We start from the raw sequence: 68347 nt of genomic DNA, 5'->3' as shown, positions 1-68347 counted from the left end.
CGGCACATGGCCGGGCTCATGGCCGGAATGGCCGTCGTCTGTCTGTGGGGACATTGGGCATTTGTATCCTGGTGGCTGGCCGAGCCTCACCGGGGGTCCGGCGATAAGGCGGGCAAGTGGGTAAGTAATCAAAATCTGTGGTGTCCTTAATTTTGGCATGTTTTTCTCGAAGAGTCTATGTTTGAGATTCCCGGTCCCGTAATTTTGTCTTGGGAAATACCTGTCGACCTGGTGACGGTAGCTCGAGCACTTGGGGGAAATTTATATCCAATCATGAAAGAATTGAGAGGCTAACACTTTTCGGCTCACTAGTATTTCGGTCGCGATGGGTACGACACCACCGAGTTGGCTTTCTGGTCTGCCGCTGTTGCTGGATTGCTGACTAGTGCCTGCGGTATTGCTATGCTGATCAATCGCGGGCACTCGGGTGGCACAGACTACAAAATATGGTGAGTCGAGTTTATGCTCACCATGGCAGACTGTTCTTTGCCCTTTGTTACTGCTCTTTCTCTCTTGTCATAATACATTTGGAAAGTCGGCTCACATGTCATGCTTACCATAGGTTTACTCGATTCATCGGCACCATTTGTGGGATGCCTCTCTGCAATGGTCTTCTATGGTAGTACTGGCCTGAAGCGCATGGCTATTTCCTCAACCCATTTGCTATATTTCTGGTCGTAAGCGCAATTGGCTGTGACTTGATATACCTTCTTGTTCTGTATGAAGTCAGGAAGACGGAGCGGATGCTTCCAGACGGCCGGCTTGTCCGGGGTGATGATTTGCGATTCTCATCTCCTACAAAGCCAAAGAATTCGTAGTGTGTCATTTCGCCATGGCGTTGAGATAGAGTTGCTTCTGTACGAAACCGGAGTCATGGAGTTACAAGAATAAACCAAAGGATGAATAACAATCATTCCCGCTTGAATGCCGTGTAGAGTTTGGACATCACAAAACACTAAACTATTGATGAATATCTATGGTGAATAGCGGTCCTGTCCTCGACCAGAGTTAGACATCAGAGACAGATATATAACCTAAAGTGGTCAGATCAATCAGTATACCCGTGCTTTTTCCAGTAAGATCGTGTCTCTTGATGTCGAGTGCTCACGTACATGACAATGAAGATATCTATCGATCTGTTATCGCCTTGGTACGACCACAGATCCAGTACCCGTAATGATCGTCCTGGACTGTTTCTATACTAGCAGTGAGATTGCGTGTAGGTTGGTTGATGGACTTCCAGAATTTCCCGCCTTGCATTTCTGAACGTCCCATTGCTGAGTCTCTCCTTTCAGGGTCACCGTATTTTTGGGCAAGAGTGTGCCATAGAGTATGACTATCAAGACCGATACTGAATTCCTTGCCACGCCGTGGCCCCATAGCACATAATATGCGTTCTGTAGGTCCAAGTATGATAGTTTCCACCTCTGGTATAATCTCCTTGTTGGTGCTATGATTGGACAAGTCAACATAGCCTCGAAATGATATGTAGAGCTTTTGTAACCGCGGAAAAATCTTTGGAATAGTGGCAGAGAGTGCGAGCAAGGAAGGTCCTTGTCCCTCGTCACCGCTCGTGGTACTGTGCTGAACGGGTTCTTGATTTTTATAGATGGAATCGAAGTACCACGTGAGCTCCAGAGATGTAATTTCGTTAAACAGGTGATGCGGAATCAGACGAGGTACTTTTAGCAAAAGCTGTAGTGTAGATATATGAAATGTGTTGGTTCCATAGATGATGAATATCCCATCGACGTAGCTAAGGTCATGTTGTAAGCAGGGCTGGCATAGGACTGAGAAATCCAGAAAGAGCACTTCATTTGAAGAACACGAGTCATTGGGTCACAATACGTACGCTTGTCTACACACCAACAGCCAACTCATAACATGAGAGAGATCAACGAGGCACGTTGTTTCGCCCGGCTGACAGCTGCAGATGAAGCCCTGTACACACTGATCCTCAAATGGCTCAGCAGGCCGGCAGAGCGCGTGGATATTTGGACGACCGATGACAAGATCTGGATCCCATTTCCTATATCTCGTGCGGTGACAGAGGCAGGCAGACCAGTGCCAACGTTTAGTCTTGGCTGTATTAGGAACCAATGTAGAAACACTTCCGTAATACAGGTGATCCGAGTCGCTGTCAAGCAGAAACGAGTCCTGCTGTTTGCGCACCCGTGGATGATCATAAACCAGATCTAGATGGATAGTCCTTCCCCCACCGAATACGCATTTCAGAATCTGCTGTCGCAGCTCAGGGGACAGGCGGCCGAAAAGACCATAGTTCTGGATCTTCTCGTCGAGGAGGTCCGTGGTAGTCAACGGCTGGATTCTAGCAAGGGCAAATAAGGGATCATCTAGTGCTGGCAGTTGCGAATCCGGTGTTTCTTGTCTGTTCTTGCCAGCCAACTTGTGTTTGATCCATTTTCTGATGGATGGCATGGCCGAAATCCGGAAATATTTCGTGGCGCCTGATATCTGATGAATTTCGCCTGCTTTCACACCGCCGTTCAGGCTTCGGCTGAAGAGTTGAACCACCCAGAGAGCTCACAAAATCCGATGATGCACCTGTGTATTGTACATCGTCAGAAAAGGTAGGGATGAATTCAATTTATATTTGTTTTAAGAACGCTAGCATTGCTGCCTGCCTCACACCTCAGGAGACGGACTGCTACTATGGCTGGACATCCGGCAGCCGATGTTGCGGCCGCTAGTGAAACGATTCGACTCGCACAGCGAGTGGCTAAATCTCAACGACTATCTTTTAATGATTACATCTTACAAACCTAGGTATCTTACTATCTGATAGATAGCTGAGCTATATTTGAGATTGCTTCAAGTCGCTGCAGTTGGTGATCTTTATTCTGACAAAGACGCGGAGCAGGATTACACCAGCCGACCACGCGCTTACTGGATGCGCATTGTCGCGTTGATCGCCAAATCTAGCGGGATCGGCAACAGGGTTGTGCCGCTGCTACAAGCTGAACAATACCTGTACTATGTATATACAAGATTGCCAGCCTGAAAGACAGCCTGACAGAACACATGGGGGCAGGCACATGCTGGTGCGACAAAAGAGCACCTCTGACATGTGGCAGGGCGAGAGCCGTCAGGGGGACGTGGTGGGATGAATATGGGGCCAGTATTTATTCTGGAACGAATGGAGATCGAGTTTGAAGCTTAAGGACTCCCTACGGAGCTTTAGGACCCCGCAAGCCAGTGACGTTGGATGACTTGGCAAAGGTCGGGACTCGCGTGGATGTCAGCTCTTGCTGTAGGATATCCATTGTGTTGAGTGTTGCCATCGCAACATGGAAATAGGCCAGCTCATTTTACTGAGTTGTACCTATAGAAAGAATAGCTTGAACTTGCCCGACCCCACAGACTCGTGTGTGCCAGGTATTGTTACTATTTGGGGGGCTGAAATGCCCACGGATTTCAGCAGGAAATGTTAGAGTTCAGTAGAGCTGCAGATCAGAAGCGATAAGCATTTGGTTTAGCGGGAGTTCGTACACTTCAGACCTGCATAGGACCTCCTAGGACCTGCCTTGGTAGCGGCCGCTGCAGTGCGTCAACTGCTAGGAAGGAAACCAATTAGCCGGACTAGAATTGGTGCAAATGAAATACCCACAGGCCATCTACCGTTCATGGCTTGTGGAGGGACCCGGGGAGATGGAAGTGGATATTGATATACCAAGGTAATATACCAAGGCAAGGGACAGGAAAATTGATTGAATGGCCCTGGCACTGAAGCAAAATGAGAAAAAGAAAGAGACAATGGAATTTTTTGGTCCAGCTAGAAATAATACCTATTGACGAATATACGAAGCACTGACGCGAGCCTTCTCGATTCGGAGATAAAAAAAAAAAAAACGCGCTTCCTTGGTTTAAGCTGACCTGACCTCAGGGTCCCGCCAACCCGCAAGGCCCGAACGCGACTCTAAAAGTTTGAAGACCAGGAACGCGTCTCTGCGGCTGCACCCACTCTTGGAAAACAAGGCAGCTGGACAGGTACACTTGCAGTGACTGGGTCCCCACTGACAGCGCCCCAATCGATCGCTGGCCCGAGCTACCCCTGGCGTCTGGAGCCGATTACAGCATTAATTAAATTTTACGGGGGGTCTTGCGACGGGCTCTCTAGCGGACTATGGTGGCGTGGCCTTGCATGAAATACGGGCAGAGGCTGCTCGGTTTCCCTTCCACCCACTCTTTTGCAGAGCCAAGAAGAGGTCCATTCAGTCAGTCAGTCAGTGTTCAGATAATCACAGGTTTGCAAAGCACGTGTGCGCATTTCGATCCTTTCTTCTCATATCTCATCTCACATCTCCATCGAGCACCTTAATCAGCACAGAACCGGTCCGTGGGCAGGCAGAGAGGTCTGGACGAGCATGACGAAGATCAGGGCCAGCAGCTAGTAGCCCGTTGAAACTTTTTTTCTTCTTTGGTTAGCACCTGGCCTACTACGTACCTTGTATCTTCATCATCTTCGTCCGCTCCCTTTCTCCCAGCCAGTTTTGTTGTTTCGGCTGCCTCTCACTGGGCGCAATACCCTCGCGCGGCCCGCCGACAGAGCAGTTGATCGGCCAGCTGCTCTGCACAGGTCGTCGTTGCCCAAAGGGCTGTAACCTGTGTATGCGGGCGTCCCTTTGGGTTTCATGACCGAGACAACGCAGCCAACTGCAGCCCTGCCTTGTCCCGTCAACCTGCCGCCTCTGGCTCCCAGACTACATCATTCGTTCCTTTCTTTTTATTCCCATCTCACATTTCATATACCCCGGCAAATCGTCGCCGCCGCTCTCTTTCTTATTCTTCTGCTTTCTTGCATTCCTGGCATAGCAATAAGCAAACCTTAAATATCGCCTGCCTGCATACATCACCTAGCCTCCTGTCGCTCCTTCCAACCACCCGGAACATCCATAGATTGACACGTCAAGAAATCCTCCAGCAGTAAGCTGCAGCAGTGCGCACAAAATACACGTCAGTCGCCAACAATCGCAAACGCTGCCAGTCCCTCAATCAGCTTCTAAAGTAGCCATCCGTCGCTCCCAGAGACATCCTATCCGTCCGCCGAGGAACCCGGCAGAATAGCCGTGCACATCGTGGAACCTGGGACCGGCTTTGCGACACTGGATGGGAAATGAGCACGACCAAACGCTCAACTTTACTTGCTACTAGATCTCGATTTGCACCAGAGATGGACGACCTCGGTCATTACAAGCTTTCATAATTTTCTTCTCCCGAGACCTTCACCAAGGCCAAGCATGTTCGCGGCCAATTCGTGACGCAGAACAAGCAATCGGACTACTAATACACAGGACATATACAACCAAAAAAAATCAATAAAAACAAAACAAGATCACCATGGCCGACCCAGCAAATCTTTCAACCACGACTCCGCAAGGCCAGCGATCCACCATGCGCCGAACTTTGCGGTCCACATCTCCCCAGTCTCCGTCTCGGCGGCGCGGCGCCGATGCGCTTTTGATGCGCCTGACGCCAGCCTCGGCTGTCGAGGCCCTCCGAGTTCCCAGCGGAGTTCTCAAGTCTTGCCTTGACGAAGCATCGCCATCAGAACAGCACTTTGCAATGAGGACTGCCATAGCGTCCAAGAAGATTCACGAATGGCTCGACGAGCTCTTGGACTGGCCATGGCCCAAGGACAGCACGTCTGCAGGCTTCGAAATGCCACCAACCAAAAGGAGAAAGTATTCCGAGTCTCAAGAGCCAGTTGGAGACGGACACCAAAGCCTGGAGCTTGAAGGTGAGGCCAGTCAAGAGACGGAATATATGGGTAGTGTGCCGGCCACCGAAATTGTGCGCTATGAAGGCAGGATTGAGCAAGTACAAAAAGGGTTGGATGAACTCGACCTTGAGGACATCAAATCCCATGTACTCTTCAATCACATCATGCCTCTATCGCGAACAGGCACGCCCATTTCAGATGCCGGTTTCACCTTTGCCGCAAGCTCCATGCCGTATACGAAAATGGAAGACATAACCGCTGTCATAACTGCTATTACTGTGCAAACGCTGCCGAATCTTTCCAGATTGACAAAGTTACTCAAGACGTGGAATATTCGAATAATCGTCCTGCGCAAAGTACCTACAGTTCTGAGGTTGATCACAGAAGCTCAGGTTGCGCTGAAATCCGGCTGGAGTGCTATACAGACAGCGCCGCCACCGAGCACTTCAGTAGTATCCCGAAAAGATTTTGAGGTGATGAATTCGGTTCTACGGCAAAAAGTGTCTCTCCCAGGGCGAGATCTCGACTATATGCTGGATATTCTAGAAGGGATGAGGGACACACTACCTGATGCCTGGCTTGATCAGATGGATGCTGTGGAGAAGGATTACGCCGAGTGGGTGGTTACAGCGGAGAGGCGTGTGAGGAGAGGGGAGTGGGGAGACGTCTATGCTCCATCGCAATCGGAAAGGGGCCGAGCAGCTCCTACATCCCCGCAACCGAAGATCCGGATTCAGACTCCCAGTCCTACTAGAGATCAAAGTGGTAGAGGCAGCGCTTCGAGCGAAGAGGAGGTCTCTACCCAAGGCTCTACTGAACAATTTACCGGTGCAGTGGAGGATGTGTCCCAGCACGCCCTTCAAAAGCGGGAAACCGAGCCAAGTCGGCGAAAGGCTCAAGATGTCGATGGCCCAGCTGACGGAGTAGTATCGGAGGCCGCCCTTTCCGAAATGAACCGAAACATTCTTCGCGCTGTACCAGAAATCTCAGTTGCAGGCTCCCAACTTCAACACAAGAAGAGCTTGTCAGAATTTGATGCGGAATCCTCCATCCTGGAGTCGGTTTATGAGGAGGACGAGGACGGCGAAGACGAGCTTCAGTTACCCCCTGCAAGATTTGACGCACGGCGGTTTAGCGAAAGGTCAATGGCATCAACCGTACTACGTGATCCTGCCAGTGACTTTGGTCTCTCTGACAACGACGCTCTACGGGACGATTTCAGCGAGCTCGAACTAACCCGAGTGCCAGACGCGGACGCACAGTTTTCTAGTGATGGACCAAGTCCGCCTAGTTCGCCACCGCTGAGATACATGCGCAGAACACCTTCTGTATCATTCAACGGCATTCCGGAGTCGCCTGAAGAAGATTCATCGCCTCCGCTTAGTCCTTTGGATCCGCCCCCGCACATATTTGATACCGAGAGCTCCTTTGATTATGGTACCCGAGCGAGCAGCCCCGAGCACCCGAGCACCGTCAGTGAGGTTGGTGATGATTTGCACCAGCAAATTAGGGCCGTTCTGAAGGGCATTCCCAGCAATATCCGTCTATCTACAAGGCCATCTGCCATCAACTTGAATCCACCTGATCTGCAACTGCCGAGCCGCCCAAGGGCAAGGACCTCGGAACCATATCGCCGCAGCACCTCTGCTGTCTCTACTCGTTCGACCATGTCTTCTCGATCCGAAACTCCATGGCTCCTTGCACCAGCTCGAGCATCACGCCCCCAATCTAGAGCTAGTCGCGAGACACAGACTTATTACCTATCACGATCAAATGGCGAACCTCCATTGAAGTTGCTCGTGCGCTGCGTTGGAGAGAAGGGAGAGCGGGTCATGGTTCGGGTTGGTGGAGGTTGGGCCGATTTGGGCGAGTATCTGAAGGAGTATGCGATTCATCACAGTCGAAGATCCAAGGGTGAAGGCAAGGTCGAGGTTAGAGATTCTTCGACCCTGTCAGCCACCAAGACTGGATCCAGCCCGCCGGCTCGACCAGCTTCCGCACTCGATTCGCCAATGACACCACTTGCAATACGAAAAACTCGAAAGGTTTCGGGTGGTGAGAATTCATTAAGACGACCTGCAGTGCCAGCACGGCCTGATAGCCCACCGTCTGACGAATCAAGTGGCGATTCGCGGGACTCGTACGCTCCATCGAACCCAAACAGCAGCATTCTGGGCATGTCAGGTCCACACCCAAAGAAGACGAGATCGCTCGACGAGGAAAGCCGTCAATGGGTCGAGGATATGAGGAATAAGGTTCGCACCGCTAGTGGTGAGCAGCGGACTGCTTCCGGGCAACCACAGAATGGCAACAAGTTTGGCGAACTAGGCAAAGTTGGAGGAACCAAGCGCGTGTATAGAAAGAAAGTCGCTTGATTATGACATGATCAATGTGGACGTCGTTATGATATCGTTGCGTTGGAGTTTGGGCAGGGAAACGATCAACGAATTTCTGGGATAGCCTACAAGGTCGGACTGTTTCCGGCCATTCTGTCACTTATTACATTATTCCCTTCTGTCACTTTAGGTCGATGCTCTACAAATACCCCCAATTTCTTTCAGTCAGTGGCTGTCTATAGCTCAAGGAGAAAAAAAAAACACAAATCATATCAATCCGGAATTGTCTACGCAAGATGCAACAGGGCATGCAATCACATGCCCCAAAGGATCCCTCGCCATCGTGCCAGCCGCTACCCGTTTATTTCAGCCTTGTGTACTGGCTGTACGCCAGCTACCTCTGAAGTCGACGGGCCGGGAGAGATGCGCGAGCCAACACTCCAGTGTCATTTCCCATGTACGTATCCTTACTGCCATCCATACCTAGGTACATGGAAGCAGCGAGATGCGATCATGCCCAGTAGAGTCGATCCAAACATCCCCACTCGAGCCGCGTCTCGACCACCAAGAACGAGTAGCTTGACAAGCTCGAGCTTCTTTGCAACGTTGCTCAGTCTGCTCCTGACCAAGTCACAGTCTCACCCACCTCGGAACCTTGGCAACATGAGCCTGGACTTGATGGAGGGACTTTTAGTCATGGCCCAGAACGAGGGGCCAGCTCAGCAGATCCAGATGACACTTCACCAGGCACTCAGGGGGGTGGGCACTCTGCGAACCTTGGCCGACTGGGCTGTTTGAGGCTTCGGGTGAACTATCCTTCCCGACCCCACTGAGAGAGAAAAAGACCCGCACGAGTTGAACCCCGCCGGCCAGCCAGCCCGGTGCTTGCAAGCCACCCGCCCGAGCCATGAACATGGCCTTGTTTTTCTCCTTCTGAGGAAACTGCCGTAAAAACCGCTCACCGGGGCTTTGTGTTCTGGCGTGGAGACACCCCGTCCCGGATCCTTCCAACGGAATCCCGCTATTCGCTATTACTAAACTTTCCAGAGTCGGATTTTTTTTCTTCTTTATTCTCTCACCTTGCATTTGTCGGCGGTGTGGACGTCGGACAAAGTGGGACTTTCTTTCGGTTTCTTTTCTCGTCTCTCTGTCTTGTTTGTCTTGCGGCAAGCGCGGAGGACGGCGACGAGTTTCGGGGAATATCGCTTAGACAGTGATTCGCGTGCCTACAGTAGGTACGTACTCTGCACCGAGGCGCCGAGTACTGCCATTGTAGTCTCTTCTCGGGGGGAACTTGACAACAAAGATTCATGGATGATATTACTGTCAACAGAGTATGTACCGAATTGCCGTGCAACACTTCTGCGGGACTTGGACGTGGTTCAGGGATGAGTCTTATGGACATTGTACACCATGTCAACGTGGCGCACGGTAATGGAAGACTCGTCATAGGAAGATCTGGCTGCCTTTGTGATCCTGTTTCGTCTCTGCCATCATATCTAGTTGGGCACTTTAGATGTGCTTTTGCGACTCAGATCCTGTGTAGTGGGCAAAAGGGCTCTACTCGGTGCCTCTAATACATATGTCTACAGACATGAGCAAGCTGTCCTGAAATGCCCTGAAACGATTCATGTTCTGATCGCTACTATGCAGCTTTGTAGCCTTGAAGGCTGACTGTTCACCATCACTTGATGATGATGAGCTTCAAGACTATCTGACTTTAAAACGATGCCATGAGAACAAGAAACAAATGCATATAAGCTCTGGGTTTAGAAGATGAATATTGAGCATTGTAGGAGAAAGGGGGGAAAAAAAGACATTTCGCTGTCAACAATACGTATAGCGAATATCGCCCGCGCCATGGGCACACAACATCGGGCGGATTGCAACCATGGCCCCCAGACTATACTGACAAAACAATCAACATACGCAAAAAATAATGCAAAAAGAAATATCAAGTTGCCCGCTGGCGGAATTGAACCGCCGACTTTCGCATGACGCACGTATACAATTGTTACGAGTGCGACGCAATACCACTATGCCAAGCGGGCTCTTGTGTGGTGATGACTATAATGTGTTGCTATCACCATTCATATCGGACATACCACGTGGCCTGTTTTGGCGACGGAAAATGGCGCAGAGGGGTACAAAGAACAAAGTCGAGACTTGTCTCACTTCAATGCAATCTGTCAAGAAACAATAAGCAAAGAACATCGTCACCGACCAGGCTACAAAATGATGCACAATTCTACTGGATTAGTTATTAGTCAACGGATACAGACGACGTTGAGAAATGGCCAAGACTAGGTAGGTAATAAAATGCTAATACTAGTATCAAACGGAGATGCTGCAGGTCAAGTTCGGAGGGTCGTTTGCGCGCGTGCATTAGTCGACGTTTTAGCGAGTTTCCAACGGCATCTACGTAATAAATGATGCCAATAGCCCGACGTTTTTTAGCATCCGTCGACTTGTACCGTTTTGTTGTTCTAGTACCGTTTTGCCGGGTATTATACCTTGATCAACGCAATTCCAAGAGATATCATTGGTCGCATTTAGAAGGAGGTATTCGTGGGGAGGCCATATCAATCTGATTCTCTTGCGAAGCCGTCACCGAGTGCTGCTACACATGGCCTTAATTCCTCAAATCGAAGCAATTTAGAGTGTCCCCAATTGTTAGCCATATTCTCTTGGGTCTAGCGGCTGGCAAGAAATATCAAAGGATGAAGAATGTTATTATTCATGTCATTGGTTACTGAATATAGCGCCCGGCAATCATTTGCAGCAAGCAGGACATTTGAGTTAGAGTGTAGGTAATGGACAGACGGATTCTAAGCACACCTTGCGATGCTCCGAGATGAAAGTGAGCACTAGTTCTCAAATCGCCCTAAATGCTGCTTATAATGACCGTCCGACCGTCCGATTCTGCCACTAAGAATGTTTTTGCAAGACACTACAGAAACTATGCAGTCGACATTGAGACATACTTGGATCTTGATTTAGCAATCTATTGACAAATCTCTAGAACCAGTGATTAGTCTGCTTTAAAGTTGTCGGACGATCAAATTCGATCTCACGTTGATATATGAGTACAAAAGGGTCTACTATCCCCAATTTTCTTTTTGGTCTCAGAGGGGCACTGATCTATTCACACCAAATGCATTATATCGCATCTGCATCATAACTCGAATAGAATGGCACCCCAACTAATCTTTGGCACAGCTTCCTTTGGAGGTCCACAGACGGCATTCCAAGACGTGGACGATGTCAAGATCCTGCTTCAAGCGCTCCAAGATGTTGGCATTCAACGTCTAGACACGGGAGCCAGATACCCGCCAACAAACATGGGCAGATCCGAGCAGCTCATTGGAGAGGCGGCAAAGGGTGATTTTGCACAGTTCCTCGTTGACACCAAGGTGTTTACCGATGTGGCGACAGACGGGAGTGGAGACTTGACAGGAGAAGCGATTCAGAAGTCTGTTGATGCGAGCCTGCAGCGACTGCAACGTTCCAACGTAAGTTGGCGACCCAAACACTATCATGAGACCGTCGTAGTTTGACATGAAATTTTCACAGGTCAATATCCTTCACGTTCATCGGGCAGACCCTTCCACACCCTTGGAGGAACAAATACAGGCATTCAATAAACAAATTTCCGAGGGTCGCTGCAAAGAGGTGAGCTGCGGCCAATTACCCAGACAAGGTTCATTCATCTAATCATTTTGCTCCTTCTAAATTCAGTGGGGGTTATCTAATGTACCGCCGCCAATGCTTGAGAAGATCTTGCAATTGTGCGAACAACACCAGTGGAAGAAACCTGTCTGCTATCAGGGACAATACAATTTAGTGACCCGAGGAATGGAAACCAAGCTCTTGCCCGTACTGCGCGCACATAATATTAGCTATAATGCCTTCATGTACGTTTCTGTCATATAATCGTCCATGTTGATCCGCAAGATGTATACTCACGTCGACTTTCCAGGCCTCTGGCAGCAGGATTTCTCACTGGCAAATTGATCAATGATCAGCAAGCCGGGACTCGCTTCGCCGACGACCATCCGTTCAAGAACGTGGCGCAAAAGATGTTTGGCGGAGATGAGCTGCTTCAAGCCATGAAAGTCTTTGACGAAGAGGTAAAAGCACAGGGACTCTTGACTGTCGAAGTCGCTCTGCGTTGGATCGCGCACCACTCGGCCCTTGGACATGGAGATGGCATCGTTATTGGTGCTAGCAAAGTGGAACAGGCAATTTCTACAGCAAACTTTATTAAAAAGGGTCCCTTGCCGGATGCTGTTCTTGTAGTTGTAGAGAATGTCTGGAAGCATGTAGAAAAAGTACGTGGCGACATCATCTAGACGGACTCAACCACACCAGATGCAGAAGAATGTTTACATTTCAAATTTTGGAAGAAGACCCAGACAGACATGAACTGATCAATGCTTAAAAAAAAATACACCAATGGTATGGTATTACACCTTATCGATCATGTAATCATCTGCAAGTTCTCTTCTTCATATTTCCTACTAGAAAAGGGACAAGAAAGCGTTCGCGCTTTGTTCTGAACTCGCCTTGTCGAATCTCTCCTCATTCAAGAGATAAATATCAGGAAAGCCAGCAGTCGTCTTTTCATGGAGAATCAAGGATGCCACAGCTTCGCCACTCAACCAAGCTTTATCCATACCGTGTCCATTGAACCCCGCGGCTATGAACTCTCCATGTCCTTGCCGCCCAGTCATCTTTGATGTGAGCTTGCCAACATACGGCATACCATCCGACGTGAAACCCATTATTCCCGACCACACCCTGATGGGATGCGCAGGCTCCGATTCACTCAGAACCCGGGGAAGAATCGACTCAAGATTCGCCTTTGATGTCGGGGAAATTTTTGAGTCGTCGCTCGTTGCCACCATTTCGCTGATGTTCTGAACATCTCCACCAATCCAGATATGGCCCGTTTTTGGGTTCTGTTGAGCATAGTACAGACCCGTCGAGAAAACTCCAGTCTCAGCATTGAAAGATCCTGGGCTCAGCGGCGTCCACGAGATCTCGGAGCCCAACTGTGGAAATAATGGCCCAACTTCTTGTACAGACATTGTCCCTCTCACGGGCCATAGTTTGCCACAAAGATGAGGTGTCAAGTATGCAGAGAATCCGTTGGTGCAATGAACGACTTGTCTGGTGCGGAGAAGTCCTCTTGGTGTCTGTAACATGTAAGGATATTCGTCATCTTGACTATAATCAATACTTGTCACCGGAGTGTTTGTTTCGAGAGTAAATCGGTCCTGAAACTTGTCCAACAGTAGGTTGAAGACGGCCGTGAAGAGCCGATAAGGCGACAAGGCGCCAGATCCGTGTTGCTCAATAGCACCCACAATATCTCGATAGCGATAGTTCTAAAGTCATATTAGCCAAGGTTTCCAAATTTGTGCATAGGTGAAAAAAGAAAAACCCGCCTTCTCAGCTGTTTCTTTCGAAATGACTTTGAAATTCAAGTCCCTTTCTGGTACCAGTTCTCGGATGACATCTATATCAGATTTCATTTTTCCAAACATTTCAGAGTTTGTAAACCCAACAGAGGCTATGACTGAGCGAAACTCTGACGCCTCGCGGTCGGCATGTCCCAACTTCGACACCAGAGTCTTGAGACGTGACATGTTGGCTTCGCTAAAGTACAGGACCTTTTTGGCTTGCTCGAGGCCATGGTCATTCATGATGCGACCAAACAGCGAGTCGGCATCAGAAACCAAATGACCACCGTTGCGTCCAGTCGCACCGCTCACGGCGCCGCGAGCTTCCAGCACCGAGATATGCAATTTCGACGCGGCGGGTGAGTCGTCGTGGAGCAAAGCGTAGGCAGTTCCGCATCCCGTGATGCCAGACCCTATAATAGCTACGTCCACATGTGCGGGCAGCGTCAATGATTGAGCCGTCGCGACCCTGGGATGCGGAGGTTCTTGTCAAGCTGATATTGTAGGATTTGGATTTGGAAGTTCGGGAAGTTGCTCAAGGCTCGCTTGAATGCGCTGTCTGAGATCTGGACTGGGTGAGATCACTTGTGGTGACTTGACTTGTGACGGGCTTTCTCACCTGATTGGTCCATGTTGACTATTCCTGTTTTGAATGCGAAATGTTGGAATGGAAATATCACCAAACCGCCAGCTCTGATAAAGCTGATCGACCTTTATTAAGGAATAGACAAACGCTGGGGAGAAGAAATTCACCACCACCCATAAAGACTGGGTGTGGAGAAGCCGGTAACTTTCCGGTTCAGTGGGATGCTTGAAATGTGTACAGGTACTCTTTGCAGTCACATAAATGAGGCTAGCACAACCGACATCTCACAATTCGCGACAACGCGATACTGGTATAATAGCAAATCACAGGATTGGTGATTTGCGTATACACCAAGCCTAAACTGGTGCGGATGTACTTGCCTGCTTGGGTAGCATTTGTGAGCTTGATAAGCCGGTAGGTTAGCCGGTCAATTACAGTGGTATAGTCTGTTTTCATCAACCCCCCGGCTTGGCACGCCCGGCTCGATCCACCATGATTGGACAATGCAAGTATTGGGGTCGGGTCTGAATGCCGGCATTTTGTAGCATTGTAGACGAGGGAATGATTACAACTAAAGATAATGCCGGCTTGTTACAGGCCAATAACCACTTAACATTGTCCCTTCTGTATATCTACTACGTAGTTTATCAGAATCAAGTAGACAAGAGAAGCTCTATAAGGACGGAAGCTTACCCACGTACCTGATGCTCATGAAAACGGCTTTGGGATGCAAATCCACAACTAAGTATCCTTCAAAGTCCAATATTGACTGCGCTCCGCGATGAACGTTCACGAAAATGACGTTGGCACGTTGCTGGGCACCTGGCGGCTGGGAGACGGTAGGTAGAATTATTCCTTTGATGGAGGTAATCATACTTACTTATTTGTAGCAACCTCTACCGCCATAGTGCTCCAGCCAACTCCTTCCGACGATGCGCAGGACCCTTTGGTGCGTGCCCAAGCTGCAGCATGCGCTGAATAGTTTCGCTCTAACCAGGAAAATGGCAGAATTGGACAAAGTGGCGCAAGGCGATCAATTTCGGCTTGGGGTTATTCTACGTCCTCATCACGTTCGTGCTCATCGACATTTTTGGCATCGCGTACAACGACTATGTAATAGAGCTGGGTATGGGGTATCAAGACTACAATGAGATTACGGCCTTGAACTATGTGGGACTGGCTATAGGCTGTGTCATGTTCATTCCGTTGGTCTACAAACTTGGACGTCGTCCCGTCTACTTGATCAGTCTTACCATCCAACTTGCCACCGCCATATGGGCCGCAAAGATTCAGACCTTGGCTGAGTTGTATCCGCTCAATTTTATTCAAGGCATCGGCGGTGCAATCAGCGAAACAATTGTCCAAATCAGCATCAGCGATCTCTTCTTTGTTCACCAGTATGCCACCATGAACGGCCTCTTCCTCCTCTTCCAATCTATTGGTGCGTTTCTTGGGCCCGTGGCCGCTGGATACGTCGTGGTCGGTCAAGGGTGGCGTTGGCAATGGTGGTGGTGTGCCATCTTCTTGGGAATGAGTCTGCTTCTGGTTTTCCTCTTCTTTGAAGAGACGGCATACGTACCTGCTCTGCAGGGCCGACCAGCGAACATTGAGACTGTGCCAGCCGGGAAAAAGGACGACCCAGAAACTGGTTTGGACATCACCAGGCAGTCGTCAACAATGGGCTCTGGTCCTAGTGCCGACAGGTCTTGGTTGGAAAAGCTCCGTCCATACACGGTATACGAGGGTTCCGTTCTACACCATGCCTGGCAGCCCTTTATCCTGCTTTTCCGTGTCCCGGCAGTACTGTATACTGCCCTGACCTACGGGATTCTGCTGGCGAATTTCGCCGTTCTCACCTCGGTCGCCACGACTTCGTTGTTTTATCCGCCTTACAATTTCGATACCGCCGGCGTCGGCTTGTTCAATATCGCGCCCTTTATTGGATCGTTTCTTGCTAGCATCACGATTGCACCACTCAGCGATTTCATGATTGTGAGACTTTCAAGAAAGAATGGTGGAATCTACGAATCGGAAATGCGACTTTGGCCAGCATTGCCTGGTGCTCTCTTCACGTGCGGCGGCTTCCTTATGTTCGGCATTTGTATCGCACAGGTAATAAGGCATCGATATACTCCTACTTAACAGTTCATGAACTAATGCGCAGTATAGGGACGCTCGTGGGTGCTACTTGCCTTGGGGGCAGGTATTTTTGGATTTGGATTTGTCACCTGCGCCGACATAGCATTGTCCTATTTAACGGATTCGTATCAAAACGTGAGTTTTTTCCAGAGTCATATCTTGGCCTTCTTGCTGACATATGAATAGCTGATTGGTGATGCCATTATTGGTGTGATTTTCGTTCGAAATGCAATTTCCGTCATCATCCTATTCGTACTGACGCCGTGGATCGACGGGCTTGGCCTAGAATACATGTTTGTCTCGTGCGCTCTTATCACTCTAGTGATAACGTTGGGCTTCCCGGTAATTCTCCTCGTGTTTGGCAAGAGAATGCGGCAAAGCACTTCGGAACTGGCGAATAAGTTCTCCTTGCGGCAATCGCGACGCACGTAGCTTCACTCAAAGCTTTCGATGAGCTACATTCATAGCGAAAAGACCTACCTCAAGTATTCGGATCGTGAACCTTGAGGTCACTTTAGGAGAAGAGCGTAAATAAAACCAATGAAATCAGTTTTATAGACTCCTGCAAAGAGTGAAGAGTAATACCATGATTATTGCGCTCTAGGCACGCCCAAGAAGCATGTCTAGCGTGCGATGAACTACTGTACGAGTCTTGGCCGTCGACCTCGAGGACAAACTCTTTGCTAAATCCCTGGCTATAGATTAATTGTTGCATGTTCACTATAACTGTCCTGTAAAATCAACGGAAACGCAATCAACGCTGCTTATAACTCCAGACATAGGGGTCAAAATTAATGCCAAACATATGTCGGAGCTTTACCACGGCTCATTTGATCTCGCCAGACTTCACCCACTGCAGGTTCAGAAATAAAACCTATGGGGGCATTCAGGCCGCTCTGAGGTCCAAATTCTATCTTTTCCGGCCTCGGTTACCGAAAGGCCTCTTGAGCGCAGCGTGAATTATGCCAAGGTGACAACAATGCACCGGCGGAATATTCCCGGTCTATCGCCAGAGATGTGAAGGGTCACAGTACGACCCCTCAAACTAGACCTAGTCGAGGGTATCTCGATCATGTAGCCCCAATATGCTATAATAAATGTGTAAGTCTCGCTTTCCAAGCTTCAGGTTGACAATTTCTCAATTTAACTTGACACACATGACCAAAATGGACTACAAAGTCAAGGCCGCTGAAAAGTGCTCGGCGACTTATGCTGCCATTCCTGAAGAATGGAGACTTTCTCCCGAGTGCCTGTCACTCCTTCAACAGCCCGTCGAGAAATGTCGCAATAATCTCTTCGAGCCCGACTTTATACAATCTTCGGGAATTTTGTCTCCCAAAGAGCGTGAGATTACAGAAAACTACGAGGTCTCGCGTTTGCTTGGTGCTCTGGCAGGAGGCACCCTATCAGCCGTTGAGGTGACTGTCGCGTTTTCGAAACGGGCCGCAATTGCTCAGCAGTTGGTAATGTCCCTCGTGTCCAGGCAAGCATCACTCAAAAGTCACTAACAATCTAATGGACTGGTTGTCTTACAGAGATACTGTTTGATCAAGCGCTCGAAAGGGCGCGAGATCTTGATGCTCTCAGAAGCAGTGGAAATCTCGCTGGGCCGCTCCATGGACTGCCAATCAGCATCAAGGATAGCTTCCAGGTAAAGGGTACACAGGCGACCATCGGCCTCGTTTCATATCTAGATCGCGTGTCAGACGTGAACTCAGTACTGGTTGATGTTCTCCTCCAGCTTGGGGCGGTTCTTTACTTGAAAACCAATGTCCCCCAAACGATGATGGTCGGTTCACTCTCCTAAGCTCTTGCCCTCGCCGCGGCACCTGACAATGTTTTGCAGACTGCGGACTCCCACAATAATATCTTTGGCCGTGTTTTGAACCCGTGGAATACCATGCTTACAGCGGGAGGTTCCAGTGGCGGAGAGGGCGCACTAGTCGGCTTCCGCGGATCTCCTCTCGGCGTTGGCACGGATGTTGGTGGTTCGTTGCTTTACATTATAATGAACATCACAAGAACAAATAAACTAAGAATTGAATCCAGGCTCGATTCGAATTCCCTCATTATGCTGCGGAACATATGGCTTCAAGCCAACTGCAGGCCGCATACCATATGGGCAACAGGTTGGATGCAGCGATCCAGGGCTTCGCATGATTCTTGCCGCAGCTGGCCCAATAGCAAATGACATTGATGCATTGGAGATATTCGTAAAGGCGGTTGTCAACGCAAGACCCGCCCTTCTGGATCACACAGCTATCGATGTTCCTTGGAAAGAGATGAAGCTAGCCACGGATCACAAGCTGCGGCTGGGATTGTTGGCCGAGGATCCGCTGTACCCTCTCCATCCTCCTGTCCAAGCGGCGCTGGACAAGGCTGTCAACATATTGAGGGAACACGGCCATAAGATTATCGAGATAACGCCCGTAGAAGGGCATGTAGCTGATTCGGCAGAGGTGGCCTGGAATCTCTGGGGATTAGATGCCACAGCAGATGAAATTGTCAAGGCCGGGGGCGAGCCTGCAGTGCCGTCACGTCTGAGTCTGGCGCGAGATGCCGCGGCCACTAACTGGAGTTTTGTGCCAGATCTGAGCCAGCTACCAGCACTCAAGAAGCTGTCATTCCTAAACATCAAGAGGTCCGAGATCGCGGCAAACTGGAACCGCACCTGGAGAGTGCACAATCTCGACGCTGTCATTGGGCCGCCGGCGCAACACACGGCCGTCGAGCACGACAACTATGGAATACCAGCGTACACGGTTCTGCTAAACTTACTAGATGTAAGTGTTTGCAATCTCCACGCTGCTTGCATTTTCTAATTTGGCGATTTGCAGTATCCAGCTTGTGTTCTCCCCTTCAGCCACGCCTCGAGCTCCACGACACCGAGGAGCTTTGAGAAGAAACCGGGCCAAGCAGGGCCGCCATGTAGGTGCCACGCAGGCGGACCGTCGGTGTATGCAGACCGTTCAACTAATGTTTCCAAGATCACCCATCTGTTGTCGAAGGAGCGCCGTGTTCCATCCAGATATTCACGCGGAAAATGTGCGACGAACAATGTCTTGCGGTTGCGGCTATCATCGACAAGGCGCTAAACCTGTGAGTCTAGACTTTGTGGGGGATTTGGTTTGCGGGGTGAACCAGCGGATTTGTAGCAACTTAGCAGGGTCCAGGCGGGGGTAAACATACCTAGACAAGGGTATCTGTAGATGAGCCTCGGGTGGGTGCGAAGATAACGAATTCTGGGCAGATCCGTGTAAGAGGGTGTTGTTGTATCTTGTTGTCTTAGGCCTCCAGGACGGCAAAACTGCTCGAAACACTATCCCTTGACTCCCAGCTGCCGATGACGTTTCCCCGACCCCGTGCGTAGTACATATCAGACATCAGATCTATTTCTACTACTCAGCCATGCCGAATCCACCAAGATCTTGCGATCGTTGCCATGCTATCAAGGAGCGTTGCGTATGGAATCCGAACTCGCCCGCATGTAAGCGCTGCACCCGTCTGCGGCATGTCTGCGAGACAAGACGCCCAGTAAAACCACCTGGACGGAGGCCCAGGCCGTGCACGTCACCCTCATCAGGGAGACCCGAAATGGAATATCCAATGAACGATCCCACTGTCGCTTTGCTGCGTGACGTTTTTGGAGCCAAGAGACAACTCATCCTACGCATGGTGGAATCTGATGACAGCCTCGAGCCCTTTCTCATTGGACCAACCTTTTGTGCCAGCCACCGTCAGCTCCTCATATCGGTTTTCACGACATCGACGACGGTTCTGCAAGACGCGTTACTGGCATCGTCGACGGCTTGGATGGATGATATGTCGATGGAGCCGTGCGACGCCTATCAAAAGGCCTCGTCCGCGCTTAGCAAGCTCTCCGCGCTGGAAGTCAAGAATCAGGACGATGCAACCACGTGTTTAACACTTGGCGCCCTCATACACACCTTTGCGCTCAAGTTGCGGGTGGGAGACATCTACCTTATTTGCTCAGAGGCTCTTGGACGCATCAAGCCGATATACGAGTCGGAACATTATTCCGATTCTCCAAGTTTCTTCATGTTGACGTGCATGGTAGCCCACGAAATATTGGAATGCTTGGTACGATGTTGCAGACCCATGTTGCGATATAAACCGTCGGTTGACCCAACTCGTGTTGACCGTTTCGTGGGATTGAGTGGGACGTTGCTGCCACTGCTGCAAGACATCTGTGAGCTGAACGCTGCCTTGTCCTGCGTGGACAGGACCGGCGGCGCGGAAGTCAATGCTGCGCTTTTGTCCGTGGAACAGGCCGTGATGGACTGGTTTCCCCCTGTGCCATCTGGGTTCACATCGCTATTCACCTCGATGGAAACAACTCACATGCTCTGCCAGGCACGGGTGACGCGAATGGCGGCGCTGATGATTATACATCGACTACGGCATCCTTTTGGCCGGGAGACTGGGTCTGCATTGGCAATGGCATCCACCATCATGCACGAGTTGGAAATTACACAGCAAATTACTGGCAAACAGGCCAAATGCGTTGACCTGGCCATCCTAGTAGCATGTCTCGAGTTTGAGGGCAACAGTAGAGATTCATGGATACACAAGACTGAGCGGTTACTCGGCTACTCCATGGAGTACAAAGCAAGGATTCAAGGCATCATCAAATCTTTCTGGGCAGCCAAAGATCGTGGGCAAGACCTATTTTGGTATGACCTGAGCACAGTTGCTTGACTCAACATATTGACAATCAATTTTGGGGAGACGCTGCACGACTTGAGGCAAATAATTGTCTTTCCCACACGAGATTTTCTGAAAACTCACTGCTTTGGGCATGCATATGGCGGCACATCTATCTTAGTAGCTGCCTTTATAATCAACTCCTTATTTCATCATTGGAAGTAAGGAGATGGTGATACGCGATACGTAGAAGTAATATGCTGATTATCATATCAGAGTGGCAGCTGGCAATCCGCCAGGACTTAGGCGGAAATCATTGGTACCATTTCATCTAATATGAGCCTATAATATAAGGTGGCCTGAGAAGAGAGCTAACCTATACGCAAACGGCCTCCAACCTTCTTCCGTTGCTCTGCCTCAGGTTATACTTGGACACAATCCGAAATTGGTATCCTGGCGACAATTCAAATTAGAACACAACTTGAATTGAGTCACAATCTATTCGGAACTCTTACCTTAGTCCGTGATTTCCTCATCGGGCACTTTCTGTTTCGTGCCTTTACTTTTCGCAGACCTCTATTTTACAAAGAAAGAAAGCACAAGAATCATCACGGTGAGCATAACCGACGCCATGAACACTTTCAGCACCGGAGCTCTCAAGGTGCTGGGGCAAAGCTTCCTTGTCAGAAGCGGCCAATAGCCAGGACGTCTTAATGCCTAGAAACAGGCCGGGCGCTTGGATGGCTGGATAGACAAGACAAGCAGCAATATGCTACCAAAGCCCGCGCCTGGGTTCCCAAGCATACAACCGATAGCTAATGTCTGCGCAGCATCGTATTTCAACATTTTATTGAAAAACTTACAGAAGTGCCCACAGAGCCAAGCAGCAACATACCTGGCCAACCATTAGGCTGATATCCAGCGGTGCAGAGCTAGTATACTTTGGGATAAGACAAAACTTGTTACTGCTAGCCCCGCTGGCTCAATGGTAGAGCATTAGACTTCTATGGTCGGTAGAATTATTGACTATGCAATCTAAAGGTTGCGGGTTCGATCCCCGCGTGGGGTTTCACGCTTTTTGCTTTTTTACACACCTGACATTTTGAACTTGTTTTTTCCTTTGGAATTCTTGCAGGTCAAATCCCACCCACTTATTCTTTTGGCATTCGCTAATGCAGATGCGGATATTATCTATTTAATGCGAGTTTACAATGGAGTCGCCTTAATTTTATGGGTAATCCGGGTACATACGCAGTCGCTGCTAAACGGTATGGTTGCATTGAAATATGTTGCGATTTACTTTGCGACCTCATAGTTCCTTAAAGTTGGGCTGGATGGGGCTGATGAGGTCAGCCGAGACAATATCAAAATTGCCGTGGTTCATATACAACCATGGCACGGCAAAATGTTAAAACTTAGTGTCATGGCCAAAAACTGCCATTATACAATAATAGGTAGAGAGCATGCTCGCAATCGTTAGGGAACCATCACGAACTAAGATTTATATGCCCACAGAGGAGGATAAGACATACTATGACACTTAGGATCCGTTTCAAGGCCATATTGTCGAGTGTTTTCTGACAAAAAGCCCTAAGATTCGGAAACTGCAAGGTAGACAAATAAGCATATTTTTGAGAGCTTGATTCATAATGCATCCTTATATACATACATTGAATTAGGAAGATATTAATATTACAGACTTCTTAAGGCAAGCTTCGGCATACTTTGTGGACCGTTGGCTTTTAAACTATAAGGCAAGCTTTATATATCCTTAGCGCTGGACCTTTTGCGCTTAAGGGACATCAATTATCGGGCGTGAAGCACAGCACAACTTGCCTGATTTCTCCGCAGGTCTCGGTTGTCTTGCCCGTGGGCACTACATAGACTTATGGCCTTGGTAACGACAAATCTTACATGGAGTGGCCTTGCAGCAGTGAGCAACAGAGTGGCTTGATTCGCGGCAACAAGCCTATGGGCCAGGATGACCAGTTCGTTTAATCTCATCCTGCCGCGATTTTTGTACTCACTTTTTTTTCAAGAGGCAGAAGTGAGAACGACATTCTACTTATGGAAATAAGATCAAGGATGCAAACGTTGAAGGCGCATTGGGGAAAATAAAAACGCGCACCTTGAGAATGAGAAAGCGCCATAACACAATCTAAGGTGGACGGCGAGTCATGCTATTACTGTGGCAGGAAAACGGATATGGAAATCAGGTGTTTTTTTTATAAATCCGATGGCAATAAATAAAACAATAAGCAGATGGTTTATTTACTCAGCTCTCTAACTACCTTAGAAATACATCACAGCACTATGCATTCTTGAAAAATGTATTTATATAACAATTCCTGATATAGCAGTATTAAAAAGTTGCAAAAATTCAAGAGGAATTGAACCCCACGCGGGGGTCGAACCCGCAACCTTTAGATTGCCTAATCAATTATTTCACTGACCATAGAAGTCTAATGCTCTACCATTGAGCCAGCGGGGCGGTTATTGAAAATTTGTTGTTGTTATTTAGTTATAAGACGCGTTTGATAATCTTGTTACTAACGCCAAATATTTAAGAGGGTGGGACACGAGTAGCACTTGTCATATCTCTAATTGTTGTCGAGATAGGATGCTGAGACTAGAAAGTTCAAGGAGGCAAGTCATTGTACTCGGCCTGCGTCATATGCGGCATCCTCTGAATGCAGGTGGAGGGGACTGACATGGGTAAGGTAGGTAGGTAGAAAAGCAGATGCGCAGACACCGGTGCTCATTTGGAGCCCATGCCAGGTGGTTCACAAACTCGAGAAGGACGGTCGATTCAAGCAAAGGTTCCAAAAGATATCCCCAGGAAAGCCTTGACGATAAAGGTATGGAGTTGCGCCAAGCATCTTTAAAATCATGACATAAGCAGTCCCCTCATGTTTTCTTGAATCTGGACCTTTGTCTCAAGAGAAATCAATCAGCGACGAGGTGAAGATCGAAAAGACCAAAAATGAACATTAAAAGAAAAGACAAGCACTGCGTGTGGTATTGTTGAAAGAATTTCAAGCTTATGGAGGAAGAGAACATGAGACCAGAGCTTGTGAGCCCGAGGTCGGCAACGCCGCCTATGAGGATCCAATGAATAAAGGCGGAGACTGTTTGGTAGTAAAAGTTGACTGAGCGATTCCTTCACCGCGGCCATGTCAGAGAGATCGTGAAATGGAATTGCTCTTCTGCGCGAGAGGCTTTAGCAGATAAGTCTATACGTTTTATTACCGATGATTTTGGACCGCTGACAAACTATATGGGATGAGACAGCAGATCTGCGTTTTAGGCTTTCCCTTGTCGTTCGAACCAGACTACCTCTCTATGCACCCCGAGTCAAGGGCTCGCCGTACTGGATCTTGGCAGCACCATACTTCTCCAGTCGGATAGCCTGGATGGCGATAAATCCACTGGTATCCTCCGGGCTGAAGCCCTCAAGGGTGTCCATGCTGGCCTGTTCCTCACTGTACAAGATGCTCTCAGGTGCAGACCTGGAAAGGACGTGAGCTGCTCCCTTGTAGACCATCATGTTCACTGTACCGTGAACGTGCTTCTGGCTGAAGTGGATGGAGTTTTCTGGTAGTCGTGATTAGCAAAGGTCATGCTCCTATTTTAGCTAAAGTATAAACTTACCGAGCAATTCACGCTCAGGGGAGAAGTACATGCCTGGCTAGGTTAGTTCCAATACTTCTACAGGAGAGAATGAGGGGAGCAAACCATTGTAAAGGCACTGCGACCACTCGTTTCCAATCCAGTGCATAATCTGCTTGACCTTGGAGTCGACTGTCATTCCTTCAATATCGATGTGTGCAAGTCTGAGCACAGTCAATGCAGGAGAGTCGTAGGCTCCACGACTCTTCAGGCCAATGAAGCGCGACTCAACAATATCTATTCTTCCAACGCCGTTACGGCCAGCGATGTCGTTCAGGGCCTTGAAGAGCTCAAGAGAGCCGGTCACTGTCTCACCACCCTCAACCTTGAGCTCGACGGGAATTCCAGCTCGGAAGGTGACAGAGAACTTGGTGGGGACATCGGGGGCCTCGAGGGGATCTGAGATTCAGCATGGTTAGCTTGATGCTGCAATGAAAAGACAGATATTGAAGCGTAACTCCACAGAGACGTACCGACAGTTCGAGTCCAGACATCCTTGGGTGCAGGCATGTCAGGCTTCTCGAGGATACCACTTTCGTAGCTGCAGTGAGCCAGGTTATCTAACGAAGAGTTAGCTTGTTGCCTCATTACGATTGTCCATCTCTCTGCGCACCGTCCTGAGACCACGGGGCCTTGGGAGTGGACGAGACGGGGATGCCGTTCTCAGCAGCAAACTTCAGGAGATCCTGTCGGCCTCTAGCATGACATTAGAACTCATCAATTAGATAGGCGCGATTGAAGCTTACGCGAAACGGTTGAAGAAGGCGGGAATTCTCCATGGGGCGATGACGGAGAGGCTCTTGGACGTTGTTAGATTTCTTGCTGCGGAAGCTTGGATAACGGATACATACAGGGTCGCATGCCTTCCAGGCAAGTTCGAATCTGACTTGGCTGTGATTTATTAGTTTCTGAGGCAGTTGCCCGACAGCACCGCGAGAAAACGTACTCATTCTATTCATTGTTAGCAAGGACTGTCAAGAGAGGAAAGATGCAAGCTTTACGTACGCCCTTGCCAGTGCAGCCGTGGCTGAGAATCTTGCAGTTGTACTTGTGGGCGGTCCGGACTTGAGCGCGAGCAATGACGGGGCGGGCCAGACTCGTTCCAAGGAGGTATCTGACGGAGACATCAGCTGGGAAGCTAGAAAAAGGGTATCGCAAACGCCGCGGAGTTTCTTGATGGCTCGAAATCGACCAGGTCGGGAGCTTGTGAAGTATGTGCAATTGAACTCACCGGTCCTCGTAAATTGCATTGCCTGTTGTTCATTTGTGTTAGTCCATCTTCCTACACCGCCCATGCACCTGATAGTGCTAATACAAGCGGAATCGAGACGTACACTGGATGGCAGGGAAGATGAGCTCATCAACAAACTCCTGCTGCAGGTTCTCGATGATCATGCGCTCAGCACCGAGAGCCAGAGCCTTCTTCTCGACCTCAGCAAAGTCTTCCTGCTGACCGACATCGGCAAGGAAAGCCTGGGAGCAATCTAGGTCAGTATTGGACCGGTGTTGGAGCTAGACACAGATAGACATACGACGACGGTGTAGCCCTGCAAAAAAGATTACATTAGCATGTCAATTGACATTATAAAAGGTCTAAGAACATTTCCCACCTCGAGAATCAGCCATTTGAGGATTGTCGAAGTGTCGAGACCTGTGCAGCGTCAGCAATCGAGGGTTGTGATTATGGTGCCGAAGGTGGTTATCGGCTGGTCATCGGAGGAAGAGCGTACCGCCAGAGTAGGCGCTGTGCAAAAGTTGTCAAGTTAGCTTAGTCTGAGCTCAATTATGGAATTGTCTTACAGGCAGACACGTTTGTCGGAAGACATGATTAATGTCGTTGTTGCTGTTGCTGTTCTCGTGGGTTGTTGTGGTTGTTGGCGGTATGGTGAAAGAAAGCAAGCGATAGCGGCGGGGGATTTTTTTTTTGTCAATTTTTAAAAACGCAGCTTGAGCTGCATGAGCTCCAGGGCTACACAGTATGAGTCATGGTGTGACTCTGTACCTTAAGGTTCTTAGAGGGCTGGCAAACACACCTGTACCTCGCCGTGAAGCCAATTAAAGAGCTATGAGTAAAACAGGGCTCCATTTATCCCGGATAGAACGCAAGGACCCACGTGATAGCGCGGGGCTTTAGGCGGTATCAGTGGGGTTAGCACGCTAAAGCGCCCTACAGATTCAACTGGCCCCTCAGTTTCATACCATAATAGCAATGTCGAAATGTTTTTTTATTTCCCTTATCTTATTGGTATAGACGAGCTTGAGCCTTGAAGCTACCTCTAGCTTTATCAATGTGGCAGCCCCGCTGCCTCGAGATTGGCCCAAGCCGTGCACCAATGAGGTCATGCTAGCTCGGCACTCGAGGCACTGTAGATTAGCCTCATAACAAGTCTTGAATTCAAGGTTCTGACTGTTCACTATTCCGTGGCTCGGATTATTTATGTAAGCTCTACTCAGATGGTATCAAACGAGCCGCCTCAGCCCCATACCTCCCTATGAAAAGAAAAAAGAAATTGCAAAGCCCCCTACGACGCATATGGGGCATGAGGCATACAGTTTGATGGAAAGAAAAACTTTGCAATTCTACTTACTTTATCGTCCAGGAACAATATAAGTTTGTTTCTCTTGCTTCAAGAAGACAAAAATGTCTGCAGTAAGTAGGTGTCGACAAGTCATGACTTCAGGAACATGTCGGACCCAATCACTACCTAGTAGTTGCTACCTCTTTATTTACGAGCAAGTCTTTTTTTGCTCCTTGATATTAACATATCCCCCACACTCCTTACGATTATATACCTTATCATCAAGTCGCGAATTATCCTTGGCCACCAGTCTCAAAACCTAAAACGCTGTTATGGCCATAGTGCTTACAGCGAAGGATGGTCTCCCCTTAGTAGAAACTATCATAGTGCCTCGTAGTGCCTCATGTATTTGCGTCTGACTACATGGTGTTAGCAGGTTATTGTCACAACTATAAAGTGACCTCCAACCCTCTGAAGCCCGGTCAGAATGACCTCTGGGCAGACTCTTTGTATTCCATCTCCATCTCCATACTCGGCAGCATGGCTCCAGGAACATCCCAGGTCGCAGCCCAGCTCAAGGAGCAACTACATCATGAACACCCAGACTTGATTCTCACCACGCCCGAGGACGAGAGGTTTGATGACGCACGTGCCTGCTTCATTGTGCGGTCCGCTCGGCCCTTTGCCGTGGCGCGGCCGCAGACTGCGCAGCATGTCCAGGCACTGATCAAGTTTTGCATTGACCACGACGTGGATTTTTGTATCCGGGGTGGTGGGCATGATTGTGCCGGGAGGACCCAGGTCCCGGGCGCCTTGATGATTGACATGCGCGGGATCGATTATGTCCGCGTCGATGACAGCCGAGCGACGGCCCGGATCGGCGGAGGAGTGCTGCTTGGTGACCTCACCAAGGCACTTGGAGAGCAGGGGCTCGTTACGCCATGGTAAGCTTTCCGTACTGTAGTCTCCTGAGCTTGCCTTGTAAAATATTGAAGAGTTGATATTATTTTTACAGCGGCACGATAGCGACAGTTGGCTATACCGGATGGGCGACTCTCGGTGGCTATGGACCGTTTTCAAGTTTGTACGGCATGGGAGTAGATCAGATTGTCGGCGCAAAGCTTGTTAACGGTACGGGCACACTTGTTAATGCGAATGATGAGATCCTGAGAGGCATTCGAGGCGGCGGAGGCATCTTTGGTGCCATTGTTGAACTTACAATCAAAGTTTACCCACTGCAAAAGGTATGAATATGCAAGTCTAGGAACAATCTCGAAGCGGAGGCAGCTGACATTTTGTAGGGCCAGATCCTTTTCTCACTTATCGTCTATGAATCAAGCGATTTGGAAGACACGGTGCTATCCTACACACAAGGCTACGAACAAATCAAGGCAAATGCCGAGCTGCCGGCAGCTCTTTCGCTCCAGCCAATGATCGTAGAGCTACCTGAACTGGGAAAAGCATTTGCCCTGCTTGCCGTTTGGGGGAGGGATGATCACGAGGAAGGTCGTCGCTGGTTCGACAAGATTGCCGGCCTAAGCCACTGTCTCATGAACTCGCCCGAGCCCATATCACTACATAAATTTGTCAAGAACAATGAGGAAAATCTGGTCACCTGGCTATCCTATGGTCGCACCTACACCACAAGTGTCAAGCGCTGGACGCCCCAAACCGCAAAGGTCATGGCCAAGTATGGCAAGCTCATACCCGGCGGCGGCACGGCCATATCTGTTCACACTCTTCGCTCTCCGAAGCCGAGTAAAGAGTCAGTGTTTGGCTCCCGGGTAGACCATCTGATGGTTGAGATCATAGCTGTGTCTCCCGATCAAATGTACGAAGAGAAGGCAGCGGCCTGGGCGTTGGCTATGCAGAAGGAGCTGAAAGAGACGGACCCCGAGAACATGCTGGAAGGATCTTACATCTCGTTGCTTAGTGACGAGGAAACGGATCTCAGAAAGGTTTATGGAGAATATTATGATGTTCTTTTGGGTCTGAAGAGAAAGTTTGACCCGCAAAATGTTTTCAAGCACACCATACCGAATTTGCCAGTGTAGATAGATGATCTTCAATCATGTGGAAATCCGTGGCACGAGTTCATTGCAATATCTCATGACATGGTAGACGCGTTCAGATGACTTGCTTGACTCCCCTAGTTAGCTAAGAGTTCACATCTAGTTGAAAGATACCAGTTCAGTAGAGAAACACCCTTGAAAAGTAGTTGAAGAAAGGAGCCAGAGCAAAAGAATCAGAGCTACACTATAGGGATTCGAACCAATGAACCAAAAGGATGAGCAGCCTCAAGACCGCCCCCAATAGCCCAACCTAGTTTACACTTCAATTCATCGAAGCTGTGATTTACTTGTAAGGACTGTAATAGCTTCACATTTTATCTACATATTTAACCACTTTGAGTTGACAGGGACCGCTAAGGATATGCAGTTGAGCTAGAGGGTTTCTTGCAAAATATAGATTTCTAAAGTAGTATCTGATAAGAGAAGCCTGGTCTACGGTGGCCACAAAAGCAAAGCGAGTTGGCAACGTTTCTATGTATACACGAAAATATTCTGTGGTTTCTGTCATGTTTCCTTGATTTGTTGATGATTGTTAAACACTGAGCAAGACCAATATCGATGCCAACGTAGAGAGATAATATGTCTAATGGCTTGTAGTGACGTGAATGATTCTCAAGTTGAGTGTAGCAAGATTTATCACGATTACTAGGAAATATTGGTCCCCTTGTGCGTGAAAGAACTTTTGTGTGGGATTATTGACCTTGGGGTGGTTGCCAGTTGCGATTGTTTCTGTCGCCGTTTGTTGTGCGTTGGCAGGCAACCGATTCTTTTCCCCCATTCTGTCAATTGCCCTAGAGACAACAATCTGTCACGCTGCTTCACGTTTGTCGTTTGGGTACAAAATCCAGCTTCGACTCCAGAAACTGCACAACCCTTTTCTTACCACACACAAACGCCATTCTGCTTTCAAGCAACAAGTCAAATCAACATCCATTCCCAATCCTTCGACAACAACCATCTTTTCCCATACCTCCAAACATCCTTCAACGTTAATCTTCTTCACTACTACCAACATATCTCTCAAGATGTCTGACAAGACTGTTTCCCCCACCACTGCCAAGGCAGCTTCCCCGGCCAAGAAGGTCGAGTTGACCACTCGTGAAGTCGAGGTCCTGGCTGCTGCTTGGGTCTCCCTCAAGGCCGACGCCGATGTAAGTCTCACAGTAACAAATATTCAGCGCATCAAGAGTATCCTCGTTGTTGTCGTCGCCGATTATTGGACATCAACATTATATCTTTCGCGTCAAGCCTCGGCGCTTCTGTCGCACCTGATGATCTTCATCACTTCCTTCCATCTCCATTTCAAATGTTCTTGCTAACGCATAACTCCATAGGTTGACATCGACAAGCTCGCTCAGCTCACTGGCTTCCAGAACCCGCGCTCCGCTACCAACACTATGTACGCCATCAAGAAGAAGTTGGCCCAGGTGGAAGGTGCCGGCGAGGGCTTCACCGGAATTGCCCCCTCTGGCGGCAAGGGTGGCAAGACAACCACAATCAAGAGCAGCGCCGCCGCTGCTGCTGCTGGCGCCAAGAAGGCTACCACTCCCCGCGGCAACAATAAGCGCAAAGGAGGCGCCGAGGATCACGCCGGCACCGACGCCGACAATGAGGCGTCCGAGGCCCCCACCCCGGCTCCCAAGAAGTCGCGCGCCACCAAGAAGTCCTCCAAGCTGGCTAAGATTAAGGATCAGGATGATGAGGATGTTGACGCTGCTGCTGGCGACGACGACAAGGCCGGTGTTAAGGAGGCCGACGCCGAGGCTGTCAAGGGAGAGGACAAGGACTCGGACATGGATGAGGTCTAAGGGCTATTGGGATCGAGGCACTGTTTACGATCATGTTTCACGGATGACGTTTATTCTGCCATGCTTTTTCTGGGAATGGTTACTTCTTTGTGAAGGCCTAACGCACGGCGTTTGGAGGCGTTGAGGTCCTGGCTCATTCATTGTTTCCGCCTACGTGTATCGTATGGCGAAGATCCCTTACATAGAGAACTGTTAATAACATGGTGCCATGTTAGGGATGCAAAGCCGATGTGTGTCTTTATAATCCTTTCGCTTTGTGATGGACTGATTACTACCAGATGACATCCTATTTCACAGCACCCAAGTCCTTGCCGGAAGCAGTGTTCTTGCCCAATAACATGAGCTTACCTAAACACATAGGATGCATACTGCTTGTCATTCGTTCTTGCAATGCTTCCGAGCTCGGATCAGCTTGTATGCTTCGTCCTGTTTTCTGCGACTCATGAAGCTCAATGATCACCATCTATCTTTTGTTCAGTCATTTTGTTCTTTCGATTACACGGCTCGATATCATTATTGTTCTCTGTTGGATCAGTCACAGCCTCCGACTGAAAGTAAAGCTGACTAATTGCTCTGGTCACCTGTTTGTGCGAATCGCGAACCACGAAACTAAGAGTTTGAAAGATGACCAGTCAATCCCACCTACATACTCTAGTCGCAACGGTTTATAATCCAACTTGCTAGTCATCAACACCAGATGACGTTTCTAGTCTAAATGCTTAACTAATATCCAACCAACTCCAAGATCCATCGAAGGTGCTGCCCTCCCAACATCCCATCCTCGGCATTTTCGGCGCGAAGGCGAGATCGGGACCAGAGATCCGGAGTAGGAGGAGGAGGAGGAGGTGTAGGACCCCTTCTCCACACCCCAAATGCAGGGCCTGGCAGCACGCGATGGGATTCCCTGGTGATGGCGTCCAGGAAGCGTTAGCCTATACAGATCCACTTACCGCCGATAAACTGGGTCTTCCTGCCCGTTTTATTTCCCCATCATGTATGGCACTTTTTTCTCTCTCTCTCCTGAGTCGTGATTTTTTCTCATCGTTTCCCCTACCACTGATCAACATTCTTACCACATTTAAATCTCTTGGCTTTTTTCCCTTCTCCATTGGTTTGTGATCCAAGCATCCATCTACTTAATAATCTAAACCTTATTCCCGAAAGTGGCTCCCTTATACTAACTAACCAGTGTCCAAAGTATCGTGGCAGTCCCCAGGTTTTCCAAATCTCAGATTAGCGGCATAGCCGACTTCGCTTCCGGCAAACCGGCCCAGGAAACCATCCCCCGCAAGTCATAAAAAATAACCGTCAACAAGTATATAAAAAGGGCGATGCCGGACATTGCTCACAATGATGAAAAGCCTCATGAGCGATCTGCCGACGAGGTAGAACCCAGGATTTCAGTATCTCGAACCTCGACAAGGGAGGACAATGACGACTTGACGGCCCGCGGCCTGGGGGAAAAGTCGGCCGAGTCGGCACCGGGCTTGCCGCTCACCAACCCCGTCCGCGAAGTCGCGACCGGCAGCAGCGACGACGACGACAACGACAACGTGGGCGCCGTCGAAGCGCAGCGTGTGTCGTCGCGCGCTTCTTCGACTAGGTCCCGGGCATTGAGTGTCGTGCCCAGGGCAAGACGGCGCGGGCTGTTTGCCCGACTGGCCGTGCTGCCCGAGGTCCATCGGCCGTATGACTACTCCAACAAGACCAAATGGACCATTACTTTTATCGTTGCCATTGCCGCCGCCGCTGCGCCAATGGGTTCGGCCATCTTTTATCGTAAGTTTTGCTTATTGCACCTCAATGTGTGAGCAAGAAACCAAACTGACCCGGCCGGACTATAGCCGCCCTCCCGGAGATGTCGGCAGAATTCGACGTCTCTTCCACGGTGGTAAATCTGTCAGTGGCCTTTTACATGCTGGCCATGTCCATCTTTCCGTTGTGGTGGTCCTCTTTTTCCGAGACCTTGGGCCGGCGCACGATATATCTATCGTCGTTTCTGCTCAATGTCATCTTTTCGCTCATTAGCGGCATGAGCGTCAACATTGCCATGCTCATTGTTTTTCGGATCCTGTCGGGCGGCGCCGCGGCCTCGGTGCAGGCCGTTGGCGCCGGCACCATTGCCGATATCTGGGAGTCCAGGGAGCGAGGGCGCGCCATGGGATTCTTTTACCTCGGGCCGCTCATGGGTCCCCTCATTGCGCCGATTGTGGGAGGCGCCCTCGCCCAGGGCTTTGGCTGGCGCAGCACTGTCTGGTTCCTCACGTGCTACGGCGCCGTCGTATTTGTGCTTATTCTCTTTGCCTTGCCCGAGACGCTCGCGCAGCGCAAGCCGCTCGTCCCCCGGCCGGCTCAGCCCGTTATCGCCGATGGGCAGGCCTTGTCCCGGGTGTCCACAACGCGGTCCGTACAGATGCAGTCCCAGCACGCGGCTGCAGTTTTGAAAAAGGCTCTTATTGACCCACTCGAGGTCTTGACGTACCTACGGTTCCCGGCTGTTGCTATTGTTGGTAAGACGAAATCTTAATTTGTTCTTAGTTTGAGGTTATTCGTGTTTGGCTTTCAAGACACGTGCTATTTATGTGGTTACACCACGTACTAAATTCTTTGACTAACTCGGACATTGCAGTGTACTATGCAGCTATTACCTTTGGTTCGCTATACGTCCTCAACATCAGCATTCAATCCGTCTTCTCAGAGGCACCCTATGGCTTCTCTGCCATTATTATTGGACTGCTGTATATTCCGAGCTCGCTGGGATATTTTATAGCCTCACTGATAGGCGGAGCTTGGCTCGATAGAATCATGATCCGGTCCGCGCAGCGTGCAGGGAGATACGACGCCGATGGCAAGCTAATCTACCTACCCGAGGACCGGATGCGCGAGAACGCCTGGATCAGCGCGACGTTATATCCGGGAGCACTGATCTGGTACGGCTGGACGGCGTCGAGCGGCGTGCATTGGATCGCACCCTGCATTGCCAACTTCTTTTTTGGTGTCGGCTCCATGCTCGTCTTTAGTGCTGCGACCACCATGCTGACCGAGTTCATGCCGCGCCGTAGTAGTAGCGGTGTCGCTCTGAACAACTTTGTCCGTAACATTTTCAGCTGTACTGGCGGTATCATTGCGCAGCCCCTCATCAATGTCATGGGTGACGGCTGGCTAATGACCATGGTGGGCTTAATCGCCTGGATCTCTGGAAATGTTTGTTTGTGGCTTTTGAGGAAGAATGCATCAAAGTGGCGAGTTCAGATGGACAAGGAGCTCAACAAATAAATTAGATCAAATGGGATTCAAGATGGGACGAGTACTGGAAGAATCTAGAGAAATCAATTTCACAATTCACAAGACTATACTGTTGTCTACTATAAACCATAATAGTGCAAAGGATATCGCCAATAAAGTCGTTCACTAGGTGCATATGTAATTGCTTGCCAAGTCTTGAAGAAATCATGGCCGTTTGGGCCTGTAATGTATTCACCTCGATTCGAGGTCGCTTATCCACACACTCTCTAGTTATTATATATGCAGAGTCCTAAAGCATCCCCCTTTTGTTTCCCCTTTGCCGGCATCTATCGGCCAGCTTGTTTGTTGTCATCAACCATAAATGCATGGGATATCTATAAAGCCTCTTCCGGCTTCTTCGAGCCAAGAATATAAACAAGATAAGAGAAAAAACGCCGCCCAATTTTTAAATCAGACTTATAAACTTTCTTTCGACAAAAAGACACCTTTTTTGCTTCTTCTTTTCTTTCTTTACTTGAGAGGATCGTAGACGCGGTCCTTGATCCACTTGGTGAGGGCGACATCACCCCACTCCTCCCACTCGACCCATTGCGACTCGGGAATGGCGCTGACGCCTTCGCGGCGGGCAGCCTTCATGACCTCGCGGGCGACAACGACGCTGGCGTCGCGCACGCGCTCGATGCGGGGGTAGATGAGACCCTTGTGGATCTCCTCGGCGTTGAGGGTCTCGGACAGGGACGAGGCTGCAATGTAGACCATTTCGTCGGTCACGCTCGTGGCCTTGGCCAGGATGGCGCCCAGGCCGAGACCGGGGAAGACGTAGACATTGTTGCCCTGGTTGGGGTAGTACGTGACGGTGCCCTCGCTGTGCTTGACGTTGATGGGGGAGAAGGGCGAGCCAGAGGCAAAGATGACGGTGCCGTCGGTCCACTGGATGGCTTGCTCAAAGGTACACTCGGCCTTGGTCAGGGGGTTGCTGAGGGGGAAGAGGATGGGTCGGCGTCCAACACCGCCAGAGTCGACGGATGCCTTGAGGGCGCGCACGACGGACTCGGTGAAGCAGCCAAAGGTGGCGGTAAGACCGACCAGGGCAGACGGGCGGACGTACTCAATGACTTCCTCGAGGGTCCTGAACTGGTGTCCGTTGTTGTCCGAGCGGGCAAAGTACTTCTTGTGCTCAGCCAGCTTGTCACCACGGTCCTTGGTCACGAGACCCTTGGTGTCGACCAGCCAGAACTTGTCCTTGGCCTCCTGTTCCGTAAGACCACGTCGGGTGTAGTACTCGACCATCTGCTTGGCGACACCAACACCAGCGGAACCTGCGCCCATGAAGACGAGGCGTTGCTCATCGAGAGGAACACCAGACAAGTTGACAGCGCCAATGTAACCACCAAGAACGACGGCACCAGTACCCTGGATATCATCGTTGAAGCACTTGTATTGGTTGCGGTAGCGGTCAAGGAAAGCAAAGGCCTTCTCGGTCTCAAAATCCTCAAACTGGATGAGCATTTCGGGGTAGACCTCGGCGCAAGCAGCCATGAACTCATCCATGAAATCCTGCATGACCTCGAAAGAAGGTCGCTTGGCACGGAGACCAAGGTAAAGGGGATCCCTCAAGTTGTCCTCATTGGCAGTACCGCAATCCAAAACAATTGGAAGGGTCTTGCCGGGGTGGATACCGGCAGCGCCAGTGTATAGGGCTAGTTTCCCGATCTGGAAAAAATAGACTTGTCAGTCTTGGGGTTCATTCATTGGACCGCGAAAAGCCGAGGAGGTCTCTATAGACTTACAGAAATCCCCACACCGTTGACACCCAGGTCACCCAAGCCAAGAATTCGAGATCCGTCAGTCACGACGCAAATCTCGGGGTTGGCGTGAGGCCAATTCCGGAGAATGGTCTTGATGGACTTTCGCTGCTTGATGGAAATGTACAGAGCCTCGGGACGGGTGTACAAGGTCGAGTATTGCAGACAGACGTCACCAATGGTGGGTGTGTAGACCAGAGGCATCAGCTCACGAACATTGTCAATGAGCACGCGGTAAAAGAGGTCGACATTTTGGTCCTTGAGAGAAGACAGATACAGGTACTTGTCAATGTTGGTTTGTCTCGAGTGGATCATCTTCATGCATCTCTCGACTTGTGTCTCGGCGCTCTCCATGGCATGGGGAATCAGACCAGTCAGATTCTTGGAGACTCTGTCCTCGGGTGTAAAGGAGAGACCTTTGGGATGTGTGTTAGTATATGGGAAAAGAATGCAAAATGTTGGGGAATAGCTAGGAACCTACCCTTATTCCACAGAGGCTCCCGCAGAACTTGGTAGCCACCTGCGGACGACTTGGGAACATAGTCGGTGCTACGGTATTGTTGCACCTCACCGTAGTGGTTCTGAGCGTAGCCACGGAGTCCGTCGAGAGCAGCCATTTTCATTTGAGCCTCAATGGCAGCGATATTGACCGAAGACATTGGATTGAACTGGGACTGGGACCGCCGAGAACTTATAGACATGCGCTTGGAAATAGATGTGGAGGAGGAGCGGGCCGAGTTGATGGAGAAGGACGGGCTAGACGACCGTGGGGTGGAAATATCTGAGCTAGCTGTGCTGTATGTCGTAGAGTTGAACGCCATTGAACGTGGAGAGGGACGATGCAGAGGAAAAGTAAAAGAAGAAAACCTCGGACGGAGGTGAGAACGGGCGTTGGCCACAGCAGCAGCAGCAGCACCACAAGCAGCAGCAGAATCAGATGGCTCGCGCAAGGGTAACGAAGGTTTTTCGGAAAGATTCGTGGCAGACGGACTAGGCGTGCAGGGTTGTGGTGGGTGGTGGCCGGTAGTATTAGGATTATGTTGAGTGGTACTGGTAGAAGGTAGTAGTGAACTCGCGCTGCGGTCGTAGTACTTGTGGTTGCTAATCAAATCAGACATTCGTCTCGAGACTATTCCCGCCGTTGGGTGTGGGCGTTTTAATAACAAGTCTTTAGCTGACCCGGTAGCCCCCGTCGTGGAGGTCCCTGCCCTGAGAATCCTAGCCATGCCGATATAACCAGCCGTGACACGAAGGGGGAAGAGCAGTAGTTTCGTTGCAGTTTCAAATGAATCAGACACCCCTATGGAGATCGTCCCAAGTGAATTCCCCTGGCTGGGCAAGGGTAGTATTCCTGGACACGGACGAGGGATGATCACCAAATGCAACGAATGCAAAGTGAAAGGGAAAAAAAAGGTTGGCAATCCGCAATACTCAAGCTTTTGACACTCGTGGCAAGCCAGGTAGAGGGAGCGGTCTCGGCCAAAAGAGATAGAGAGAGAGAAAAAAGAGAGACAGAGAGATAACAGGAAAAAATGGCTGGATTTGATGTATAGTAAAACCCGGGATTCAGTGGGATAGACAAAAGTTGGATGAAGCTACACCCCAGACCCTTGGAGTACAACCACTTAGACGCAGACAATGTAGGTCTAGTAGGCAAGTTCAATGTACCTCGTGCAAGTATTGACTGTATTTGATCCTGAGAGAGAACCAAACCGGAGGTGCTGCCGTGGATCCAATGCTTAATAGACGGGCACCTGAAGATTCAAGGTGTCGAATAAAAAACCGTGATTCTGAATCACACAGAGCGACGACTTCGCTTTGCGGCGGCCGTTCACTCTCGTCAATCTCCGGGTTTTCTTCTTGCATCAGGGAGTATATTGGCCTAGCAGCAGATTTGTTGGGTCCATATAATGGGGTTCGGGAGCTAAATTGGTCCCAGGGCCTCCATGTTTGGCTGCAAGGTTCCGTATTCCGGAGTTGGGATCAGAGTCAGTCCAGTCACCAGACTTAGCACTACCTACACCTTGGCCAATTGTTGAATATGCCAAACCTTTTTCTTTGCACCCTCTACTGCGGCGGCGTTGTTCTTTTTTCTTTTGTGACACTGGGAAACGTGGACGGCGCTACGGGCTGTTTAGGCGGTATGTGTATGATGATACATATCGGCCATGCAGCTGGGCTGAGATGAGCCAATCGACAGGGCTGCAGCTTGTGGGTGGACTTGGCAGAAGAAAGCTGCTTGCTGCTGTTTGCTTGCTTGCTTGCTTGCTGCCGCTTTACGTACAGTTGCTTTCATGGTACAGTAGACGAGTACCGTCCATAGTGCAGTAGTAGTACGTACAACTTACATGCGAAATATGACCCGATTCCGGCCAGAATTTCCATTCTCAGGGATATGTGACTGAATGACTGGAAAAGAAAGACCGACAACAAGACCGACCCCAGGCTCGGTATGTTGCGGTTGTACATCTTTTTACGACCCCCCAGCTTTCTGCCTTCACCGAGCTGACCTGGGTCCTGTAGCCAAGTATCAAGCAGACCGACCACAAGGGGGCAAGGCGGCTCTCACCTGTGTTCTCGGCATTGAGTTCATCACTAGCACTGCTGCTACTGCTCTAGTTTTAGCGGAGGATGCGCTGTGGGGGGAGCTGCTGTTGGACCGCGTGGGAACGGTTATAGCATAGCGCACATGGCTAATGTGCAGCATCGGACACCAACGGGCCACTCGTGGAGACATCCGCGCGTATAGTTATCGTGAAAAGCTGGCTAGACTTGCCCAATGTAGACGTAATACGAGACTTGCGGCGTGGTATTCTTTTAAATTTTCTTTTGTTCTTTTCTTTGTCGTTTGAAAAAGATTGATACCTGACGGATGATCGATGGATTGCTCCTCCACCCCGTGTTGATATTGCGGAAAAGAAGCTGGTGGTGAGTGAGGATTACGGACCAGCAAATCGTCCAAAGAACAGCTGCAAGGTTCCTTTGGGATGGCCAAAGAAAAGCCAAGACAGTGCCGAGATTTGGAACCGATCAAACACAACAAAAATCCAGCGGGAAGTTCTGGGGGATTGGGATTTGCTGATGGGATGGAATGGATCTTGATGGAAGGCTGGTCTGAACATTGGGCTCAAATTCCAGCAGCAGTTCCAGCGTTCGGGAACATGACCCTGGTCCACTGCTGCTGCATGTCGTTCTGTGGGTGGGTTCCGTCCGATCCATGCATCTCACAGTGACCCCCGGGCTCATCAGTCTCAGTCAGCAAAGAACAAAAATCCGCCGTCCGGGACTCAAAGCTCGTCCCTGCATGAGTTCAAAATTTGCTTGTCCATTCCTTTTTGGCCAGGGCCAGGCCTTGTCTTGTTCGCTGGAATTCTGGATTTAGCAGCAGAATTTAAACTATCTTCTTGATGCTCTTGACGGGTGTAAGTCAACGTTTATTCTGTCAATATAGGAGGTAGATATAAGTACAGAGTATACTACAAGAATGCAGCAAATCTGCCCCCGCTCGGATACGTGCAGTTCATTACTACATCTGAGTAAGCCCAAAACGCAAACTTTTTCTTCTTTGGCCCCCTCCCAATCTTCGGGACTTACCCACTGCGGAGAGGGGGAAAATCACAAAACAGCAAGGGCGCTTCATCAGACGAAGTGACATGCAAAAAACGACACGGCCGGCCGGTGGTAGGACGTTTCGAAGGAAGGGGAAGCACGCGACAGCCCCTGTGAGACGTGAGCAGAATGGTCATAGAGGCTTCCGACTTCTTCCGAATTTGCATGGTCATGGCTTGGCTACCGCGAAGCCAAGTGGTGCGCCCCCATTGCTTAGCCCAACCCAATTCAAACTCTGCGTCTTTGCTGCGGGCTCAAAGGTCTGCAAGTCTCACACTTTTGGCTACATTAATCCACTGCCCACACCCCTCTTTTTCTTCTTTACTTGTACTAGCGGCCTATTTACCCAGCAGGAGCCACAAGTCGCCCGTCTCGGTGAGCAATCACATCACTGGTATTAACAGTCCCCTTTCTTCCACAAAGAGTCGAGACAACATCTCCCGGTCTTCCTGACACGGTGGATATCAGCCTTGTGTCTGATGCGCCGGCCTGACCACTCAAGGTAAGGATGTCCCTGACCCACCGAGCTCAAACATCACCCGAGCTTCATGATCGTTTTCGAACTCTACAATTATGCCATTTCCAGGCTTTTCTTGGACATCTTTGATAGCAAGGGCATCCCGACAGATGGCAACAGTGATAATTCCAGACAGCTGGGCGCGCGCAGAAAAGCTTATCACTCGTGACATATCTTGGCTTTTTCCCCCTACACATTCCGATACCGCTGACGGGAAGGCATGCAGCACGTATGCACAGATATGTATGTACCTCCAGGTTTAAGCTGCCCGTTGCGCACAGGACGTTGCAGTGCATACTTTTGATCGTCTCGTGCACGGCTAGAGTCAAGTCTCCCAACCTGCCACGCAAGCTGTATACTGTACTACTGGTTATTGATAAGAACATACTTTACATATGGTTTTCATGTGCGTTGTCCACGCTTTCCTAGCCTTTCAATAGTGATAACGATTGGCCTAGTTTCTCAACAAGTATCAATAACTCACAATACAGCCAATAGTCAGTATCCATGCTCTAATTGACATGTTGATTGGCGGTTGGCCAACAGATAATCAAACACTCGATATGGTCTATTATTGGCACTCGTGCATCCGCTCGATATCCAAGGCCGTTGATATCGTCCCGTCCTGTCAACAAGCATCCCCCGTCTCTGTCTTGAGCTTATTCCCCAATTACTGTTGTCCTGATAAGACGACAAGCTTTTGGGCATAAACACCCAGTTGGCGGACGTGGGATCTTCTCAACAAAGAGTACTCGAGGTCTCAGCCCATTCATTGAAGCACGCCCCATGAACCACGGCAGTTCCAAAGCAATATAGCTAGCGAGTCCTCGGGTCTGCTCAGATCATGGGAAGTCTAATGTCTGCACCCGATTGGTGATATCGCAGGAATTCTGATGAGTCTGGAATGGCCATGAGATATGCTGCAAAAAAGACACATCTCAACTTCAACAAGTCTGCGAGCTGACGTATATATGAGCTGGTGTCATCTTCACTCAACGATACGCCGAGCTCTCCAGCAATCTTACGATCCAGTGCCACGAGCGGATCCTGAATGGAATCTTCGTCCATATCCGCCCATGCACGGCGAACAGCCTGGGCGATCCTTTCGCTGGTGATCTCTAGTTCTCGAGGGGGCTCCAACAATATTTCTCCCTCTATACGTACAATAGAGCGCAAACTCTTTATCAGTTGTCGGATCTCGCAGTCCAGTAGATACACCTGCAGCCAGAGCAAATTCTCTGCCCGAGGACGGGGGGAAAACTCTCCTTTGGTCCATCTCATTGATTGGTTGTAGCGTGTTCTACGAATATCATCGAGTCTCTGCCGCCATTTGACCACATCGAATTCCACAAGAAGTTCGTTGGCGATCGGAAGAATAATTGGGGTTTTCGACGCGTTTCGATTTGTATCGTTGTTAAGCACTGGCGACACTGGAGAATACAAAATCAGCATTCTCCTCTATGATACTAGGTACAGATAAGCTGGATGTGTCGCCATGGCACTATTACTTTTCCAGGGACATGGCTTATAGTTTGTTAATGAATAGTATGAAAGTATGCTCACTGAGATCATTCCATTCCTTCAACAGCTCATCTTGCGTATTTCCTGCATCGGAGTCATCGGAGTCATCGGAGTCATTGGAGTCATTGGAGTCATCATCCTCGACGTGGGTGAACATCATTCCGCTAGCAGATATGAGTTAGCAGTGATATGGAACCATGGAATCGGTGGTCCTTCTCTCCTTCTTTCCTTTTGTAATCTTCTACGAACATAGGTGTGGCGCATTGGCATGCTGTGACCAGGATTGCTGCTTGATCGGCTTTGGGATCACATCCATAGAAGCGGCAGGGCATAGAAGCAAACTAGAGGAAATAAGGTGAAAAATACTTACTAGTAGGTCCAACCACTTTCACCACGGAAAGCCCTCGGAGGACCTTTGTTGATGGTGGGAAAAACACCGGACGTGAGCATTTTAAGCAAGTCTCCCTTGAGGCTCTCGATTTTAAATTCCGTCATCAAGTCATATGTCTGCCCTTCTCTCTTCTTTACTAGTGTTGCGAGTCGAGCAAATACTTGAGTGAAAGGCCTGAGTAAGGCATCGCTTGGAAATGCAGCGACAAGAACAGGAAGTTGAGCAACTGTTGCTGTTAGGAGCACCGATGGCCATACCATTTGTTTGTCGCCCATCTCCCTCTGCCATGACGACCGTTCCGGCCAGAACTCATCCTCTGAAGGGGACCCTGTCTTTTCTGACTGGAAAACACAGGTCTTGTCAGCATACAAGACAATACACACGGCAAGCTGACATACCCTGAGAGCCCAAGAGATAGCATCGGCCACATGAGCCTGTTCGCTTAAATAAGATGCTCTACCGTGCTAAAAAAAGTCAAACTGAATCAAGAAGTAGGCACCTGATTCTGATGCAGGTGTAAAAAGGTGGCCCATGACTCGGTTCAAATTGTCGAGTTGCCACCATCCAGGTAATCTTGCTCCCACGCACAATCTAGTCCCACTGTTTCGCTGAAATCTGACGACGCGCCCATATCCTGAAATATTCTCGGTGGTGATGGAACCTAACTCTCCAAACGCGCTGAACTCTCTTTGTTCAGCACTGATTTTGACAGATGTCAGACCCATGAGGAAGCTGATCTTTCCCAAGAAATCAAAGCTTACTGTCTGGGTTGGTACATCAATTGCTATCGGGATGCATTCGGCATCAACAGTACCGTTTACAAGCTTTTCGTGGTGTTCGAATTCGAATGAGTCTAATAATTGTGCCCAGGTCGCCCTGGTTCGATATGATTTTCTAGGTCTGTTCATGAATATGAAGACCTTCCATATCAACCAATACTTCCATGGCAGCTCATATATCCGAAGACTTTCCCATTTAGCATTATTCTCGAGTGTTTTGTGGTACAACGTCCAGTTGTCGTCACTGCATCAATCGATGGTCAATGGTTCATGCGCGTTTAGTAAAGTCTGGCAGTAGTCAACGTACGTGACGAGCCAATAAGACTTTTCCCCCCCATTCGACCTATGCCAACGATAGTCTGTATCCTGCCTATCTAGGCCTTTCATCCAACGCACTAGCTTGCTCTGTGATTTTGCTGCCTGAAAGCGTTTTCTTGTAAGAATCATGTATTCGTCCATATCTAGCTCAGGGTAGTAAAATTTGCGCCGCCAACTCCGAAGTGACCATCGCTTGCGTACGTGAAGTGATGCCAATCCGATAGCCGCAAAGTTGCACTTTTGACGGGCGGACTCGTTGGCGCCCGCGTACTGAAGCACGGCCTGGAGAAGCGCAATCACAAACGCTGCGATCGAGATTATGGTCGCGGACAGCGCAAGGCGGTTGGCTGTCGTCGTGAGAGAGTTTTCATCGTCGTCGCTGTCTGAGGACGAGGAGGCTGTCAAAGTCGCGTTGCGAAGGGTTGTGATCAGGCTGTTCAGGGCTTCGAGCAAGAGCAGCTCAATCTCTGTCGCGTTGGAAGACATGTTTCTCCCGCCGTGACATTTGACCTGTGCCGCTTTAGTAATATGCAATTCTGCACTGACTGTGCGTGTTTTTCTTCTGGAGAAAATGAGAAAAGTAATGTAGTTGGGTGCATCGTCTGTTGTGCGTCAGGCTGTGAACCCCGCCCGTCCTCATTTGGCTGCAAGGCTGGGGGGCAAGAATGAACGTATTGCATATTTGCATATGATTTGCATATGATGTTACACGCACACGCACAGAGAGAAGCCGGAGCTCTTTCGGAAATGCCTAATTTCACCCATTGCGTGGTTTCGGGATCGTTTATTGTTCATGGCATCCTCATCGTATACCCGTCAAATATATGCACAGCGAAGCCTTTGTATACTTACTACAGAAGCCTCGATCCAATCATGCTTCAGTATTCCAAAACTTTAAGCTTCTAGATTATAATTTCACAGGGAAACTCTCACTTAAAAGATTCAGTGAGTAAATAAATAAACTCAATCATCAATTTCATCTATCCCACACGTCTCTACCAATGTATACCTTGGGGGGAAGTAAACTTTCGTACGTTTCTCATCAGTCATGATATTCATGCGCCCTCCAACCAGCAACCGATAAGTAGATTTATCTTTTTTTTCCCCATTGTCATTACCACCAGTGTGCCTCTGATCATTATTCATGCCGCCTCCATTCCCTCTTTGCTCTCTCAATCTCATCATCGACGCGCTCTCTGTCCCAGCCCCTGGCTGCGGCATCTGCATCTATACTCCTGATACTGTCGTAAAACTCTTGTTCCTTTTGTCTGCGCCGCGCAATCTTGGACTTGAGGTATTCCAAGTCATCATTCTTGACCGCGTCGCGAAAGTAGCGGCGCATGCGGTCCGAGTACAGCTGGCACGCTGCCGTGTCGAGCCGCTGGGAGTGATTGTAGAACTCGGCCTTTACATTTGAGGCGCCGCGCTCAATCTCGGGCCAAATGACGTCTTCGTAGCACTCTTCGCACACGGTAAAGTAGGGCATCGACCGCATAGAGAACCACTTGCGATCCCGCACCGGCTGGCCGCCGTAGCACTCGTCGAGCGAGCAAATCTTGCGTACCTTGTTGGCTAGGGCATGAACGTCTGGGGAGCGTTTGGACGCGAGAGCAAGGTCAGAGGTCGTTTCCATTTGATCGAAGAGAACCACGAATCGATCCCGGCCAGCACCAGCATGATTTTGTTTTCGCATGCTGCAAATGCCACGCGAGGTTTCCCCAGGCTGTCCCACCGGCACAAAAACACCCTTGAGGCTAGGCAAGAGGGTCTCAATACTCTTGGCGCAATGGTGGCACACCTTGAAGTTGCGGACAGGGCGCCGCGTCTCCGGGTCCTTGATGGTATACCATATACGAATTGCCTCCTGATTTCCAGAGCATGGCTGATGATCTCTTGTCACATTGTTCAGTCCTTGGAACATGCCCAGATCTGGTATTTGGTTCTTGTGCATGAGCAGCCAAGCGATGTGATACCATGGCGATGCACCAAAGTCACACTTTAAAGGCTTATCAGTAGCCCGGAACGGCGGCAACACAAAAGACTTCTGCCATTCCGTGTTTGCGAAAGCTGTGCTGACACATGATGGGCATATGTTGAAATGGTCGCATTTTGGCAGTGTAAGCCAATCCACATGGTGAGTCTGTGGGTTTGTCCTAGGGCATTCAGGCAAGTCAGGAAGACTGCCCTTGTGTCCCTCCGAATATCTTCTGTATGATGCATTGGGCTTGTCATCGTGGACGCCGTCCTTGTAGGGATCAAACTTGGGTGGCTCCCAATCGCGCTTTGACGTAGTAGACGAGGACGGCGTCAATGAAGACGAGCGCGAATCGGGCTTCTCATCAGCCGACACACGGGCCTTCTGCGGCACAGGCTTTTGTGATGGAGGAATGCCTGAGGGTTTGCGATCGGCTGGACTCCCAGGCTCCTTCGCCGCTACGGCAGCGGCAGCGGCAACAGCAGTCAATACAGGGACTGCAAGAGGGACGGCAGAGCTAAGCGAGGATTTTGCTGTTGAAGTTCGCGAAACTGGTCGCGAAAGGTCATCCTCTGTACGAAATCTGCCCTCAGGCTTCGAATTCTCCCTACCGACATTCATTGGGAACGTCGCACTGCGTGAGTTTCGTCGCTCATTGTATTCAGTTCGATTAGGGAATAGCTCCCCTTGAGAAACACGTGGAGATGCAAGTGGCGTGCTTGGCTTTGACCGCCTACCAAGAGGTTTTGGCTCTGTTGGTGTTTGCAGATGACCACTCCGTTCTTCATGCACAAAGGACTTGACTCGCTGGCGGGGAGTGGGACGTCTGTCCACTTCCTCCTCACTTGAGAATCTGGAGTCGTCTGACTCCCGCTTGCCTCGAAAGCTCAAGGATCGCGGCTTCAAGGACTCGCGGTCGGGACGGTTGGTTGAGGACAAAGAGTCTGTCCGGTCAACGTTTGCTGGTCGATCCCCATTTTGGCGGTGCTTTTCGTTGAGTGCATCTCTGCTTTCCCGGCCTGTTGACCCTTCTTGCGCCACCTTGCGTGCACTCCGTGAAGTTTCGGGATTTCGTGATTCTACTGGTCCCGCAGAATATGGCCTGTCAAGAGTGTCGTCGGGACGTCTAGAATGCCGCCGTTCTCCAGGATGGTCATCCCCATGAGCCCTGCTGCGTCCTTGACTAGGAGAATTCGGTCCGCTGTAGTCATAGTATGTACGATCGCGCCCCTTGGTAGAGTGTTTGGTCACATCCGGAGACAGCAGAGACTCATTGGGGTAGCGCTGAGAACTGCGACGAGGCGAAAAGTAGTCGTCGTTACCCGTTTCTCTCCCATTCGCAGATCGCGATCTTCGAATATCCTTTTGCCGCGACTCTCCGTGCCCATCACGGTCAAGGTCGGTGATGATGGTGGGTAGATCTTCCAGCCGACTCTTGCGTCTTTCGCGAATAGGGCGTTTTGAGCGCTCTTCTGTCTCAGGTCTCGAGGACAACTTTTCCTTCTCTCCGTCCGATGCAACTAGAACAAATTTCTGGCAGTCATTTTTCTCTTCACGATCTGGCGCTCGCTCCTTGCCCTTTGTGAGCGGAGGCTTTTCGGTATCATCCACTGAGCGCTTCTGGCTGTCATTGTTCTTCAGCTCGGTTGTATCTTCGTCCGAGGTCGAAGACGAGCTGGGGCCGAGAAAAACAAATCGTTGCTCGGGATTATGCTCATACAAGGGACCAGAAATTATCGGCAATTGATCCGGATCTCCAGGATACCGTGGCTCCTCGTCAGGGTAAGCCGAGAGGATTGACCCATATTCCTTAGCAATCGACGCGGATTCGTCCTCGACACTGGGGCTCGGTGGGTAGAACGATCGACGTCGCAACTCGGGCGGGTATTCGGTGGAATGAGAGGATCTCGGTATAGATGTGTTGTTGTACGAGTATGACGAAGTATTGCTGGACATGTCTTAGCCAATCTGGTCGTGTAGAGAGAATAACAGTAGAATGTTGTGACGTCGTGCGCCTTTGCATAGTGGTACCCCGCCATCCGACAGACCAACGGCGGCAGTCGACCTCGCCTACCTACCTAACCTAGGTACCTAGGCGACAGTGTCTTGGTGGGATGAGCTAGTAAACAAATGGTAACATACTCTCTTGTATCCGTCGTCTTCACCCTGGAGTTTTGCCAGTATCCGTGCTGCAAGAAGCTCTCGAGGTCAATACCGTCGGGCATGGTGTCAAAGGCAGGTGAAGAATGTGTGTTCTAGGACATCGTAGGCATGGGTGATTGCGATGATGACGGCAGATGCAGCCTGAAGCGGCCTGTCTCCACTGTCTTCTAATGATGGACAAGGTAGGTTAGTAAGTAGGACTGCTCTGTGCCAAATCAGAAAAGTCCTCGGTTTGGCACTTGACTTTACTGCATGTACTTAAAAGCGTGACAGGCTGAGACAGAAGCAAAGTAAAGCAGCGCACAATATTCTAGAAAAGCTCACGACAAAAAATGAAATTTCTTGAAAGTGGCAAGATGGGGGGAGGTGATCGATCAGTTGTGTGGGAACAAGTGTTTCCAAATAAGGTGTAAGCCTGAGTGAGGTGAGGGTCTTCCCCGACGCTTGGTGGTGGATCTCGAATAAGGTTGGGGGCCTTGGCCTCTCTCCTGTCCTGAGGAAAAAGATGGGACAATATGAGGCAGTATTGTCTTATAAGAAGGAAGAGTAAGAAAGTTCCAAAGTTCCACGGTGAGACCGTACAACTATTGTATACCTGCCATATCTCTCATCTCTCAACAGCTCACACGCAGGTGGAGGTGGTTGTGGCTCTTCTCGGCCGCAGCTCATGCCATTCTAGGGCAGTGGCGGACAAAGATTGACCAGGTCATTCTGCAGTGCTTCAGCCAGTCGCGGAATTTAGAGCGCACGCACACACACTAGATGTCCTCGATGATGATCTATCTGGGCGCCTCAATATGCGGTGGGAGCCTTTGACAAGCCGCGGGGTCCCACGGCTTCTTTTGGCCCAAGCCTTAACGGGATGTTACAACGTTTCTTTCGCGATTTCGGCCAATGTTGAAGGAGGGGCATACATATGTAGCGACAAGGATACTGCTTCCTGGCGTTCTTGGTTCGAGTCCTTGCCCCTCACTACCCAACACCTATACACATCTCACAAGCAACCATGAGATTCCTCCCGAGCTTTGTCGTGGTTCTCTATCCGTTAGAGCCCGTTGAGAAATCCTTTGTGATTTCCGGAAGAAGAAATGCCACGCCGAACTCCGGGTTTGAGTGAAAAAGATAATCCTGGTTGCACCGCCTCTCAGCGAAATGCTGAAAATGACCTGCGCCTCGCGGGCTTAGTACCTCGTGCACTTTAGGTACGCTTTGCAACCGGGCGTAGCATCAGACTGTGGTGGCCTTGCTGGCGGAACCTTTCATCAGCTTGTGGTACTGAGGTCTGCCCTTTTCATTGCAAGGAAAGTCCTATAATATGAGTACGTACACTCTGTACCCCTCTGGATGAGTGCAAGTCATCATCCTTTTTGGACATGACCGTTGAAGAATTTCCAGGTACGTGCGTCAGTAGTTTCCAAGGTTGTCAGCAGAGAGCCCTGGATCCATTCGCAGTTGTCATCATGCCAGCAGCGACTTGTGTAATGGAAATGGCGGTGGCCTGTGTTACGCAGAATCCTCCCATAAACATGCGTTTGGGGATCATTCGACAAGATATCGCGAAAGCGCAAAACTCTCCTGCTTTGGAAGATCCGAGGTCTACCCACGAATCTCATCGACTTCAGTGTCTGCTAATGCAGCTCATAGTAGTAGTCATCCCCACTGATATGCATTCGCGTTGCCGATGAAAGCGCCACCATGAGAGTAGTAGACTTATGAAGTCATCTTCTGGGCATCCACAACATTGGAAAGTGCTGAGTCGGCACGCCATGTAGAGATTTCAGCCATCGGCCTCGCCTTGGTACCACAAGATGTGCTTTGTGCATGAAGAATGCCAGCGTCGCTCACCTATACCATGACTGCTGGTTCAATGGCACGAAGCGACCACACCAACTTGACTGTGTGTCTGCCCAATTCAAGTTGCACAGCTTGAAGTAGTCGATTAAAAGTCATCGAATCACGGAGCCACCCATCCTTCTTATGCTGGCTTTTACCACTTGAAACTCAGATGCATTGCATACACCGATCTCTATAAGATGCTGCCAAGCCACAACACGCGCCTCCACCATCTTCGTCGAGCCCCCAGCAGTCGTCGAGGAACAAATACCGAAAATCGCCACGAAAACTTTGCATACTAACAGTGTGCGAATATGCTGACAAAGGATGCATATGAACAGCGCAGAGACTTATCCGGAGTGACACTGGCGCGCGTCGTAGCTTCTCACATGTATGTTGGAGGCCACCAGCGACACTTCGAAACTTGTCCGAGAGATGCAGCGAGGACCGTGGCCGAACGAACAGCCTTACATGCTGGCTCAAGTATTCGACTGTACCAAGTACAAATTGCTCAGCGGAGCACCACGATACCCTTGGCCACTGTTGCGAGGCGCCTTGCTTGGCTCTTGTGTCCTCGTCAGCGTATGCTGAAGTTCGACCTTGGAAATAATCTGCTGACGGCTTGTTGCACCAGCAAAAATAGTCGTTGTTGGAGCTCATGTGTCGGGAATGGCGATCCCACATCCGGCCCTATCGTGGTCGGGCAACAAAAGGCATACAAGGCACTGAAGGATAATGACATGCCATGGGTTACGCCACAGAAGAATACTCAGGGGCCTCAAAGTTGTACGAACCGCGATTTTCTCAGTCCGCCTTTGGTGCGATCCAGGATCAGATGACGGAGCCGAAATAGGCCCTGCTAACCTTGCAACATCGTCTCAAGATCAGATGCTTTGATATGAAGAGCTCATACTTGTCGGCAAGAAAGTAACGCGGAAAGCCTCACTTTCGCCTTCTTCTTTGAATGTTTGCTCACGAGGAACCTTCGAAAAGGCCACAACTGTGGTTCTTTGCGCTTCCTCGGAGATAAGCGAACAGTCTGCTCACATCCAACGGATTTGCCGTTGCGAAAGGACCAAGAAAATTTGGGAGGATCATCTCCAGAGTCCAACATCATGCTTTTGGTTCTTTTGCCATCCAGGCTTATCAACCCGGATGGCTGAAACCTTTGGGGATTCACACGGCAATAGAAGAGGTTAAACGGTCACGAGCGCAAGCATCCGTATGTGCTTGACCGTAATCGAGAGTGAAGCAACTCATGTCGCAGTGTCCTGGAGTATTGACCGCGGGCCGTGAACAAAGGTCGTAATGTTTGCCTTACGATGAGGACCGCCACCTGGCAGCTATCATCTGGTTGGGTACGATATGTCGTGCTTCCTCCTCCTTTTAGAGAATTTGGCGTTTTTGTTTCTTCTTGGTAAGATCCGCGATTCGTTGCAATCGTCGGTCGTTAGTCAAAGTCAGACCAGCTGTCATGATGTTTCCAATACTGAAATGATAGTATGGTGGGAAGTATCGGCATAAGCAAATGCGGTTCTGGTATGCTTGCCAGGAAGGATGTTAGCACGAGCGGCAGAGTATACGTTGTGTTACCCATGGCGTCTGCCGGTAGATCTTTTCCGCGAAGGGAAAGTACATGAGTTGCTGTGACAGACCGGGCAACTTTATGTTTGATTGAATTCGGTGGATAGATGGTCTGTGAAGTGCTCGAGGGAGTATTGGGGGGATCGCACGGCATCAACTCACCACTATCAGGGGTTTCCCATCTGCATACCAGAGGACGTGGGCAACCGCTTCCGGAAGCATCCGGTGGTGTCAAAGGTTGCCATGCAATGCCATCACAAAACACTTGGTCAGCTTCGGAAGCTGTTGTAGCCAAGTATGCATCCAAGAATTCTCGCTTGAATGCGAGATTTCATTTGAGAACAATGGGCGGCGAATGTGGACAATTGGTATGAGAAGCCAACAGGTCATGGCCCTAGCTAAGCGGGCAGCTCCTGAGCGTGGAAAAGCTGCAAAGTTCGTCAGATTAAAGGCGGACTGAAATAATTGCGAAAACCGATAGATAGAAAGTAGTGCAGGGGGAAGGGACTGGGATAGAGAAACGATGGCAAGGCTTGCACTTGCCATCGTGTAGAATATCCATGCAACATAGCGAGCCGTTGCTTAGTTGCTCATTCCTCAGTACATACTACCTCAGTAATCTCAACCATTTGAGATGCTGCTAAGTGTTTCCATCTCTGAGCTCAATCAATTTGATTATTTCATGTGGTACCAGTGTTTGAACTCGATCATACAATCCTTCTGGAAATGTTACATGTTCTGCATGTACAACCAAATCCACAATGCTAGACGGACCTTTACAGAATGTCACCATGTTCAGGACGTCTGCTGCATTGATGTGAGCTGTGCCGGGTATTATTATTGATTATTTGTATTCAATTCTCAAGCAAGGGCCAGGCCACAGAAGCTCTCGCTGGCAGATACGATATTGGATAATGTACAGTAATTAAAACGTATACAAGCGTTTATAGACAAGGGCGACAGAAGAGGCAGTCGAAGGGAATATCGTTCCTAGCAGCCAGTCCTTGCTGCGAGTTCAGAGGAGACACGAATGCCGCCCTAGGTAAGATACTGCTCAATGTCCTTGTCTTCTTCATCCTCCTGGAGCTCCTGCAGCCTCTGCTCCTCGGCGTCAATGAGCTTCTTAAGCATGACTCTCTGTCGCTTGCGGGCCTTCTTTCCCCAGTCGGCCGATGTGCTAGCCGCGGTGGCCTCGGGGTCCGGCACCTCGTCGTCGTCGCTGTCTTCAGGGATGTCGACCTGGCCGCGCAGCTGGTTGGGCGAGATGGCCGCCGCCGCATCCTCCTCGTGCGCCTTCTCAAATTGCTTCTGCTGGTACTTGGCGCTGAACTTGATAATGTATGGCCGCACCAGCATGTAGGTGCCGACAATCATGACGAGCCGTATCCAATGCTTGATGGTCATGGTCGAGAAGGAGGCCGTCAGGTTCGAGGTAAAGCGCTCGCCTGCCATGGTGACGAGACTGAAGAGCTGGTGAAGCGAGTCGCCCAGGTGGGCGACTAGATCTGAGAGTTCCGACATTGTGACGGGTTGTTGTCGCGCAGATTTGCGCAGAAATTTGCAGGTATTGTGAAGTCGAGGGTAATAAACAGTCTAGGATAGTTGAAAGATCTCAAAGAAGCCAGAAGAGCAGAAGAAAATTGGTGGGAAATTGGGTTGAAGCCGGAGGAGCCGAGAGCTTTGTGTGAAGTATTTGAGGAGCTTGGAAACTTTCTTCCCATGCTGCGCGGTAAAAACATCACTAAAAAAGAAGCCTCATAGCGATTTCACTAGTGCGACAGCAAGAGCCAAGAGCCCCGCCGCGCTGTAAGCTGGAACCCTACACGGGGAATGCCCGCTACCACATTGCCAGCTTGGGCACCTCCTGACCGCCCAAGGGTCGCATTTCCCCTTGCCTAGGACCAGGGCTCTCCGTCCCCTTCCCCACCTTTTGGCTGCGGCAGCACTTAACGCGATCAGACGCGTCAATGCTTGTTTGAAACATCACAAGTGAGCCTCGAAGTTGAAGATCACTCCAGCCAAGCTATCTGTTGAACCATGGCAGATGATGCAGATGAGGAAACGCGCAAGGTAAAAGATTTGCCCCAATCCGCCATGAAGAATATTCTTGCTCATGAAATTGTAGCGCCTGAAAGCTGCCCTCTGGTACGCCGTGGGCAAGATTGCCGACGAGGAATCGTTGAGAAGAGAGCGCAATGTCACACCTCAGTTTATAGGTGCCTTGATGGAGATGGTCTGGCTACAGATTGGTAAGATCTCCACTGCATGGTTTCGTGTTATAAACATGCTAAAACATTATATCAGAGAGCGTTGCAATCGACCTGGAAAGCTTCAGTCGCCATGCTGGAAGATCAACCATTACCACTGATGATGTTCTGCTACTGGCTAGGCGGAATGCAGATTTGCATGGCATCATCAAGGACTTTGTCGACAAGAAGAAGGCTACAAAAGCCAAGGGCAAATCCAAGAGATGAAGAACTGGCATTGATTGAATGAATGCTGTATCATCGACTCAAATACCAGGGACGACAGGCGCCTTCTAAATGCTGATGGTGGCCGAGTTATCTTTCATCACAACCATGCATAGGTTGGCAGGATCCGATGTGAAGGCCTCATGTCTAGACTGTACGCTCAGCCATATCGAGCAGACCCCCTCGCGACAAAGTCTGAAATAAAGCCACGGCACAGATATTCGACGGAGTTGTTTCTTCACTACGATAGAATAACAACAGAGCCGTCTGTCGTCATCCAGACTAGGAATACCATAGACAAGGGGCTTCTCTGGCTTGGGCAATGAAATATACCCAATCATTCATTGGCCAAAAGCCCGTTATCACATAGAAGTTTCCAGACTCATGGAGCACGGCCCATTCTCCGCCCTGAGTTCTTGTCGTGTTGGTGGCTTACGTAAGACTATATAGTCATTGGCGATACGTATTGTTGTGTTTTATATCCACAGGTGCTAACACAATCGGCCCCGCTGAATCTTGTCCCATTTATCAGCCCCTTTTCCAGTGAGTAACAATTCTCTCAGTTCCAATGTGCTCCACGTTGTGCGAATTTACCGTCTTGGTGTTCAATGCAATAAAATTGACAAGTCTGTTTTGTATTGTCTACAATATACTCGTGCCAAGACCAGTGATCATAATGATGTGTAGCGGGAAATCTGTAGCCACACAACTGTGTGATAGGCATAATTGCTAGGTAACGTTCACCACGATCGAGGGCTTTCAAGTTTGGTTCAAACAGGCATTGTGTTTAAGCTACATGTTGGAATTTATCATCTTGAGATTCAAATCATGCTAGGACTATGGAAATGAAAAAGTCGCAGGCTACTTAGTGAAATGTGAAAGAAAAAGAAAACAAAGAGATCGATGGTATCGGTGAAGCGAATTAAACAACAGATATATACAGCCACAACTCCAAGATGCCAAGGACAAATCAACTCTACCACTTGCCAAACAGAGTGCGCACCCCAGCAGCATAATCCTTTGAGTAGTTGGTACCCAGCTGCTTGCGCATCATGCCGACGAGGAAGCTAAAGGGCTTCATGGATCCAAACTGTCCGGTGCCGCCGCTGGGACCGACCGAGACTCCCATCATGATCTTGTTGCTGTCAAACTTGTACTCGTCCATGGCGGCGCCGCGAAGATAGGCGTCAAACTGCTTGGTCAGGTGCCGCAGCTGCCCTTCCACGTTGACGCCCTGCATGGGCTGCAGATTACCCGCGTCGCCGAGCACAAACACATTGTCGTAGCCGGGGGCCCGCAACCGGGAGTCCTGGGCGAGACGGCCCTCGGCGTCCTTCATGGAGGCTGGCGCGAATTGCGTGTTGGTGATGACGCCATATGTCGGGACAAACAGGTCGGTCTCGATGGTCGTCTTGGTCCCGGCCTGCTTGGAGATTTCCAGCGTCTGCTTGGAGCCTTGGCCCGGCAAAACGGCAATGACCCTAGACTCGACCAAGACCTTGACGCCGAGACCCGTGAGTTGGCGCAGGGCGGACTCTCGCGTCCGCCTCATGATGCGGCGTTCGAGTGGGAGGGCATCAGACACAATGAGCGTCACCTCCTTGAGTCCCGACTTTGAATACGCAGCTCCAAGTTCTCCAGCCAACTCGACACCGGTCACACCACCGCCTGCCACGACGATAGACTTTGCTTTCTCGATGGCTCCCTGCAATTTGGCAATGGCCTCGCGCGTCTCGGTGCTGCTGCTCAGGGGCTTCCACGGCATATTGTCCCTGGCGTCGGCACCCGTAGCCACGATGACGGTGTGATAGGCAATAGTTCGACTCGAGCCGTCGGCTAGGCGCACAACAACGGAGTTGTCCTCGGGTGAGAGAGTCTCAGCTTTTCCGGCCACAAACTCAAACTTATCGACTGGATACTTTGCGAATAGTTCTGGAATGGACCACATGTACTTGTCTTCCACCAGCTGTCCGGGTAGCACGATCCGCGGAGAGGCAAGATTCCAGTAAAAGGTATCACTGGGGTTGACAAGAACGATACGAATATCTTTATGCGTGGCTGCAGTTCGGGAGAGTAGGTAGTGGGCGACAGGCAGCCCAGCAAGGCCGGCGCCTAGAATGACAATAGTTTTGGTCATGTTGTCTTTTTCTTTGGCTCTTTCGTACTTCCTCGGGACGTGGACAGAGATTCAGTTGATCAACTCAAATAAATATTGGTGGTGATAGATCAAAGTTGGACTTTTGTTGATTAATTTGCGAATAGCTTATTGAGGTTGTTGGAAATATTTTTGTGAAATATGCAACTTTGACCACCTTCTTTATATAGTTTGTCATATAAGTCTCTCCACAAGGGAGTCCCTACCTTTACGTGGCTGGAATTTTCAGGCATCTGGAAAATTCTCTCATCATTGCTTGCAAATTATCGTATCAAAGCGCGCGCGTTACCTTACAAAGCCGCGAGTTGAGCAGCATCTGAGTTTTGAGATTGAAGAGCAACGGCAGAGGCCGAACAGCGATGACTAAGCGGCAGGTTGCAACTCGACCAACGCCGACCCGACAGCCATCGGAGACTTAATTTTCTACAAGAATGTCTTGTTGATCCGTGTTTGCTGGGGCGCGCTCGACGTGAACAGGGACGAGAACCAATATTTCAGCTTGCACTTGTGTAAGTAGCCGCGCGGGCTCCTTGTCTAGTTGTTAGTTTGAGCTTGAACCGCCGAGAATTAAATGACTAACTGGGGCATTCGAATTATGGTCCGTGCGGGCCGCGCGGTTGCTGACTTTGGAAAAGAGTAAAAGAAGAGTTCGTATCACCAGTGAGCAGAATTGAATAGAAAATAAATCAGTAAATTTATTGCAATACATTAGAACTTACTATCGAATCCTTTCTTTAATTATGTTCTTGATACCACTTTGTTCGTTGCTAAGGCTCAAGCCACACCAATCTACAACTTGGTACTATAGTCCTAACCAATACACGCCGAGAAAGTAGCATAAAAATACATAAACTCAAGTACAAGTTTGAAAAAGTTCTTGTACATTCATTTTATTCTTGGAGTATGTAAAAATCTATCGGCAAATCCATCACTCCTCCATTCTCAGCATACAACATCAAATTTGATCATTGGCTAGTCTCTGCATTGCCAAACACGAGTATGCCTGGAATTACGTGACGAGCTGATTCGAGAATATGCGGTATTGTGTATCAAGGGTATATAAGTAAGACATATTGTTACAAACTTCCTCTGCTTACAGAGAAAAGAAGGTTCCCGCAACCAAAGCTACTCCCAAAAGCAACACATTCACGTCATACCAGGCAGCCGCAGCTGACTTGAATGGCGTCGCAGTGCTCGTGGTCGTAGAGTTGGATTTGTTCTCCGTACCAGTGCCTCGTCCGCTTCCCGTGGTGGAGTTTCCAGTAGTCGTGCCCGTTCCAGCTCCGGCCGTCGAGTCGGCGGCGGGGCCGGGATTCGTGACGACGAAGAAGTTGCCCGCTACCACCTTGTCCAAGAGTCCAGCTTGGGTCAGGACTGTCTCTGCGTTGAAACCCTGACGGCTCTGTGCGGCCTGCGTGAGAACGCTCATGCTTTCCGTAGATGCGGATGAGGTATCGATCAAGAGTTGCGTGTATCTATGCGATAGAGGCGTGCGGGCAGGAGGTGCAGGCCCAAAGTACGACGCAGCCGCCGCGACCGCCCCTGGCATTTGCAGTGTGAAGACCTGAGAGGTGCCGGCGGTCGTGTTCAGTGCCGTGGGAGTACTGGCCTGCATCAGATCGGTCTGCATCCAGTGGAGCAAAGTGCTGGTCTGAGGTGGGCTGTCCGTCGGAATGTCCAGGTCAATCATCATGACGGCATACGTCGTTCCCGTCAGCTTTGCATTCGTGGCGATCTGAGGCTGTTTCTGCGACACTGTAGCGGAATCATGTTAGTCGGGCACTATAGACTAAGAATGGCAGATTCCACTGACCCTCTTTCGCAATTTGCTTGCCACCACTCGCATCGATACCAGAGAAGGATACTATCAATGGAGTCTCGGTAGCAGGTGTAAATCCCTGCGGCGTGGCAGCCAGCGACAATGAAGCCGCCGCCAGGACAATGACTGATTGGAACAACATGATTGCGATAGTGACAGACGATGGGGCGCGCAGCGCAAAGACCAGCAAAGCAACAGGCGAGATCTCGATAGGACGCGAACCAGCGTATCTCCAAAATTCTCCAAAGCTCCAGAGATCTTCTCTTTCGATTTTCTTTGAATTCGTACCGGGATCAACGCCCATTTTGTTGTTCATGCTGTCCTGTTGTGCCGAGCAGTCTGAAGCTCGTGATCCACCCAGACGAAACCCAGGCTAATGGTTGAAACGTGTTGCATCTTGCCAAGCACCAAGCACAGGGTATTCGCATTCACTTCAGAGACATGATAAAACCGAGAGCCCCTTCAAACTTTATAACATTAAGAAAAAAAATCTGATATCTTCTCGAGCAAGATCTCCCGCGGATTAGCTACCGCAGGTGATCTTGCAAGCCCAGGCTGGGCTGGTACAATAACCAAGTCTAGCCCCGATAGCTCCGGCTCCCGAAATCGACTACAGATACTTCCGCCTGGAGGGACTTACCTCGGTGATCCCAATTGAGCAGTTCATCTCAGAGCGATGGGAACGCCATTGCAATTTGCTTCTTTGAGTCTTCTCTTTGAAAGTCTCTTTGAACTGTTGACTTTGCGATAATGTGGACTCTTTCATGGTGGCAACTGGAACCGACATGGTTTTAGTGGCCACTGATTGATTTCGCGCCAGCCGCCTGTACTACAGCAACAATATAGCCCCCGCGCGCGCGCCAACGTTTGCGTGACCTTGGAAGAAACATAGCCTTCTGCCTTCAGGTTGAGACCGCATCAGCAGTGTCGGGTATCTCATTCTTGTGCTTCTTGTCCTTGCGCCGGCTTTCAAAAGAACGCTGCAGCATGTCTTGTCAAGCAAGTGTTTCGTTCGTCGGCCGTCTTCCAGGTCCGGAATCGATTCGAAGAGAACAGAGGAGCGTCATCGAGGCGGATTGCGGGGAACCCATGTCGCAGCAGCAATATCTATCCAGCGCATCACAGCGCATGTATTCTACGGCTGAGTCTGGTATCTAAGCCTGTAGATTAGGTAGTATGTAGTCAGCGGGCGCCGTGTAAGCGCTCGGCCACACGACCCGACTCTTATTAGCTCGTCTTGTCTTGGTCAACCTCGCCAACCTACCTTCATCTCAAAAGAATGTGAAACGCAGTATCACGAGCACCGCGGCCATGTTTCGTTCCGTTCAAGATCAAAGTTGATCTGGATGATGTGCATCTGCTCTGCACCCAAATGGCCGCTCATTCATTGTCACGGCCGCGGTGATCACTGCTCAGAAACTCTGGGGCGACTGACGTTTTCGATGATCCACACCCCATGGAGATGCGAACACGGAGGAGAGCACTGGAAGGACCTCTTCCTCCGGCTCTGCCGACGTTGGCAAGAATGGGCATCGGTGAGTTCCCAGAGATGCCGAAGGCAAAGGCTGTGCGGATGCGCATACCAACTCTCTCATACCTCATGTCATTGTGAGCATCGACATGAGGGCGATAAAGAGAATGGTTCGTGAGTCGGCCAGGTGCATTTGACTCGCATTTCCGTGTAAGCCCGGTATGAAGCACCAGCTGGTGTTCATTGCATTGCAACCGCGGCATACTTTGGTCTCCATGACTTGCGGTTGCCCTTTCTACTTTATCTGGGAATGTTTGGCAATTTGCTGCCCTAGTGTAGAGCTGTCTGGCTATCATTACCCCGGAAAGGAACAAGCCTCCTAGCCCATGATACTATCAGCGCTGAGTCGATGATGGTCGCGTGGACGGAACGCTGCAGCAGAAGAACGCCGAATTATCCCCAAAGCCATCGTATGCAACGGCATTTCCTTGGTGCGCTCCCAACAGCTGCTCGGACTCCACTCACCCGCCCGCCCCGTCGTAAGATATGTGCGTCTGCTTGAGCCATATCTCATTCCGGTAATACTACAAGACGAACACGTATCAGACTTGTGAGCTGAGCATGATACTATTGTCGTACAGTCGATTCAGATCTCTATCGGTAGACATTCGGCATTATGGACCTATACTCCGTCCCAGCCAGAATCCACCACCAAGTTCGGACCTGGAAGCAGGAGGCGAAGGCTTGAATGAATATTCTACCACGATACGTCCTTAGGCAGCCTCACTTTGGTCGGCGTTTAATGCCTTGTTTACAGGTGAAATCGCAAGTACCTGTTTATTGAGGACCCGTTGCGTTAGGTCAGATCTTTGGCAGCTAGACATTGGCTCCTAATACATCGACGGGGCCCCGTCGATTTAATATCGACGGACCCGTCGATCTTATATAAGCATACCCTGCGCGCGGCTTGCACTAATATTAAAGAAATAAAAGTAATTTAAACCATTTTCGCATTATAATTATTTTCGTATTATAATTATTTTCGTATTGCATTTATTTGCGTATTACAAATTTTTTTTTTTCGTATTATAATTATTTTATAATTATTATTTATAGCTATTAAAAACGAAACGCTAAAGCTTATAATAAAAGTATAAATTCCTATCGCTATTATATATATAATAATTTTATAATTATTCTTTATTTATTAGCCTTTTTATTATTATTAAGCTATTCGTTTTTATTATAATTGCCGTTTTTATATTTATTAGTTTTATTATTTAATATAGGTTTTACGGGACGTTTAAGCGTAAAAGATTTAGCTTTAGCGGGTATTTTTTTTTTTTGCTTAAAGCTAAACGGTTTACCTAAGCAATTTTACCGCGTCCTAAAACCAAATTTTTATAATATAAAGCTAATATAAAGCCTTTATTATTAATTAAAATATGCTAAATTAATTATATATCTTTAATTTATAAAATAATACGTTTTATATAAATATATATAAGGTTAAAAATTTAAAAAAAATTAGCTATATAATAATAATATAATTATTATAATTTATTTACGTATAAAAAATTATATTAATTAGCTTTTAGCGGCTTTTTAAAATATATTAAAAATAATAATTTAAAAATATATATTATTTATTTTATTAAAAGCAATTTCTCGTATTAATTTATAAAATAGCGCCTTAGGTATAAGGAAAAATTTATTAATTTAAAACCGGCGAATTTTTTAAAGCGCAGTAGCTATTTTTAAATTAGTATATAATAATTATATAACGATTAAAAATATTAATATATATTGCTAGGTTTATAGCGTTAAGAACGTTATAGCTTAATTTTTATTTTAAAGGTTTTAATAACTTTTTTTTTAATAGTTATACCGCGTTTAATAGCTTTAGCGACCCTTTTTGCGCTTTTAATAAGCGTTACTTTTTTAATATTTTTACCGCTAATATTAGCTATTTTGCTTTTAGTTTTTATATACGTTATATTAATTTAATTGCTAAATGCTTAAATTAGCTATAATTATCGAAATTATTATATTTTTTCGTTAGATTTTAATATATTAAATAACGTAATAAAAATATAATTAATTAGCGTTTTTTTCGATTAATTTAGGCTAAAATTCGCAGAAATATAAATATTAAAAATAATAATACGGAAGGACGTTTGCTTTATAATATAATAATTAAAATTATTTAAAAATAAAAATTTTAAGGCCGATTATTTTTTTTTTAATTAAAAGCTTAATATAATTTTTAAAAATAATTATATTTTAAATTAATATTAAAAATTTTATATATTATTATTTAAATAATAATTTTTCGAATTTATTAAAATAAAATTATTATTTTTTATTATATAATTTTAATATAAATTAATAATTAAATAAATTTATTACGTTAGGAAATTTTTTAATTTTCCTATTTTTATATTATAATTTTAAGCAAATAATAAATTTTATTTTATTATTTTTCGATTTTTTTATTAAATTAAAAGCTTTTTACGCTAAAATTCCGTTATTTTATTATATTTAATTAAGCGATATTAACGCGATAATTTCCGATCGTAAATTTTTACTCGATATAATAATTAAAATTAATATATTATAATTAGCAAACGCGGTAAACGAAAAGCAGATAAAAAGCTTTTTTCGAATTTTTTAGGCGGTTAAATCTCGAACCCGAAATTTAAAATTTTTAAACGCTTAAAAAAAAACGTAAGCTTATTATAAAATTTATATAATAAAAGATTCGTCGCAATTAAAAAAAATAACGCGAAAATAATTAAAATATATTTAATAAAAAATATACGGCCGCTTTTATAAAAATAAAGCAAAATATTAAAAATAAAAAATAAATTTTATAATAATTATAATAATTATAAATATTAATTAATATTTTTATAAAATTTATAATAATATATATTTTAATTAAATATATACGCGCGCTATAAACGAAAAATTTATAAATAAAAATAAAAATTAGCTTATATTAAGTTATCGAAATAATTAAAAAAATAATAAAAAGATTTTTAATATCGATAAATTTAATAAGCAAACAAAAGCTATATTTATTATTAGCCGCCGCATTATTGCGATTCCTTCTTTTAGCTTGGATGCAATTAGAATAACTTAATTACAAAAAAAGCTAATAGCAATTTTGCTTATAAACCGGATTATTATTCGTTATATTAATATTATAATAGAAAAAACTATAAAAAATATTTTTTTATATATATAGCTCGAGGCATAAATTTGCCCGATATATAGCATTTAAGAGTTTATAATAAAGGTATATAAAAAAATATTTTAATTGTTATATAATAATTATATAATATTAATATAGAAATATTTTTAGTTTTTTATTAATCGAGCTTATAAATAATAAAAAATTAGTTAGCTAAGCGTATTTTTTGATTTATACGATAAAATCTATTTATTAGTATTTTAACGCGGTAATTTATTTAAAATAATAAATAGCGTTATAAATAAAGTTAGCGTATCCTAATTTAAGAATTTATTAGTTTTACCGCTAAATAAATAAAAAATAAACCTTTTATATTTTTTAAATCGATGCTTATTTTATAATATCGATTTTTAAAAACGTATATATCTTAAAATAATAGCTAATTTAAAAGCTAAAAGCAAGGCTATATTATAAATCGGATATAATAATTATATAATAATAGATTTTAACCTATTATTTTAGCAAAAAAGTTATACGTCGAAAGGTATATTGCAAATTTTACTATACCCGATTTTAAATTATAAATAAAATTTATAAAGCTTAAAAGGTATATAAATAACTCCGTACGCTTTTTAGCGATATTTTTTTCGGCTTTATATATTTTAATTATATTAAGTTTTCGGTAGAATTAATAAAAAAAATTCGCCGCTAATTTTATTATCGTTTTAAAACCTTTTATAGCCGTTATATTTTTTTAAAAATTTAAACCCTTTTAAATAAAAATTACTAAAATATTTTAGCGCTGCTTTTTATTTAGCTAAAAAATAATTTTTGTTGCACGGATGTTAATACAGCATCGTATAATGCATAAAATTAGCTTTATAACGCATATCATATCGTTATAATAGTTATAAAACCCATCGAGATATCGTTAAATAACGATATATAGGAAATCAGTGGAACTTACCCTATACTAACTTATAATTAATATAGCACTATTTACAGCCACTATTTATAATGCTATATAGTCAATAAGTTATTATAGTTGACTGTTGTGGCCATTATGGCCACTGGAACCCATTGGAATCCAGTGGAACGTTCCACTGGATTAAGCCCCACTAAGTGTGGCCAGTGCACCTAGCCATAATAGTCCTAGGGTTATAAGGTAACCCACACTATAAAAATCCATAGATTTCGATAGTTTTTTCGATTATAAATCAACCTTATTACTAATTAATTTAATTATAAATCCAATTTATTAGTAATATATTCCAAAATATTCTTATTAGTTAATTTTATAGGTATAAAAGGTAATTATTCTTTCGTAATTAGTTATTTTTTCCTTAAGCTTTAATAAATTAGTTATATAGCCTTATAATTATTATTACGGCCTAATTCTACGAATTATACGAACGCTTCCCTGTGCCTAAATTTATAATCCACCAATCATACCTTAAAACAAATTATAAACCCGGTCCGGTATAATATCGATTATATTAAATACCGGACTTATTATCGAAAATTATAACCGCTCTCCCAAACGAGTTAATTTAACGTAAACTCTGGAACTCCGTTATAATAGCCGATCTCTTATAAGCCTTTATATAAACCTATATAAGCCGTAACTATATCGAAAACTATAGTTAAATGGCTAATTATAATAATTTTACCCGTTATAGCTATATAACGGCTATAAAATCATTTATAACTAATCCCTACTATAATAGCCGATCTATTATAGCACCCTATAGCACCTACTATATTATATTATAGCACCTAAATCCCCTTATATACTTTATCGATAAAATAAAAGAATTAATTTTTTTTATTTTTATTTTTCTTAACGATTCCTTTACCGTTTTTAACGATAATTATACCGTTATAACGGCAAAAATTCGGCAAAATAGATAATTTTATCCGTATTATTGCCGGATGCTAAATGCCGGAGAAATAGAAACTTTCCGGATCCGGAAACTAGAATATATAGAAATTTACGTTACAATTATATTTTAAACTGCTAAAAATCGATCGGTTTTTTAAAACTACCGATATATATAACGGTATAACCGATATTTAAAAAACCCAAGCATTACTTTTAATTCGTTAAAATTTAATAATAAAACCGTTAAATCTAATATTCGATAAAATAAATCTATATAAAGCTTTATCGACTTTATAATTAGCCTATTAAGGCACCGGACCCGTATTACGTTAACAATTATATTTCGAATTTTATATTATAAAATTCGAAAATTATAATTCGTTAAACGAATTTATATCCACTTTTAAAAAATATATTTTAAAGCTTTTAAGCGTTAGGGCTAAAATTAATAATATCGATTAAAAAACGATTTTTATTACAGCCCTTTAATTAGCTTACCTTATATGGGCTAACCGTTAACGTAATGCTTTACGGTTTATAAATCTATTTACCCTCGAAGGGTTAATTACGGATATTTTAGATAAAAACCGACGGGATCCGGATACGGCTATGGGAAATTTTTATTATACGGATAATAAGAAATCCCGGTTCCCCCGATCCAATTAGAATTAACGGGGAACCTAAAGCGGAAATAAGAAAAATTCGAATAAATCGAATAAAGGGAAAAAATCGAATAATTCGAATAATTCTAATAATTCGAATAATTCTAATAATTCGAATAATTCGAATAAGTCGAATAATTTAAATTCGATTATATTTACTACGAACTAAAAATCTAAAAAACGGGGAAATTTACCCCGTAACGAAAATTTAAACGAAAACGAATCGTTTTATGCTTTTTCGAATATTTCGAATAATTTAAAAAAAAAAATTAACCACCCTCCCCAAAAACTAATAATTATACAATACGGGTTTTTTAAAGCATATATCGAATAATAAGAATTTATTCGATAATTTTACTATAAAATCGGATTTTTCACCGATTATTATAAATAGTAGAAAAGTATTTCTAAAAGGAATTAGAAATATTACGCTTTTTTTTAAAATTAACCGGAAAATACGTAAAATAACGTTATTAAACGTGCTTTACGTACCGGAATTTCCGCTAAATATTATATCCGGCTAATTATATTACTAAAAAGGCGGTATTATAAACGGGAATAAATTATATAATTCTAAAAACAGGCCTTTTGCTACGTTAAATTAAGAAAAACGTAAATTTTTCCTACACCTAGCTAATAAATTAAAGCCTGATATAGTATATTTAGCTATAAATCCACTAAAAATAATAAAAAAAGCCCGTGTAATCGGTTTAAATTACTTAGAACCGAATTCGGATACGAAATTTAACAAAACTACGGATTTCGAGGAAATCGAATTAATTTCTAATTATTCGAATTTCTTTATAGCTACGGAAAAATAGCATAAACGATTTAGCTACCTTAGCTACGATATTTTAGCTAAAATAGCTAAAATAACTACGGGGATTCCTAAAAAGGAATTAAAAAAAAAGGATTTAAATTGCGAATTTTATATTTTAGGTAAATTTACCCAAAACCAACCCCATACGAATCCGAATAAAGCTAATAAACCGTTATATTGTATTTATATCGATACAATTTATATTACCCCTTTTAGCTACTCCGGTTATAAATATATAACTAATTTTACGGATAATAAAACCGGATTTCGGGAAATTAAATTTTCTAAAAAAAAATCCGATATATTCGATATCGTAACAAATAAAATCGAATATTATAAAACCTAATTCGGAAAATATCCGAATATTATTCGCATAAATAACGGTAAAAAATTTTCCCCGGTTAAATTAAAAAATTATTTAACCGAAAAAAGGATTATTTTCGAACCTACAACTCCTTATATATTAAAATAAAACGGTATAGCCGAACGTACAAACCAGATTATTATCGAAAAAACTAAAACGGTTTTTATCGATTTATAATTCCCGAAAAACCTCTAAGAATTCGTTATAAAAGCAATAGTTTATTTAATAAATTTTACTATTACGGCATCCGGTCCATTTACCCTTTACTAGGAATTTTACGATTATTTCTGGCTAAAACGGGATAATAAGCCTAATTTATCCTAAATTTATGCATTAGGAATACCGGTTTTAGTTTATAAACCGAAAAAAATCCGTAAAAACTCCAATAAATTCGGAGTTATTACCGAAAACGGGAAAATAATTAGATATAACGGTAATAAAATCTATTACATATATCTTCCCGATCGACCGTATAAATTATAAATTATACGGACCTCCCATATTCGATTATTACCTAAAAATCGAAAAAAAAAGGGAGAAATTACCAGATTCGGAATTACCGGATTCGGAATTACCGGATCAGGAAATAACACCGGATAAAAGTTCCACCGACGGTGAATTTATCCAATCACAAGTCCCGGAAACGGTGGATCCACAAAATCCACTAAATCCAACTCCCGGAAACGATCGAATTCTTCGATCCATTACGAATAAGTCCATAATCAACGATCGACCGGACTTACCCGGGAATGGATCCAGTATGGATTCCGAATCTATGGATATTGATAATACCTTTTCGATTATTCCGAATAAATCGAATATTAAGGTAATTTTTCCGAAACTTACGGATTCCGAACGAGATAAATTCGTTAAATACGACGAATTATTCGCCAATATCTCGTATTATTCAATTATTAAAAATTCAAGCTATACGGAACCAAAAATAATAAAATAAGTATTAAAAAGCCTTAAAAAAAATAGAACTAGGCTATATACGCTAAATTACGGCAATTAATTTAAAAAAGGACTTTTCAAGCTATCGATCGAAATAAAGTCTAAAAAGCCGGTAAAATCCTATTATCCGTAAAATAGGTATTTAAAAGGAAAACCGATAAAAACGGAAATATCGATAAATATAAAGCTAAATTAGTTATACATAAATTCGAATAATAATATAAAATCGATTATTTTAAAACGTTTACTACGGGAATAAAATCCATTACTTAAAGGCTTTTATTAGCTTTAGCAGCCTATTACGATTAAGAAATCGAATAAATCGATATAATCGGTGCTTTCCTAAACGGGGAATTATACGAAAAAATATATATTACCCCTATAAACGGATTATCCGAATTTTTTTCCGAAAACCCGGAATTAAATAATTTCGGTTAGAAAAACGACGACTCCTAGGTAATCCAGCTTAAAAAGGCCTTATACGGTCTTAAATAAAATCTACGCCAATAGCAAATTACGCTGAAAAACAGCCTGAAAAAGCTTGGATTTAATCCATTTATTTTAAACGAATTAGCTTATTATAATAAAAATTTAATATTTTTATTATAATTTACGTAAATAATTTCCTAATTTTTAGCCCTAATTTACGTAAAATCAACCAATTAAAACAGGATATTTCGAAAAAATTCGAAATAAAAAATCTAAGACCAGTTTTTTATTTTCTCGGTATATAAATTAAAAAAAATCGAAAAAATAAAATAATTCGTATAAACCAGGCAATTTACCTTAAAAGGTTACTGGAAATTAACGGATTTTCCGATATAAAACCGGCTAATATACCACTTAGCCCTAAATTCTTAAAATTATTATATACGTTAAAAAATAAAAATAACGAAAAACCGGTTTTAAAGGAATTTATTCACTTATATTAGCATTTATTAAATAGATTAATATACGCTATAATCCAAACTAGGCCTAATTTAGCTTACCTTATAGCATATTTAGCTAAATATATACAAAACCTATCGAAAACTATAATAAAAAGGGTAAAAAGGGTATTTAATTATTTAAAATCCTATTACCACCTTAGAATTACCTTTAACGGAAAAATAAAACCCGGATTAATAGGTTATTCCGATGCCGATTTTGCTAATAATTACGAAACCCGTAAATTAACGTCCGGTTATTTATTTATTTTAAATAACGGGCCGATAAATTAAAAATCAAAACGGCAATTTACGATTTTTTTATTAATTACCAAAGCTAAATTTAACGGGCTAAAACAGGCTACCCGTAAAGCAATATAATTAAAAAATCTTTTTACGGAAATCGGAATTAATACAAATACCGTATTAATTAAAAAAAATAATACGGAAACCATAAATTTAATATATAATCCGGAATATTACTAACGTATTAAATATACTACTATACGGTATTTTTACATACGGCAAAAGGTTAAAAATAAAAATATTCGAATCAAATATATTTTAACTAACGATATACTAATAAATAGCCTTATAAAGCCACTTCCTAAAAATAAATTTTAAAAATTTATCAAATTATTAAATTTAACCGATACTATTTAATAAAGGGAATATTACACGGATATTAATACAATATCGTATAATGCATAAAATTAGCTTTATAACGCATATTATATCATTATAATAGCTATAAAACCTATCGAGATATCGTTAAATAACGATATATAGGAAATTAATAGAATTTACCCTATACTAACTTATAATTAATATAGCACCATTTATAGCCACTATTTATAGTGCTATATAATTAATAAGTCATTATAATT

At 46.6% G+C, this 68347-nt stretch overlaps 19 protein-coding genes across 19 annotated transcripts in view; 10 read left to right on the top strand and 9 right to left on the bottom strand.

Moving 5' to 3' along the window:
* PFICI_09538 (uncharacterized protein) overlaps positions 1-453 on the top strand; it is a gene marked incomplete at both ends in the record, with an annotated part of 943 nt that extends 490 nt beyond the window's left edge. Inside the window, 2 exons of the mRNA XM_007838119.1 lie at positions 1-120; positions 313-453. The exon at positions 1-120 is cut by the window's left edge and continues 285 nt beyond it. Coding sequence (XP_007836310.1) covers positions 1-120; positions 313-453 — 261 coding nt within the window. The remainder of the gene's footprint in view (positions 121-312) is intronic.
* A 675-nt stretch (positions 454-1128) lies between these two features.
* On the bottom strand, positions 1129-2439 carry PFICI_09537 (uncharacterized protein; the record flags this gene model as incomplete). The annotated part of the gene is made up of 2 exons (XM_007838118.1): positions 1129-1756; positions 1952-2439. The coding sequence occupies 2 exons, from the start codon at positions 2437-2439 to the stop codon at positions 1129-1131; spliced, it is 1116 nt and encodes a 371-aa protein (XP_007836309.1).
* Positions 2440-5358: 2919 nt separating this feature from the next.
* PFICI_09536 (uncharacterized protein) lies at positions 5359-8115 on the top strand (the record flags this gene model as incomplete). Its single annotated transcript, XM_007838117.1, has 1 exon — positions 5359-8115. The coding sequence occupies one exon, from the start codon at positions 5359-5361 to the stop codon at positions 8113-8115; it is 2757 nt and encodes a 918-aa protein (XP_007836308.1).
* Positions 8116-11267: 3152 nt separating this feature from the next.
* Positions 11268-12428, top strand: PFICI_09535 (uncharacterized protein; the record flags this gene model as incomplete). The annotated part of the gene is made up of 4 exons (XM_007838116.1): positions 11268-11588; positions 11650-11748; positions 11815-11990; positions 12056-12428. 4 exons carry the CDS (start codon positions 11268-11270, stop codon positions 12426-12428), a joined length of 969 nt encoding a protein of 322 aa, XP_007836307.1.
* Positions 12429-12596: 168 nt separating this feature from the next.
* On the bottom strand, positions 12597-14173 carry PFICI_09534 (uncharacterized protein; the record flags this gene model as incomplete). The annotated part of the gene is made up of 3 exons (XM_007838115.1): positions 12597-13466; positions 13581-13954; positions 14161-14173. The coding sequence occupies 3 exons, from the start codon at positions 14171-14173 to the stop codon at positions 12597-12599; spliced, it is 1257 nt and encodes a 418-aa protein (XP_007836306.1).
* Positions 14174-14908: 735 nt separating this feature from the next.
* Positions 14909-16698, top strand: PFICI_09533 (uncharacterized protein; the record flags this gene model as incomplete). The annotated part of the gene is made up of 5 exons (XM_007838114.1): positions 14909-14966; positions 15018-15076; positions 15136-16239; positions 16297-16401; positions 16453-16698. 5 exons carry the CDS (start codon positions 14909-14911, stop codon positions 16696-16698), a joined length of 1572 nt encoding a protein of 523 aa, XP_007836305.1.
* A 734-nt stretch (positions 16699-17432) lies between these two features.
* Positions 17433-19369, top strand: PFICI_09532 (uncharacterized protein; the record flags this gene model as incomplete). The annotated part of the gene is made up of 6 exons (XM_007838113.1): positions 17433-17729; positions 17804-18055; positions 18113-18254; positions 18316-19049; positions 19104-19194; positions 19254-19369. 6 exons carry the CDS (start codon positions 17433-17435, stop codon positions 19367-19369), a joined length of 1632 nt encoding a protein of 543 aa, XP_007836304.1.
* Positions 19370-19860: 491 nt separating this feature from the next.
* Positions 19861-20985, top strand: PFICI_09531 (uncharacterized protein; the record flags this gene model as incomplete). Its single annotated transcript, XM_007838112.1, has 1 exon — positions 19861-20985. The coding sequence occupies one exon, from the start codon at positions 19861-19863 to the stop codon at positions 20983-20985; it is 1125 nt and encodes a 374-aa protein (XP_007836303.1).
* Positions 20986-24271: 3286 nt separating this feature from the next.
* On the bottom strand, positions 24272-26426 carry PFICI_09530 (Argininosuccinate synthase; the record flags this gene model as incomplete). The annotated part of the gene is made up of 15 exons (XM_007838111.1): positions 24272-24525; positions 24583-24615; positions 24667-24999; positions 25074-25160; positions 25214-25296; positions 25347-25399; positions 25452-25491; positions 25532-25551; positions 25606-25714; positions 25832-25853; positions 25935-26073; positions 26133-26147; positions 26211-26251; positions 26331-26344; positions 26401-26426. The coding sequence occupies 15 exons, from the start codon at positions 26424-26426 to the stop codon at positions 24272-24274; spliced, it is 1269 nt and encodes a 422-aa protein (XP_007836302.1).
* Positions 26427-27659: 1233 nt separating this feature from the next.
* PFICI_09529 (uncharacterized protein) lies at positions 27660-29173 on the top strand (the record flags this gene model as incomplete). The annotated part of the gene is made up of 3 exons (XM_007838110.1): positions 27660-28063; positions 28135-28363; positions 28421-29173. The coding sequence occupies 3 exons, from the start codon at positions 27660-27662 to the stop codon at positions 29171-29173; spliced, it is 1386 nt and encodes a 461-aa protein (XP_007836301.1).
* Positions 29174-30216: 1043 nt separating this feature from the next.
* Positions 30217-30999, top strand: PFICI_09528 (uncharacterized protein; the record flags this gene model as incomplete). Its single annotated transcript, XM_007838109.1, has 2 exons — positions 30217-30342; positions 30526-30999. The coding sequence occupies 2 exons, from the start codon at positions 30217-30219 to the stop codon at positions 30997-30999; spliced, it is 600 nt and encodes a 199-aa protein (XP_007836300.1).
* Positions 31000-32330: 1331 nt separating this feature from the next.
* Positions 32331-34275, top strand: PFICI_09527 (uncharacterized protein; the record flags this gene model as incomplete). Its single annotated transcript, XM_007838108.1, has 3 exons — positions 32331-32778; positions 32844-33509; positions 33629-34275. The coding sequence occupies 3 exons, from the start codon at positions 32331-32333 to the stop codon at positions 34273-34275; spliced, it is 1761 nt and encodes a 586-aa protein (XP_007836299.1).
* A 480-nt stretch (positions 34276-34755) lies between these two features.
* On the bottom strand, positions 34756-37168 carry PFICI_09526 (uncharacterized protein; the record flags this gene model as incomplete). The annotated part of the gene is made up of 3 exons (XM_007838107.1): positions 34756-35958; positions 36036-36466; positions 36532-37168. 3 exons carry the CDS (start codon positions 37166-37168, stop codon positions 34756-34758), a joined length of 2271 nt encoding a protein of 756 aa, XP_007836298.1.
* Positions 37169-41013: 3845 nt separating this feature from the next.
* Positions 41014-41857, bottom strand: PFICI_09525 (uncharacterized protein; the record flags this gene model as incomplete). Its single annotated transcript, XM_007838106.1, has 2 exons — positions 41014-41606; positions 41740-41857. 2 exons carry the CDS (start codon positions 41855-41857, stop codon positions 41014-41016), a joined length of 711 nt encoding a protein of 236 aa, XP_007836297.1.
* Positions 41858-44323: 2466 nt separating this feature from the next.
* Positions 44324-47385, bottom strand: PFICI_09524 (uncharacterized protein; the record flags this gene model as incomplete). Its single annotated transcript, XM_007838105.1, has 2 exons — positions 44324-47108; positions 47303-47385. 2 exons carry the CDS (start codon positions 47383-47385, stop codon positions 44324-44326), a joined length of 2868 nt encoding a protein of 955 aa, XP_007836296.1.
* Positions 47386-51778: 4393 nt separating this feature from the next.
* PFICI_09523 (uncharacterized protein) lies at positions 51779-52261 on the bottom strand (the record flags this gene model as incomplete). Its single annotated transcript, XM_007838104.1, has 1 exon — positions 51779-52261. The coding sequence occupies one exon, from the start codon at positions 52259-52261 to the stop codon at positions 51779-51781; it is 483 nt and encodes a 160-aa protein (XP_007836295.1).
* A 516-nt stretch (positions 52262-52777) lies between these two features.
* Positions 52778-53214, top strand: PFICI_09522 (uncharacterized protein; the record flags this gene model as incomplete). Its single annotated transcript, XM_007838103.1, has 3 exons — positions 52778-52810; positions 52866-52989; positions 53045-53214. The coding sequence occupies 3 exons, from the start codon at positions 52778-52780 to the stop codon at positions 53212-53214; spliced, it is 327 nt and encodes a 108-aa protein (XP_007836294.1).
* Positions 53215-54187: 973 nt separating this feature from the next.
* On the bottom strand, positions 54188-55348 carry PFICI_09521 (uncharacterized protein; the record flags this gene model as incomplete). Its single annotated transcript, XM_007838102.1, has 1 exon — positions 54188-55348. The coding sequence occupies one exon, from the start codon at positions 55346-55348 to the stop codon at positions 54188-54190; it is 1161 nt and encodes a 386-aa protein (XP_007836293.1).
* Positions 55349-56459: 1111 nt separating this feature from the next.
* PFICI_09520 (uncharacterized protein) lies at positions 56460-57489 on the bottom strand (the record flags this gene model as incomplete). The annotated part of the gene is made up of 2 exons (XM_007838101.1): positions 56460-57121; positions 57180-57489. The coding sequence occupies 2 exons, from the start codon at positions 57487-57489 to the stop codon at positions 56460-56462; spliced, it is 972 nt and encodes a 323-aa protein (XP_007836292.1).
* Between the last annotated feature and the right edge of the window lie 10858 nt (positions 57490-68347).

Source organism: Pestalotiopsis fici, assembly GCF_000516985.1.
Source record: "Pestalotiopsis fici W106-1 unplaced genomic scaffold PFICI_Scf_6, whole genome shotgun sequence".
Taxonomy (NCBI): Eukaryota; Fungi; Ascomycota; class Sordariomycetes; order Amphisphaeriales; family Sporocadaceae; genus Pestalotiopsis; species Pestalotiopsis fici.
The sequence above is the reverse complement of the archived record's forward strand: the minus strand, read 5'-3'. Positions and strand labels throughout refer to the sequence as shown.